At 37.2% G+C, this 72,089-nt stretch overlaps 4 protein-coding genes and 2 long non-coding RNA genes across 6 annotated transcripts in view; 5 read left to right on the top strand and 1 right to left on the bottom strand.

The window, feature by feature from the left end:
• The window catches only part of LOC140238121 (uncharacterized), an 8,598-nt gene extending 2,470 nt beyond the window's left edge, over nt 1-6,128 (top strand). The window contains exons 2-3 of the mRNA XM_072318056.1: nt 5,058-5,152; nt 5,969-6,128. Coding sequence (XP_072174157.1) covers nt 5,058-5,152; nt 5,969-6,128 — 255 coding nt within the window. The remainder of the gene's footprint in view (nt 1-5,057; nt 5,153-5,968) is intronic.
• A 23,957-nt stretch (nt 6,129-30,085) lies between these two features.
• LOC140237470 (uncharacterized) lies at nt 30,086-35,348 on the top strand. The gene is made up of 3 exons (XR_011901846.1): nt 30,086-30,101; nt 33,427-33,539; nt 35,328-35,348. It is a non-coding gene; the product is annotated as an uncharacterized lncRNA (long non-coding RNA).
• A 60-nt stretch (nt 35,349-35,408) lies between these two features.
• On the top strand, nt 35,409-36,696 carry LOC140237469 (uncharacterized). Its single transcript, XR_011901845.1, has 3 exons — nt 35,409-35,532; nt 36,148-36,251; nt 36,632-36,696. It is a non-coding gene; the product is annotated as an uncharacterized lncRNA (long non-coding RNA).
• Nucleotides 36,697-42,333: 5,637 nt separating this feature from the next.
• Nucleotides 42,334-53,800, top strand: LOC140238057 (melanoregulin-like). The gene is made up of 6 exons (XM_072317980.1): nt 42,334-42,568; nt 44,921-44,953; nt 49,460-49,619; nt 52,350-52,440; nt 53,030-53,196; nt 53,685-53,800. The coding sequence occupies exons 1-6, from the start codon at nt 42,459-42,461 to the stop codon at nt 53,784-53,786; spliced, it is 663 nt and encodes a 220-aa protein (XP_072174081.1). The 5' UTR covers nt 42,334-42,458; the 3' UTR covers nt 53,787-53,800.
• Nucleotides 53,801-57,526: 3,726 nt separating this feature from the next.
• Nucleotides 57,527-58,906, bottom strand: LOC140237920 (uncharacterized). Its single transcript, XM_072317851.1, has one exon. It carries the CDS (start codon nt 58,904-58,906, stop codon nt 57,527-57,529), a length of 1,380 nt encoding a protein of 459 aa, XP_072173952.1.
• An 8,593-nt stretch (nt 58,907-67,499) lies between these two features.
• LOC140237919 (uncharacterized) lies at nt 67,500-68,306 on the top strand. Its single transcript, XM_072317850.1, has one exon. It carries the CDS (start codon nt 67,500-67,502, stop codon nt 68,304-68,306), a length of 807 nt encoding a protein of 268 aa, XP_072173951.1.
• Nucleotides 68,307-72,089: the final 3,783 nt, after the last annotated feature.

The raw sequence follows: 72,089 nt of genomic DNA, 5'->3' as shown, positions 1-72,089 counted from the left end.
TCGATATGATTTTATTAATATTGTGTTCTTTCATTTTCTTTGTCGAAGGTATTCGAAGGATCGTTAATGCGAAAACGAAATAATGTTCAAATTCCGAAAAATGAGGTGAAGTTGTTTTAGAGACAAAAGATTGTAATATCTTGTTATTGTTACTCCAAGGTTCCACAATTATATTTTTCTCAATTTACTCTGTTTTGATTTTGCAACCGTATTCTCTGTTACCAAAAAAGTGAAATGTTTATGTTCTTTTCGGAAAATGAAATAAAATTTGAATCAATTTGAACATAACAAAAGGTATACGATAGGCCTATCACGCAATGAAAATTGAACGAGAACACACAGAGACAGAGTGAGAGAGAGAGAGAGAGAGAGAGAGAGATGTGGAAAATACACAAACTCCCCGATACACTCACTGGCGAACTGGAATACAATCGTACAATTTACAAATGATTATTGCATTTTTCATGGAAACATGAACAATTTCTCCCTCTCCACCGTATGCTCCCTTAGTCATCTATGACATCATTATGATGAGCCATGCATGACGTATAAATTATGAACAATTCTTACAAGAGGCCACCTAAGGACTCCCCCCCCCCCCAAAAAAAAAAAAAACAACAACAACAACAACAACAACAAACAAACAAAAACTCACACATGCGTGTACTGATGATACCCTCTGAAAGACTACTGTGTACACCCTTGTCCATTATCACCCCCTTTCCACCCTCATAATAATGTACAGAAATATGACCCTCCCTCTTCTCGACAGTCCCATCTTCTCCACAAATGGATATAGTGTTCGGATTAACGAATCTTCATTGTGGAATACCAACCCATTATGTCGTTTTAGATCAACAAACTTTACTTATTTCATTTTCGGAAATTGAAAGGGTCTACTTTTGGGATCTTACAGTGTTTGAACTCAAATCCTACACATATGGCTGACAAATCAGTTTCATCCAGAATATTTGCTATAGAATACACTTTTGCCAGAATTGCCAATCGCAATGAGCGATGGAAACAAATAACCTCCAATTGGCATAAGATTTATGTTTCTGTTCTGAAGCAAAGCCGAAGCATTGAAATGTTGTTGTATAGCTTCATGGTTATACGTCTCTTTATTTGCAATCCTGTACCAGAGATAACCTCAATTTGACGAATTCTTTGATTAACGTGCTGAATAGGCATTTCAGATGGGTAACGAAAATGCAACTTCAGACTTCCGAGAGCATTGAGAGCAGGAGACAATGTATGTATGGAGTTAGTGGTTGACCGTTGGCAGTAAAATATACGCTTGTGACAAATGTAGTGTAGTTGGATTATTTCCCTATAGGGGAAAGAGTTCGACAAGGATTTTCATGATGGAATTATGGTTTATCACTTTCAATGTCCTGAACAAACCGGAGAACAAGAAGCAACATATGAGGTATATGATAGCAAATAACCTCCGAATGATATGAGATTTATGTTCAAGTCCTGAACGTGCATTAAAATACATGACACAGTCATAGCAGTTGTAACGGGTGATGAAAAGAAAAAGCTGGGAAATCGTTCCGCCCAGGATATGCCTTGGCGATACATCAAATTGTTAGACAACCTTGCTTAGAATAGTGTTTTCTCAATGTGCTATATCGAGAAGTCTTTCGTACGGCAGGCGCCTTCATTAAGAGCCGTCAAACTTTTACAGTTTAATGCCCCGTCACTGTACAGGCATGCTAGCCTGCAACCATTAAACTGCACATTATTTGAATATTATGAGAACATTCTGAAGCAAATAATTTTCACACAACAATAGATATATAATGTACTCTTAAATGAATCACACAAGAATTGGAACAATCATCACGCAGCGTTCCCACTGATTCCCACTGATCAGTTGCTGGCCATCCCCTTTAACTTCGATTTTACTGATTCAAATTTTTACCGTGGTTGTTTCTAACCCTAACTCACATTCTGGAACTATTTTAAGCACTAATGCTATAGGCTTCATCTGCAAATGGTAAATTATGCCTTTAATGAAATTTGGCAGTCATGTAGTCTAATGTATGAGTTGGTGACGTTATGCCTATCAACTGTCAACTTTTGGGCACACATGCTCAAGGTCGAAAGGTCACAAAGGTCAAAATAATGCCCAAAATTTCACTATGTCCCCCATATCTACACAATGCCGGAAGGTATTTCTTGAAACTTTGTGTATACATGAACTACCAAACTTAGTACATATGCATGCACTGACTGGCAGTGATTATGTAGGAAATGTAGGGGTCATGGGTCAAAGGTCAAGGTCAAATACTCCAAATTTCACTCTTTTCCTCTCATTTAGATGCGATGCTTGCAGGATTGTTCTTGAAACTTAATGTATGCAAGTATTACCCTATGAGATTATTTTGGAAGTACCTTGCCATGAGGTCAAAGGTCAAAAGGTCAAAGGTCTAGTGAAAGTGCTAAATTTCATTTCTTCCTGAAAGTGTTAAAAGGTAAGTAAAAATCCCCTAATCTTCAGATACACGCACTGAATCTTCAGATACACGACAATAGTCATTCATCCAATTAAACCTACTTCAACGAAAATGAGCATTCAGCACATTTGTGAGAAACCTGTCATTTTAATATTTTTTTTTTCTGATAGGTATTATGTGAAACTGTCATCACATGTCAAGACATTGTACTATAAACCTATAAGGTGAACCATGCATTATGGCGGGAACATACCAGTCGTCATAGCGGCATTTCTATGTGTGTGTGTGTGTGTGTGTGTGTGTGTGTGTGTGTTTTGTTTTAAGTGGCCTGTCAGTGCCTACGTTTCTACGTCACATAATGGCTCATCCTGATGATGTTGCAGATGAGTATGGGGGTATACAGAGGAGAGGATAAAAATACGTGGTTATTTTCATTGATAATACAATTTACAAACTAAGATTGTATTCCGGTTCGCCCGTGAGTGTGTATCGGTAGTGTTTGAGCGTTTTTAAATACGTATGTGTGTGTGTGTGTGGGGGGGGGGGTGGGTACTTGTGCATGTTTTTGTTTAATTTTCACTACGTATATATCCTTCTTCTTTGTTATATGGCCACATTTTGTCACTAAAGGCAGCTTAGTTTACTTCATCTTCGGAATTACGAACCCTATTTCGTCTTCGGATCAACGATCCTTCGAACAACTTCGGAAAGGACATCAAGGAACACGATTCTTATGGAAATAAAGGCAGACATTGTTTATCTCTGACAGAATGATCAAAGCAAATTTGTATATAATACTTTATCAACAATTCATGGCTTCCCTCTAAACGAGATGCTTCTCGTGAAAATGGTACCAGACACTTTAGTTGACCCACATGGGTCTTTTCTGGCGCTTTTGACGTGGTTATAGATTTTGTGCGTTGTGCCCTAGTTTCGTAACATGTCGTGGTTTTGCTCATTGCGTGTGTGTGTGTGTGTGTGTGTGTGTGTGTGTGTGTGTGTGTGTGTGTGTGTGTATGTATGTATGCGTGTGCACCATCCACATAGATTACCTCGTAAATGTTATTTTCATTTTTTCAGCTTCACATTTTCTACATTGGCATGCATTTTGAATTGCTAGGAGAGATGCATGTCCTTATCTACATTTGAGTTGAAAATGTTAATCAGTACTTATATAATTGAGACTTCTGTGAGACTGGCGTCTCGTAATTTCATGATTGCAAAGAATGCACTACTATTCTCCTGGCACTTTGGCTTTGCAGGATTCCTTTCTTGGGTCGCAGATCCTCTCTTTCCTCTTTCACAGGAAATGTACCACGGACGGATTTTCCTATCAGTGTGATCACCACGAAATGCCTGTTTAATGTAGATGGTTCTTGGCAATAGTGATTAGTTATCTTGACGGCAGATTTAATTGATGTTTTGCAAATGTATTAACAAATTTGATATGAAAAAATGAAGTATTTTAACGTGAAAAACATACCAATGGGAAAATTCATAAATCACACTTTTAAAACCGACATTGACAGTGAATATCTCGAAGACTTTACAACAACAGTGAGAGGTTTGCATTAGGCAGTAATTTTGGAGTAGTTTCCGCGTGCAGAACCCTCATGAATTTTCAAATGCATGTAGTTGCATTGACTGCTATCATTCTCTTATTTGAAGTAAGACAAGATGTTATACACCTCAAAATGAATGGGAAGGAATGGCAAAATACTATAATGATGAGAAAGAGACAGGGAAATTCTATTTTCACTGAAAGACAATATGTATTATACCTAGGAGAGTAGACTAGAATTCCTTTGGGTTCTGCAATGTGTTTCGATTGACATTGATGCTCAGCCAATGAAACTTCGATATTAAAGACCGGCAACTGTCATGCCACGCCCGGTTCCACACCTCTATTCGGAGGTTTCTTACTAGACGTATTTTTAGTCAGCTTGACTTCCACATCGTCGCGCCCTCTATTGACTGCCAATCAAGGACTGATTCAGGCTAAAAATACGTCGCCCGCTAGACTAGATTCGAACCTACGACCTCCTGATCTCCGGACAGGCGTCATGGCTTATCATGGTTTATCTTGGCTACTACTAAAACACTGATTAATTCATTACTTATTTACGTCGATGTAGGGCAATTTGTCAATCAATTGCAATGAAAACATCTCGACGGAAGAATTTCATGAATTTGAATAATTACGCAGTACCCGCTGCATGCTATAAGTATTAGAAAAAACACTTGCTGTCGGGCGGAAGCTCAGTGGTCTAGTAGAGATGACGCCTGTCCGGAGATCAGGAGGTCGTAGGTTCGAATCTTGCCCGAGTATGTACGCCCATGAATTGTTTATCATGGCGACTACTAACACACTGATCATTTTAGTACTTATTTACGTCGATGTAGAGCAATTTGTCAATCAGTTGTGCAATAATGGCCATACATTCTAAACACATTCTTGCACATCGGAATATTAATTCTGTTCAGTCTTCCAACATCTTCAGTTGGTAATATCATAGTGTTTTGATGGGTATCCATTTATCACAGGTGTAGAAGAGTTGTCATTTTCTCAAATTTCCATTCGTTATTCTCATACAGATCTGGAAGCAAAAGTGCAAGAAGTGTGATACGCCGATTATAATGTCCTTTAACAGTATGGAATTCCAGTCACTCGTCGAAAAGGCCATTGAGCAGTAAGTTAACAGTGTTGTTGATCATTATTTGACACATACTTTGATACGGTCTGATGTCCCTCACTTACAACAAGCCAGCAAGCTCATAAACTTGAAAAAGTATCGTTTTCAAGTACATTTACTCTTAATTTCATGCAGATAAGTTTATGTGAGCAAAATATCATACATTGTGTTGACGTTGATAACTCTTCCCTAGACCTAAATCCATTTCGCTTAATACACTCTATCACGTAGTGACGACATTATAATGATGGTATAATCCTTCGACTAAACTGAAAATTTGAAGGCAGTTGAATTAAAGATAGGCCTATATCATAAACAAATGGGCACAAAGCCCCCTCCCCCCTCAAAAAAAATAAATAAACAGAAATACATAAAAAATAAAAAATAAAAAACAAAAAACACAGAAGCCCTGAACAGAAGCATATTCATTTAACAATAGAGTTAAATGCGCTGTACTATAACCATAATTCTGAAGAAGAATTGTGAGGTTTCTTGATTTTAGTCTTATCTTTATGATTTGCATTTGTTTTTGCATGTTTTGCATTGTTTCTTTTTTCCTGGATGTATCAATGTGCCGATATGCTTATAGCTCTGAATCTAACGCATTTACTTATATCAGCTTATACTGATGAACACCAGTAGTTTAGCGCACTCAGTGTAACAAACAAATGCGCACAATGCCTGCATCAAACTCATGTGTTTGACACCCCCCCCCCCTCGAAAAAAGAATCAGCCGCTTGCACATCATACAACGTCTCGCAGTTTGCACTCCCTAGCTCACATTTTCACGACATTTTTCCCGTCAATACACAGAGAGAAAAAATACCGGAATCCGATGCTCAGGCACGATGATGACGTCGTCGACGATGATGGCGGACGTCGAGGTGGACCTCCGCATGAGAGTAGTCTCTGTGAAAAATGTGAATACGGCAAAACTCAGTGCTGGAAGAAGAGGTCTTCAACCACCAATTAGAGTGAGATATTGAGGGATATGGCAATTCGTGGAGAATAGAACAAAGCAATAGTTATTATCGTGTGTATAAAAATGTGACAGTTTTGAGACAAATCAAACAGTGTACATCATGATCCCGGAAACTTTGTTTTCTTTCTTATCTTTGCAGGAATCGCATTGAAGCGTCCGCATTCCTATATTTTGATCAATAGCAGGGACGGAACAAGTAGCATAATCAGAATATTATGAACTCTTTAGAGGCAATCATTTCAACAACCTTCATTTTTTCAGCTTCTTGTGCAGAATAGAACCACAGCTTAATGTTTTGCTTTTTTCTTTTCGTTCCCTAAAAAATCAAATCAAAGCAAAGCAAAGCAAAAAAAAAAAAAAAAAGCAGCTAGACAAAAGCCATTGTAACTGGCTTCTTAAATTTTCCAGAAAGACCACATTTTGTCTAGTGCTTGATACGCAATTTTCATGATGGATCTTTACTAGTCAAACAAAACGTCTTTCAAGAATTTCTCACTATTTCAGTCGCTCATGATAGGGGACGAAACCGACGCCCACGAGTCATGCAGCCCATAAGTTCGACACCAAGCAAACAAGGCCCACGAGACCGACACATTAAGCCCCTTGTTCTGTCTGTGTAATTCGTGGACTCCTTTTTGATACCTAGAGTGAACTCATGGGCTTTATTTGCGTAGTGTCGAACTCATGGGCTGTATGACACATGGACCTTTTTTTTTTTTCAATGTCGAACTCGTGGACTGTATGACTCGTAGATGTCGATCTCATGGGATAACCCTTTTGAAGGATAGGTGTATTTCATTTATACAGTACATAACCTGATGGTATTAAAACAATGATTTTTTCTCTGTTAGAGAATATGCTGTTATATTAATTCTTGAATGATGCAAATTGCCTAACCATTTTTTTTTTTTGGTTATCTTCATACATTCGATTTGATTTGGTGGACACAAACGCCATGACAAACTAACAAATACTGAGGTCTGAAGGTAGTGATAGGTTAGATCGTTGGTAATGAATATAGACTTTTACTTTCTCTTGTGCAGCAAATAGAGGGAAAAGACTTTTTCTTTGTTTTATTGAGCTGAAAAGAGAATCTCATATTCATGTTTCAGAAACGGCTGTGTCATCTTTATACACGTTGGGAATGAATCACTATCGATTCATACAATAAGTCTAACTAAAGACCGTCGAACATTTTCCTATCATGCCTATTGTCACAGTGAAGATATGGATATGCATTTCTATGGTTCGACGTGTTCGTGTTGGGTATTTAACTCCTCGGTGTGTTCTCTGCCAGATATTATGATCAAACTTCATCAAACATTAGAATTAGGTATACGTCTATGATTGATGTAATCATTTCATGAATCTGGGGTGTCATAGGTAAAGTCAGGTTTATGCCTCAATTCAATATCACATATGTTAGACTCAGTGAACTTTCAAAGTGAAGTCACAGTACTTGGTTTTTCAAACCCTTTATTATACCTGTCAATAATAACTCATTTATCACAGGTTTTTTTTTTTTTTGTTCAACATTCTTTGTCATATCAACAAACAATGTAACATGAAAGGCCAAGGTTGTCTCCTGGATTAAACAACAGGAGGGACAAGGCAAAGACAAAGGACAATACAGAAAAACATGTAAATGCGTCTTACATAGTAAGAAACACACTCGACAAGTACAGTAACATATCACAAACAAATTTACCAAAAAAAAAATACATTCATACACGAACAAATTAAAATATGCAATATTTGATTTGAAAACATACCTTTCTATCATAACAATGCAACTTTATCTCATTCTATTTTTTTCATCTCTTTACCTTTTACTATACAAATCGTTCTCTTCAACATCTCTCTCCCTTCCTCTCTCTCTCTCTTCTCTCTCCCTACCTTCCCTTCCTATCTTTCTTATACCTTTATTTTACTTCATTACCCATTAATTCATTTTACACCTTCTTAATTTCTCCTCCAAAAAACTTCACTTTTACTCTCTCATTAAAATTAACAACAATCCATTAACAATATCAAATCATATAACATCAAATCTTATATAATATCTATACACTAACAATAAACTAAATGTCAAATTCTTTTTTCCTTGTATAAACCTAAACATAAAATCGTAGCACTCCACTCAAAAAAAAAAACAACTTTACTAATAATATAGATGAATATACAAACATCCTATCTAATTAATTGTCATGATATTTATCAAATGTTTTAATTTGTGGTGTTTTTTCTTACGATGTATAAATGCGTCGAAATTTGGTATTGATAAATATCACTCTTTGACTTGAAAATGCCGTATGTATATATTCCTGTCCTTTGTCTTCTCTTCTGTATTGGTACCAACAAGCAGACTACAAACATGAATACATACTAGACCTATTACAAATATATATATATATATATATATATATATATATATGTATATATATATATATATATATATATATATACATATATATATCTATATATATCTATATCTATCTATATATATATATATATATATATTATATATATATATATATATATATATATATATATATATATATATATATATATATATATATATATATATATATATATATATATATATATATATATATATATATACAGTACATATATATCATATACAGGATGGCCCATAAAGAACGGAACACCTAAGATGTTTAATTTCAGCAATATTGTTGCAAATATGTCAATATTTTGTACAGTGTTTGGAAGGCCATTCATTTTTTAATAGAATGACACCAAGTTCTTTAAAGGGGATGGTTAGTAACTGATCAGTGGGAATCAGTGGGAATGCTGAGGGATGATTGTTCCAATCCTTGTGGAATTCATTTAAGAGTACATTATATCTACTGTTGTCTGAAAATTATTTGCTTCAGAATGGTCTCATATTCAAGTAATGTGCAGATTAATGCCCCGTCACTGTTAAGGCACGCTAACCTGGAAACATCAAACTGCACATTACTTGAATATGAGACCATTCTGAAGCAAATAATTTTCACACAACAGATATATAATGCACTCTTAAATGAATCCCACAAGGACTGGAACAATCATCCTCCAGCATTCCCACTGATTCCCACTGATCAGTTACTAGCCATCCCCTTTAATTTTGGTAAATGTGTTATGATTTTAGGACCATTTTTGTCAACCCTTGCATTTTTCAAAATGTGATCATTTTGCACTCTCAGAGATACCGAAACCATCGAGAATTCGGCTTGCCATAGAACCAGTAGCATTCACAATGATATTCACAATGACATTCACATTATTCACAATAATAACGGACAATAACGATCAACTTCCACCCCACATTCCACACATTATGAACGCTACTGGTTCTATGGCAAGCCAAATTCTCGCTGGTTTCGGTATCTCTGCGAGTGCAAAATGATCACATTTTAAAAATTGCAAGGGTTGACAAAAATGGTCCTGAAATCATAACGCATCAACCAAAATTTAAGAATTTGTTGTCATTCTATTGGAAAAAGAATGACCTTTCTAATAGTATGCAAGATAATGACATATTTGCAACGATATTTCTGAAATTAAAGATCTTAAGTGTTCCCTTCTTTCTGGGCCGCCATGTATATATATATATATATATATATATATATATATATGTTTATGTTTATGTTTATATATCTATATATATATATATATATATATATATATATATATATATATATATATATATATGTATATATATATATATATATATATATATATATACATATATATATATATATATATATATATATATACATATATATATATATATATATATATACATATATATATATATATATATATATATATATATATTGATTCACAACAGTAGTTCAATATGAAAACTCCGTGAGAGACGTAGTTTTGACGAATTTTCGCCCACAGGGCTTTGTCAAGTCAAAGGCAGATTTTATTTGCCAAAATAATAGAATAAGATAATAATGAAATAAAATAGAATAGGTTTTCCCGGCCACTTTCGCTCTTTTGTCAGTCCAGTTCCTAATTGCTGCATTCAAGTTAGCAAGATTTAGCGTAGATGACATGTTCGGTATTTCAATTTTATGATTTCTTCATTCAAATTCATTTTGGAGCATTCAAATTACCTTTCAATTACTTTTTCAATTGAAATCCGTAAAAGAAGCACCATTTCATTATTCGTTCATTCAATTTAGTGTTATGTAGTCACGTGATCACGGACATGCTGCACTCGTTCATTCGAATTCATTTTTGGGCATCCAATTTAACATGTTTTGCAGTCAATTTAGCACGCATGTTTATGCTTTAGTTCTTTCTTATTTTTTTCAACATAGTTATTGTTTTGCAAGCGTCATTACATTTGATATTTTGTATTTATTTTAGAGATTTTGGCAACAGTTTTTTTTTTCTTTTTCAATGTACTTTTTTAGTCTTCCAGTCCAAAGAACTTATCTGGCCGTTGAGCGCTTTATTCCGAGTGTGTCGGCCAGTTCTAGGAAGTCAAGGTTGTGATCATCAAATGTTCCTTATAATTCTTTTTCTGTCTTCTTGAGAAATGCGTCTCTATATAACTTGTGGTGTCATGACTGTAAGAAGATGAAGTTAATCTGTAGTATTGGTACATGTAGGCCTAAAATGACATGTATGAACGAAGAGGGGTGTTACAGAACAACAAACTCGAGTTATAGAGGGTCAAAACTATGATACTTTTACTGCTTAACAGTGGGTGGATGAAACGAAGAGTCACATAGAAATACGCTTTTGAATGTTCTCACCTATTCAAAAAAGAAATACATGACGTTAATTTGAATAAACATGTTTGGAATTTGACTGCCCATACGCGGAATTGAATGACTGAAATACCCTTTTCGGCCAGTGCTGGCGAATTTGAATGACTGACGTGCCAATTTGAATGTCCGTTTTACTTTAACATGACGTTAATTTGAATAAACATGTTTAGAATTTGACTGCCCATACGCGAAATTGAATGACTGAAATACCCTTTTCGGCCAGTGCTGGCGAATTTGAATGACTGACGTGCCAATTTGAATTTGGTCTTCATAATACAATTATTTGTAAAAAATCAAGATCTCTCTTACTTTCACTCCATCCTCCTTTCTTTTTCAATAAGCCAGTTCGGGGTTAGCTCATGGGCACATCGGTACAAATGACCTTTCTTCTTTCTCAGTTGATTAGGCACTCCACGAGTTTTCAAGCGAGAGAAGGTATTTCAGCTTACCCGACGTAACAATTTATGGAATTCATCAGTCATGTTCAAAGAAAGAATGAACTTGCTTAGACCAGGTGACCAGAATGATCCATCAATTAGCACTTTGGAAAGCATCCATTTCATTATTTCGCATTGAATGTATTAACAATCTTTTTCTATTGATATTGTCAAATACCGCATTTGCTGTCAGGTGGATGTGCTAGCAAGCACCACTCATAATGATCACTTGAATAATCATTACATCACAGATGCTTATCTCAGTGAATAAAAAACCAACATGCTCTGCCGGTACTGATGACCTTTTTCTGCTCATGCTCAAAGTGGAACCCCGAACTGGCTTATACCATTAACATGGCATTTCGAATAGTGACACAGTACGAAGGACACTATATCACTTTAAATCAGAGCTTCTCCTTACATCCTTTTCCATTGACAAGACGGTTTATTTCATTTGGAGATTTAACAAAATTTGTCTTAATTTAAGTATATCTTGTAATCTTGTTCTCATCATATCTACTGTATCTAGGTCCCGTTTACGTTTATGCAGTTGGTGTATACTTTCACAGGGGCTGTGAGTCAACACGTTGTGCCGACTGTTTCCGCAGTTGGGGTGACATTCAATGTACTTGAACTTCCGTTAAACTCACTCCATTCACATTGTCATATTATATCATGCACACAATCACATCAGCTTTGCCGTGCTAAGCCTAACGCCGACATGCGTAGTAGAACTACCCAGTTTGTATCTCGAATGCTCAATGTATATTCTCCATTTAGTAAATTTCAGCCTGAATTTGGGAGCAGGAGGTATCAGATTCCATGGACCATCTCACAGAACCACACGAAAGCAATGCGTTCCCTCGGAGGCAGGTACTCCACATTGTTATACAAGAGTGGAGCAGAACTAACCACCATAAGACAAATTTCAGGAAAGAGAGTCCTACAAGTAGCCCTGCAATGATCACACATAATTTTGTCAACCATATTAAAGGAGACCTCCGGATGATTTTCAAATTTTTACATTTGAACATATATAAATTAGTTATACTGGGTACAGAGTTTCAGGATTTATAATGATTGGGATGAAAAATAAGAATGTTTTCGAAGTTTATAACAAATTGCAATGAACAAGGATGATGACATGGCAGCCTCACCATAAGAATGCATGAGATGTGGCTCAAGGAAGCAGCACAAAAGAAGAAGGCATGCATAGATTACACACAGGTGAGCTTGCAAGCATGCGGTATTGTAATGGAATGACACCTCTACATTTTTTAGATATGTGAGGCTCCTATGTCATCATCTTTGTTCAGTGTAATTTGTTTAAGGTTTTTGAAAGTACTGTTTCTCTGCTCAAGAACCACAATAAATTCTACAAATCTATACATGAAGCTGTTGATTTATGTACTACATGATGTGAAATTATGAAAATCGTCCGGAATGCCCCTTTAATTCTTTCCTATCTCACACCATTTTCTGTATAGTCGCATTACTGGTAGACCAGCAAGGTTGGATGAAGGTTACAAGAAAGAAATTTGGCTTCCGGGCTTTCATCTGGACTCATACTTCACAAATTCAGAGCCCTATATCCACTCGATAGGGATTCTCGCACGTTCGCTCTCAGTTTAAAGGCCCGGTCCCACTGGCCGACGGACACAAAGCGTATACAGAAAGGACACAGCGGACGAGCAAAATTTCGGGGATGGCTTCATCCGCTTTCATCCGCTCCAGAAATTGACAAAATTGGCGAAAATTGGCGGTAACAGAACGGAAATAGAACGGACGTGGGTAGTATGTAGCGGGGATGTTAGACGGATGTTCATCGGAAGCCTAGCGGATGGAAGGGGATGACCGAAGGGGTTACCGGAGATAATTGCGAAACGGACGCATAGCAGAAAAAGCGGATGCAGAGTGGATGCAGAGCGGATGCAGAGCGGATGTAGAGGAGATGCTTTCGAAATGCTTTATATACGAGATGCATACGCTTACATCCTTTCTATTAACGTGCTATTAACGATGTAAAGACGTTCCACGTACCATATCTTTCCTCCCTATTTCCGTTTTTAGCTGCAGCGGATGTGAGTTGCGAGGATGCCCAGAGGATGAAGAGAGGATGCAGCGGACGTTTAAGGGATGCCGCACGGACATACAACGTTTGTTGCTCGTGTGTCGCGGATTTACATCGTACACAGCGGAAAGTTCATCCGTTCTAAAAGTTTTAAGCAGCTTAAAACTTTTTTGAAATCACAGTGGACGGATGCTCGATGGATAGAGCGGATGAAACACATATGCGATGGGTACACAGCGGATTCGTAGCGTTTTCCAACGGATGACAAGATTTTTTGTACGCTTTACATCCTCTTTGCATCCGTAAGTGCAGTGGGACCGGGCCTTTAGCTCATTCCAACATGTCCAATCTATTCATATTCGTGTATTGTATTTATTTATGTATTCATCAATGTCTGTATCTTACCTATGCATTTGTTATTTTTCATCATGTTTATTGTTGGCATTCTGCTTCTCAAGTCAAAACAAAATAGAATTACACTGTTGTAGAGAATTAAACGAAGCTAAAAATTGAATAACAAAGGAACGAAGCAATAGTCAAATCTCATATTATAGGGCTATAATTATAGCACAATTCTTATGAAATACCCATTGTTGAATAAATCATAATATGGCAGGGCATTTGATTCAACAAGGAAGCAGGAGACCGTCAGCATATGCATGGCATGATTTGGCCGACGATCTCATTGGATATTGAACGTGGGTTTGCTTCTCACAAGAGAGGTTCTACTAAATTTTTGCAATACATGGCACGTAGTGGGAGACAAGAGTTATGACCAGTGTTGTGTGCGTGCAGCATGCGCACTAGATGTTTGTGAATATGGTGATGTACTCATCATCATATGATATCTTTCTATGTATTTCTTGATCTCTGAATTCATCTGTTTAGTTACTGAGTGAGGAATGATTAAGGATAGAAAGGCTCGGACTGTCATTCGACAAAAGGTCGGATTAGGAACAGTCCCAGATGGTGTCTATTAAACATTGGACAAAAGGGATGATGTTAGGACGAAATGCTACCCTAACGTGGCAGAAAAGAACGCAGTTTAGGACAAGTAAGCTACACACTATACACGAAGTATCATAATGCTCCCCAAAGTGTATCTACACTGAGCTGTGGGCAATGTTTATGGTTTCCGTTGGGCCACTAATCAACAATTCACCAGTCAGCGTCTTCAAGGCAAAAGGAAAAGCCTTGGATAAATCATTCGATATTGACATGATTGATCCTTGAAGTTCAGTACAGCCACAAAATAATTTTCTTAGTAAGTAGTGCAGATTAAGTGAAAAAATATTTGAAATCATGAATGAACCTGCCAAAAAGTTAATGAGCTCGCATGCGTGTCGTTGTTTTCCCCGAACCAAAGTTATTTACACTCAACAGAAACAAAGAAAAAAGTTCGTCGGCATGGAGAATGTACACCTTTGATATGGCAAAAAAAGCACGATTTCCTCATAAGTGCTAATTTATTTATTCATTCATTTAAGTAGACAGGTCTAATTTTCATAAACATAATTGGTATCCCACTCAGCGATAACCTGGTGTAAACCTATGACTATAATAACCGATGAGGATGGCAAGGAGAGAAAGCAGATCTTTAAGTCTGCTCAATATTAATCTTGGCAAAAAATCTCTTCCCTTAGCATATAATTCTTGACGTAGGTGGCGCCCCAGTATTTCTAATTGTTTAGCCCAGGGTATAATATGCACTCCTGCTTTTCTAAAATTAAAATAATGATATTAAGATATAGATAGTATCTACCTCTTAAAGCCATATTACTAGATACATCCTAGTAGATTAGCCTGTGACTGTGAGTCATTGTCATGAGTGTCACGTGCTCACAATAGGTCTGCGCGTGGACCAACTGTACACAACAATGATTAGGTATCGTTTAAAAGAGTAACAGAAAAACATTTTTTTTTAATCTAATGTGCATAATACTCATTCTTTTTGTTTTACTTTTGAAAAAAAAAAATGCGAGAAGGCTCACAAGCTTAGTAGCTGTAGTGATGAAGTTAGCTGTTGTTAGTTATGGCCGATATTTTGTTCACCCTTTTTTCACATCATAGGAATAAAGGTTACATTGTATCATTATTAGTAGTAATATATGTAACATTATTATCATTGTTATTATTACTACTACTACTACTACTACTACTACTACTACTACTACTACAGTGAAACCCCGTTATAACGAGGTCCGTGGGACCGGCGATATTACCTCGTTATAACCGGTACCTCGTTATAACCGTACGCATCAAAAACAAAGAAAAACAAAAGCACGACGTCATAATATACCCAACAATGAAAGTTGAGAACATTCTTTGCGTTGTTATTACACAATTATGGATCATCATTATCGAGAGAATGAAGGGAAATTATTTGTGTAATAGGCGAAAAAGTCGGGGTTGAAATAGGTTAATTCTTTATTTTTCTTCCGAAAATCTCTTCGCATAATAGTGCACGTTATGTTCTTGAGAAGTATAGGCCTATATTATATTAAAATCACATTGTATAAAATGCGTTGTTTACCGTAACTTGCGAGGTATTTTTACGCTGTTAGTGTCAAGCGGGAATGCGATAATTTCATGAATCATTTAGGCTGTATTCTTATACAATGTATGATCGTTGCGCCCGAAAAGATTAAAATGCGTTGTTTATTTTCTTCCGAAAATCTCTTCGCGTTTTGTACATCCGTTCTTGAAAAATAAGCGACAGGATTAAATTTAGAAGGCTGTGATCCTTTTTACGCAAATCTGTTCCTCATAGACCATTCTGAAAGAAAGAAAATCTTCATTGTGAAATGCGTTGTTAAAATTGTGACACTGAACAAACCCATATCTATTCAAATTGTTTAATGCGTTTGTTTCTTTTTCTGAACACCGACTAAGTAGCTTAACATGCGTTATTCAATTATTTTTACGCTACTGTCAACCGGCGAGATCGCGATCGCGATGATTTCAGAGTAACATTCGTGCGTCGTTTAGCGTAACTTGCGGGGTATTTTTACGCTGTTGGTGCCCAGCGGGAATGCGATGATTTCATGAATCATTTCGGCTGTATTAAATGTATGTTCGTTGCACCCGAAGGGATTAAAGATGCGTTGTTCATTTTCTTCCGAAAATCTCTTCGCGTTCTGTACATCCGTGCTTGAAAAATAAGCGACAGGATTGAATTTAGAAGGTTGTGATCCTTTTTACGCAAATCTGTTACTCGTAGACCATTTTGAAAGAAAGAAAAATCTTCAATTTGAAATGCGTTGTTAAAATTGTGATAATGAACAAACCCAGATCTATTCAAATTGTTAAATACGTTTGTTTCTTCTTCTGAACAACGATTAAGTAGCTAAACATGCGTTATTCAACTATTTTTACGCTACTGTCATCCGGCGAGATCGCGATGATTTCAGAGTAGCATTCGTGAGTCGTTTACCGTAACTTGCGAGGTTATTTTACGCTGTTGGTGCCCAGCGGGAATGCGATGATTTCATGAATCATTTCGGCTGTAATCTCATACAATGTATTATCGTTGCCCCCGAAAGGATTAAAGATGCGTTCTTCATCATCTGCCGAAAATCCCTTCCCATTGTATACATCCGTTCTTAAAAAAAAAAAAAAAAATGCGACAGGATTGCGTTATTCAACTATTTTTACGCTACTGTCACCAGGCGAGATCGCGATTTCATTAATTATTTCGGCTATAATCATACACTCGTATTTGCTGACCAGCAAAAGAACTGGAAGTCGGGACTACAAATGGAAAGGATATGTTGAGTTGCACACGCATTCCAATTTCCATATTTGCCACGAGTGTCGCTACATGAAAAGTTTGAGTGCGTTATCTTTTTTCCCTTGTTGCGCTGTGGTCTGACCTATAACATTACGCACGCGTGTGATCTCGCGAAAAAGAAAATCAAGTGATTATTAAGTTTTAGTAGGAACATCGAATGGTATTAATGTGTTTTTTTGCGTGGTTTGCGAGAAGAAAATATGAAAGGAACCGTTCTCTGCAAAACGGGAAAGACATGGATAGCGTGAATTCGATTTTCAATGTTTCATTTGTCTCGTGTTTGAAAAGCGGCAAGTCAAGAAATGGTACCTCGTTATATCCGATCAAATTTCTTATGTTTTTTTTTATCATGATGCGCCGAAAATGTCCTCGTTATAACCGGAATCTCGTTGTAACCGAACTCGTTATAACCGATTCGTTCTGCCATAGGTTTACACGCAAAGGAAAACGGGACCGACGCGATCACCTCGTTATAAGCGGTTCCTCGTTATAACCGAACTCGTTATAACGGGGTTTCACTGTACTACTATCATCATCTTCATTATTTGCATATTGGTAACAGCAATAAAATTTCTTCTTCGTCGTCTTCTTTTTCTTCTTCTTCTTCTTCTTTTACTTTCTTTCTTCGTTGACAGCTGATTCTGTTCTTCTTGCTAAGGTGACCACGGAGGAGTTGGGACAATCTGTGGCAAAAGATGACATCTCGATGAGCTGTTCCAACCAGAACGTGCCTTCAGCAAAGAAGTAAGTTTATTTTGTTACGAGGAAGAGACAGACTAGCCGACGTATAACGGAAATGGCAAATTATACAGAGTTGGCGGTGTTTCACCCTTGGCTTACGAGAACTAAAGTTTACCATGTGTTATTCTTTTGAAAACTGAAATATCTCCGAGCAAAATTTATATCAGGCCCTACATTATTTTTATTACATTACAACGGAAACGGGGAGCATTGATGTTTTCATAATAGTACCTTACAACTATTTAGGGCTTATAGCCTTATACCTTAAATCGCCGCGAAACTGGTGCACTGTCAGACAAAAGCAACAGAACGGATAATTGATGTGTGACTATGTGCATTGACTGTCAGCTCCCATAATGATATCTAAGAAATTGATTTGGCGAGGGGCAACTGTTAAAAGACACATGCAGAATTGAATAGGGGGAAAATTATACGACAGTTAGAGATGTAAATGTAATTTACAATTTGATTTAATTTTCTCCAGAAGTCGAAAACACATAGGCCCTATTAATACATCGGAATAGTCTGTGATGTCTTAGATTTTGTTTTTTTTTTGTAATATTCATGAAAAGTATCATGGAAATGTATGCCACTGACGATGAATAATCAAAAGACAATGTGAAAACGCAGACGGGGAAAAAGGAGTGACAGATACAAGAATTTTAGCCGTTAACAACGTCATCGAATAGTCAAATTTCGTACTTTTTGATTAACGATTTAAATATTCCACTCAATACTCGTACTCAGTAGTAAGCATCGGTATCGTTGATTTCATTTCAAAGAATGTAAAAGCTCTTCCATATGAGAGTGGGCGAATTCAATGACACATAGATTAAATAATTTACCTTTATTTCATTCTGAAATTCACTTGAATAATGACGTAGAATTGCGTAATTCTGAGTATACCGTGACGTGGTTCTCTATAGACTAGTCGATAGTTGTCCGTTGTAAGAAGGTCATGTATGAGGGCACATCATAGGCCCCAGTTCCAGAAATTTAGCATTTAAAGGCAACTCGAGAAATCAAATGCAGATACCCGTAATTAACTTTGCCTTTGAATGTAGTTACTTTCATAAAAGAACTTACTTCCGAAGGCAATAAAAATCAAGCGCAACTTTGAGTTTGATCCAGGATCAAACGTCTGAAGATGTATGAGAATATGGTGATATCAACACTTTCTCATCCCTTATCCTTTTTCCTGTTTTCATAAAGTTATAATTATATCTGATTATCGATCTCGACATAAATATTTGTGTGTGAATGTGTGAGTGTGTGCTTATACGTTTGTGAAGTAATCTAATTTGTTTCCAGCTGTAATTTTGGGTTTTATGCCGGAATAGAATACGATTTTGCGTTGACTATGAATTCGGCAAAGGTGCTTCAGAAGAAAATTGACAATTTGCATTGATATTTCATCGGCGTCAGAATGGACTACATACAAATCATTCTCGAGGAGATTGCTACATGGGAGAACAGTCAATCACTGAAGCTGGCAGATATCTCCATAAAGAACGCCAAGATCGACATCAAGGGAAAAGGAGAAGGGAAATGCGGGAAGTGCGGGAATAAGTGGACCAGTCATCACACAAACGCTTTTTTCAACTTTAGACCCATCTCACGAAACGAAGTAAGTCCACAGACTCTCGATCGTTACACTGTATATTGGTCCCATTAGGAGCTTATGTTCCCTATAGAAACTTATTCCCACGATTACAGCTTGTTCCCATGACAAGCTTGTTCCCATGGAAGCTTGTTCCCACTAGAAACATGTTTCCTGTAGAAGTTTGTTTCCACTGGCGGCCTGTTCCCTTCAGAAGTTTGTTTCTTTTAGAAGTTGGTTGCCATCAGAGGCCGGCTCCCTTTAAAAGCGTATTCCTATTCGAAGCTTCTTCCTATAATTAATAAGCAGCTTGTTCTTATAGAAGCTTGTTCCCATCAGAAAATTGGCAAACATTCGAATCAGCTTTAATATCAAAACGGATCAGTTCTAACGAGTCTGAGGTAAATTTGTTGGACATCTGATGAAGTTAATGCTACTACTAATAATAGTAATAATAATTCGAGGGCATGTATTGGCTTCAGCCTATGCCAACTCGGGTTCCATAAACAATGTTGCACCTCCAAACCTGTCTATGTAACATGGCTGTCCTCAGTTCATTAATACTATCAAGACCTGTGTCCTTCTTCAGTACACTGATGAAAGTGATCCTACTTCTTCCTCTTTTGCAAATGATGACTTGTATAATATACATTACCAAAAGTGTCGGACAGAGTGCGTGAGAGAAGGATGAGATGAGCGGGACACTGTGCACGACACCCTGTCTGAGCTATCTGCCAATTCTCTCGTATTCCGGGAGCCCAAACAGGGAATTGCAAAATGAGGAAGATGAAGTTAAAAAATATGTCTTTGCTAAACTTTTCTTCTCAGTACGTCATTTTTTGGAGACAGAAGTGCAGAAATTGTGATACAGCCTGTAACATGAAGATGAAGGAAGACAAGTTTCGAAAAATAACAGCGGTAGCCTTGAAAAGGTGAGGCTAACGAATCCCCGACTTTTGTTCATCGAATTATGTTCGTTTCCTTCTGCCGCTATAGAAAACTTTGAAATCCTTTCGTCGATTTAGGAGAGCCGTGAAGAGCATACCGCCTTGCATAATATATAAACTGTATACTAGACATGAAGCACCGAAATTATCTTTACATTATAGTAGTTATTAGTCCAGATTCTGGCCGATTTTTATCTTAATTACATCTCCACCACTGCTTGCACTCAAGGAGGTCCTTGATGCACTTAGAAAAAAAAAAAATCTGACTAGCAATCTGAATGGGGCTCACAGGGGTAAATAATTCCCCATAGAGACGTGTGTTAAAATTCAAAAAATTCTGTAAAATAGCTCGGAGTAATGAAGTGTTTCATCTTCACTAACCTGGATAAGTGAGCTGTACCCTTTCATCCATCAAATTTCCAAGGCAGGTTCTTCAGCTCAAACTCTGTCCAAGGGTCTGCAAAGCCAGACTATGAGTTCTTTTTACTAAAAAAAAAAAAAAAAAAAAAAAATCACCTTTTTTCTGTACATGCACCCAATGAAATATAGTCCCTTCAAATTCTATGAGAAAAGTTTTTCCATCTTCCAACCAAAATGCAGTTTGTAGAGGAATTCAAACTCATTATCTGCAGCTATTCAGTTTTTTTTTTTTTTTTCAAAATTGCATTTCTGACCTGTAATTTTTTTCTTCATTTATTTTGGTGTCTTTGGTACGATTTTGTGAAGGGGTCAGGGACGTTCCATTTATTTCCAGGTGTGAGCCCTAACAGAGGGCTCTGTCTTGATGGTGTAGCTTACGCCCTCAACGCCAGCAATACGATCTCAGCTCACCAGGAAGTGGACTAAGTAGTTGTATGAACGTGCAGGCAGCGATTGGCAGGTTTGAAAGTCTTTAACAGACGATATGATAATCAACCTACCCCCCTAAAAACACACACACGAACAAACAAACAAACACATACCAATCCTGAGTTGTGATTAACTACTTTCATTCCTTGTAACCTTTTACAATGAAAAAAAAAAATAGTACACCTATGTCCTTCGTTCTCCAATCACATCTAGATTTTCTCCTTTTTTTTATTTGTGTTTTATTGAAAAATTATACAAAATCACACTATTTGCAACAATTTACATGATTAAAATAACACAATCACTGAACAATGTAGAGGAATTGTAAAAAAAGAAAAAGAAAAAAAGAGCAGAACATTAAGTTACAAGATACGAATCAGATCTTGTTCAAGGGCGAAGTTCCGAGATGGGGAAGGAGAATAACAAACAAACAAACTAACAAACAAACTAATGAGTGACCGATTAATAATTTCATCCTCCCCTGCAATTGAAAAAAAAAAGTGTGTGCATTGCAGAGACTGGAACAAGCAAAGCCAGGGGGCGAGGAGATCCTCATTACGCAAACATAACTTGAACTTCCACACCAACTACAGATATGTATGATTATGAATAAATTTGTAGGTATATATATATATATATATATATATATATATATACATATACATATATATATATATATATATATATATATATATATATATATATATATATATATATATATATATCGTATAAATATGTGTGCGTGTGTGCGTGCAAGTGCAGTCTTTTTGGTAGCCAGCGGCTTAAAAAAGTTATTGAGTAGTGCAATGTGCATTATAACACATGTTAAGAAAAGAACATTTCTTTCAGATCCGTCTATTTTGTTCTTTGACATTAGCTATTATTCTTTTTATTTGTATAATAATACATTCAGGTGGAAAGTTTGTCAATAGGTTTGATGGCATTGGAAAAAAAACTGAAAAAAATAAATTTGTATTCTTTAATACTAAGATGCGAGCATGACTGATGTACAGCGGCAAACAAGTGAAGAAAGAGTACCAAGAAGGATTGCAAGTACAAAAGCGCTGCTTGCCTGTGACCTGTAGTGTGTCTATAAGTGCACTGTTTTTTATGTGTTTACTTCACTTCCTGTGATGCCTTATATATTCTGATGTTTTCTTTGTTGTTGTTTTTCTTGATAGAATGGAATACCGTCAACGTAATATCACAAGGAAAACGGACAGAAACGATATCCCTGATATCCGCGAAGGTCCCCGTCATGAGTGTCCGCTATGTGAGAAATGCAACTGGGGCCAGGGACCGTGCTGCGTGGATGGGAAAGCGTGTCGCCAAAGTTGAAGTCCATAATGCATATTACACAAGGAATGGAAGAAATTGATGCAGTTCGTAAATCGTATTACGGCATTGAGCTTATTGAGCATCATTCTCTCGTATATACGCTCGCTGTTTATCCATCTCTCCCTCTCTCTCTCTCCCTATCATTGTTATTGTATATGTTTCTCTTCTGCTTTCTTTCTTTCTTTCTTTTCCTTTGTACATTTCTCTTGACACTATTTTCAATATAATCTTATAATTATAACATAAACTTCTCATTTCTAAAGACAATCACCTCTCATTTTTCCAGTCATGAGGTATGATGTTCATTTCAAACTATTCTTACACGTTTTTCTAAAAAAATGAATAGCTGTAATGCCTGTTCTTTTTCTAATTAGCAAGAGAGGCTAATTAGAATACTGAAAATTAATACAAGAATAACCATTATCACTGCCCTATACTGTCTTTAATTCCCCTCACAAGTTCAACTGTTTATAGGGACCAGTTCAGTTATCCTTATATAAAAGGCATGATTTATCATTGCAGATGAAACAAAACCCCAGCATTAGTGCTTTAAAATAGTTCTAAAATGTGAGTTAGGGATAGAAACAACAACTGTAAAAATTTGAATCCGTATAATCGATGCTAAGTACACAAAATGTCAACAAATAGTCATGATAAAAATGTTTCCAGACTAAACCGTCTACAGTTATGGTTCATTGAGAAAAATACTGAAATCTCCTTATATTTTAGGCGTTATTGCAAAAATTTTATATGGTAGGATGTTTTGTGATACAACAGACCTACACATAATGAATCAAATGTGATATCTTGATTTTTTTTTTTAATCACTGCTCCCTAAGGTAGACAGGGCCTCGGAGCTTGTCAAGTCTGAACGTTGGTACTTTGAAGGGAAATTTACCCCAGACATAATAGCATTCAGTGAAATCAGACTAAACATTCGTGAAGTTTGGTGAAAATCAGACAATTCGATGTGAAATAGAAATTTTATACAATTTGGGTTTGGGCTGTCCTCGATTGATAAGAAGGCTACAATAATCGGTGGCGTCATAGTAGGTAGACGATACAAAGAGAATTGTACAAAATTTACTTGATTTAAAAAAAAAATGAAAATGCAAATTCCTTCGACTTATAACTGACATATTGCGTTAACGGAAGTATCTTTCTTCTGTCATATTTTGTTTATGTTCTATTCAACCCAGTTTTCCACATTTCTCATAATGAGTCAAATAACTTTGTTAATATCAAGAGCATGAATTATTGTACTTTGCCAATTGCAAACAGACAAATTATTTATGTAGGCCTGCACGCAATGATAATAACGGTAGTTGGTATAAATCAAAACTAAGGTTCCTGTTGTACAAAAAAAAAAAAAAATGACGTGCCTTACTGTGACGTCACTCTATTTTTGTAGCTTTTTATCCAGCGATGATGGCACTTGGTTTTGAACAAAAACTGGAAAAAAAAATCATTACCTCTGAACGCTTCGTCCGATTTTCCTTAAACTTCACCAATGTATTCTTCTAACAATTTCTTCATTCAATGAATGTACATATTTGGGGGTAAATCAAATCTTTGTCTATCACTGTAAGGCTACGGTCACAACCACCAAAATCAGCATGCTCGACGATCGGTCGGAGAGTTTTTAGTCAATTTCGGTCGGACACCGACCGGTGACCCACCAGTAACCGACCAGGCACCACTGATTTTTAGGGCATGGGTCAGTCGCCGCCGAAGTTTTAACGCGGAGTTAAGATTTCAGCGGCCAGTTTTCACTCGCTGCCCAAAATACGCTCGGTGTCCGAATGGCAACCGTCCAGGCACCGACCTAACCGAGAGGTCGCTGTCGAACGATTTAGAGAACAAAAATAGTAAAAATGAAAATGCAAAAGCACAGTTCCTAAGAAAACCAAGGGACTAGATCGAGTGGTCGCCATCGAGCGATTTAAGGGAAAAAAAATAAAGATAAGAATGGCAAAAGCTTAGAAGAAAACCAAGGGACTAGATGGGGAAGAGGAGACAGGGTAGTTTGGAACAGGCAGGGGAGGGATAGAGGCAAGGAAATTGCCCCATTAACTTCTACCCTTGAAAGAAGAAACATGTAGCTGCAGCTTCTATCTTGACATCCTCAGTAGGTAGCCCAGCTAGAAGTCGACTGGCTAGCAACACTGGGGACATGGAAGACAGGGACAACCACTTTGGGGCGAAAGAGATGAAAGCTTAAGTTTGGGGTTGTTGTGTAGGCTTAGTAATATATGGTTTGGTTATTTTATAATTCATTTAGGCCGTATCCGGGCAATTACCCCCGGAGGGCAATTACCCCCCGGCCAAATACTGGTAAGTGGTAAGGTAAGAGTAAAGATTAGGGTTAGGGTTAGGTTTAGGGTTAGGAGTTTGGGTTAGGGTTAGGGTTAGGTTCAGGATTAGGATTAGGATTAGGGCCAGGGGAAGGGTGCGGGGTAATTGCCCAGGGGGTAATTGCCCTAGACCCCATTTAGGCCTATATTGAATGAAGAAGTAATATATGAAAAGAGATACGGAAAATGAAAATATGAAATCAAGTAGGAATAGGAAAAGATAGTAAAAATATAGAGCCAAACATAGATATTTTGGAACATAATCTACAGAAGTGATGACAGCTTTTTTTTCACCTTGGGTTTCCTCCTTTTATTCGATTTCCTAATTTCTAATTATCTGTGGTTTCACATAGCTGAGGTTACTAGTTCAAAATTTAATTCTTTAATCTTTTACTTCGAGTTTTATCTTTATGAATTCGTTAATGATTAAGGTTCTATAGCACAACAAATCAATATTCCCCATTCGCTTTACAATATCTCTTAGCATCTCACAATATAATCACCGAAGCATATGTGGCGAATGACATTCCAAAAAAAGAAAAGAAAAGAAGAAATAAATATCTTCTCACGACACACAACATAAACTCTATGCATTGAATATATGTAACTTAACAAAAAATATGTTTACTGTACAAATAAATCATTATTGCGAATTAAATTCTATTTTGAGAAGAATAAGGTAGAAGAAAAGTTATTTGTTAATTTGCATACAAAATTTCAGGTATTTATGTCTTCACAACTTTAGTACTTGGCTTGGAAGCCTTGCTGTCGTGGTCGTTGAGGTAAAATTAGGAACATCGTAGACCTCGTTGCTCTTTCATATGGAAAGCGAAAGCATTGTTGTGGATGGCCAAATCACATTGGTACATGTCTACTCCATTAAAAAAAAAAAAAAAATTAAAAAATGAGTGAAAATGTTCACTCTTGAAGGAGTGAATAACAGAAAAGACTGAGTTTAGAGCAAAATTGGAGTGATTTTTGAGTGAAAATGTTCATTTTTACTAATTTTGGAGTGACCTCAGGAAACACTCCATTTTCACTCTAGACTCACTCTTTACTGTTATTCACTCTTTGAAGAGTGAACATTTACACTTGATTTTAGAGAGTATATAACCAGGTAGCTCGTGAAAAATTTCCGTCAGAGACTGCCGGTACGCCTACGAGACCCGGTAGATGACCCATCGATCGTCCGTCGGTCGCCGAGCGATGTCATAAAAATCGGCCGGTGGCCGGTGGCCGGTGGCCGGTGGCCGGTGGCCGGTGGCCGATAGGGCATTGCTTGGTGACTGCTCAGTCTCTGCGCCTAGAGGACCCCATGTTTCGCAGAATTTTGCCTAAAATTGACTGACGGGATATCGACAGAGCATTGCTCGGGCATCGCTGGGGTATTACAGCCTGCTCGACATCTCAAAAAACAGCGGCGACCGAGCAGGCTACAAATCGGTCGGTTGCCGCTCTGTGTTGTGACCGCAGCCTTAAGTTCCTTTTTTTTTTCTTTTTTTTTTTTGCCAGGAGAGATAATAATAATGGTCATTCAAAATATAACAGACTTTTTATGTTTCAAGAAACATTTTCATCCAAAAAAGAAAAGAAAAGAAAAGAAAGTAGTGCAATATGGTCAGGTATTTTACACGGAGTAGAATGAAAGACGACCTCTTCACATTTTATGTATTTTGAGACGTTGTTCGTCTCATGACGAATATTATATACCAAAAATATGTTATATTTTTATATTTTGAGATGTTGTTCATCTCATAACTCTAGTTACTTGTTAGTTAGTTGTTGTTGTTGTTGTTTTTTTTTTATAAGATTAGATGATTGTTGACTTGGAATATCATTGACCTTTTCTTTACAGCTGCTTGGACAATCCCAGCCAAACTTCATAGTTCTCTCTGTTTCAAGAATTAAATTCAATGTTAAAGGGAAATTAAGGAAAAGCCTTATGAAAAGAATACCCCAGTGAATCATGTACATTTGCGGTTCTTAATATAAGACCGTACACTCAGTTCGTTTTTTCCATACACTGGAGGCATTAAGAAAATAAAAACAAACAAGCAAACAGTTGAATAAGGATTAAAAAAGAGAGAGAAAATGTCTTGCAAACATGAAAATGTTACACATGTTGGAGTATTGAAGAGTAGCTCAAGTCAATACAATCTCATGGTATTCATCTTGTTTCGAAATGACTACTAGTACTCAAAACAAAAAAAGTGTGTAGTTTCATGTATGTATATATAATGTTTGATTATATTACTGAAAAGGGAATAGTAAATGATACCATACAGAAGATGAATAAATCAAATCATATCAAAATTAAATAAAATGTCATCAACATTAATTTTATTCAAGTAATTTACTTTTTCAAGTAATAGCATGTTAGTGATGTGAAGACGAAGAGAACTCTACATCAGTTACCTATAAAGAAGCATGTATTGGTATCATCATTACATGTTTACACACACACACACACACACACACACACACACACACACACACACACGTGGTTCGTGTGTTTGTGTATGTTTCGTTAATGTCATCATGTCGTGGGAATATTTATGATGCATGCTGAGGATGAGATATGATTTTTTTCCTCTTTTGCCGTATCTGCGAGTTATGTGTTATTGCGAGTTTTTTTCTCTTTATTGCTCCACCACTTCCACATCACTAGGGCGGGTGGGGGTGCATGTTGGCGTGTGTGGGTGTGCGTGTGTGTGTGTGTGTGTGTGTGGTGTGTGTTCTCGCAAATGGCGTCTATCTTTTTTTTTATCAAGAAACAAGTAATGGAATATGCCCAGTTGCCTTGAGCAAACCATCGAATCAGCGTTTGGCGGGCATTTTGCGAGAATATGTGTGTCAAAAAAAAGAAGACGAAAAAACGGATTTCGTGTCTTTGGTTAAAAAAGAGTCAGAATGTAAGACTGTCATTATTGTGCACAATGTTTGTGTATACGGAATTTTGTTTTTTGTATAATGCTAGAGTGACATTGTTCTTAGAATGTAAATTTTGTGATATGAAAATGAACGAAATTCGAATAAAGAATTACAAAAAGTTACTGTGTTTGTATACATGTACCTGTATATAGTTAAAAAAAAAAAATAAATACAGCATTGTAACAAGTGCTTTCTTCTTGTTCGTATTTTAAGGATTTGATAACGTTTAAAACGTTTTTCTTTTGTCTGATTGTGTCAGAGGTATAGTTTAACCGATGCACTTAGAGGTTTAAGCTCACAATAACATGCAAAAGTGCAAAGTAATTAATGCTGCGTTCAAAGGTCAATGTAATGAATATTGTGTTTGATGTTTTTTTTTCTCCTACTTAGATCCTAACGATCTAACTCTATTTTTTTTTTTTAACTTAACGTTGCAAAGTGCGACAATAATAGCTTGATCATGTACTTTTCTTCTCACGTCATAATAACGAGAAACTGAGATGATGGAAAATATGCAAACTATGCAAAATCTCCAACCTACCGATGTTTGGATCAATGATTATTAAGTGTTGTTTTATCTTTATTTGGCTTTCATATCTGTATGCGCCGGTGAGTGCTTGTGCTTTTTTTTTCAACAGAAATACCAGTTTAAATTACTGTCCTAAAATTCCCATGTTTCGTTTGAATGAAAATAAATAATGTATATCATCGAAAAAAAATGTGTATGTGCGGGTGTGGGGTATTATAAATGAATTTTTAAAAAGAGAGACTTAAGGGGCCGGTATAGTTTTGGTTAAGATGGGGATTCAGGTTTGAACTTTTTGAAAGGTAATTAGAAACCATTCACACGAAATAGTAAAGAGCATACAATTCTAATAGGAATTCGAAGTTTATCTGACGAAAGTCAGTTTTGAAATGGCAGAGATAACATAAAACAAAGTGATACAAGTTGTCCTAACAAAAGGAAGGACCCATCTTCTATTGGGATCATTTTGTTCCTCAATATCTCAGCTTTTTCAACACCAATTTCCACCAAATAAACTTCTTAAAATTCTTCTTAGAATTTTATGCTCTTTAATATTTCATACCATTGATTTCTGAATATCTCCCAAAAAGTTAAGACCTGAATCCCCATCACAACCAAAAGTAAAAAGTCCCTTTAGATTGTCATAAATTGGCAACTCATAAATTTGACATGTTTAAGATCGCTGACTTCAGGATGCAAACTTCTTGAGCAATTTTGGCAGAACACGAGTCCAAATTTTGCAATCGCTTTGGGCGTGCGTGGGCGATGAGTCGCAGTTATGTTACCACACTCACCCACACGTATTAACGCAGACTCTACGACTCGGATCAGTAAACAAACCCCCAAAAGATTTTTGCCAATATCTGACTGGCCAACACAAAACTGCGTCACTCCCAGCTGACAAGATATTTTGAAATCACATCCCAGGTAAGCAATTTCTATTCTATTTTTGTTTTCTGACTCACATTTGAAATTGTTGGTCTTCACATAATTATTATATTCGTAAAGGATTAAGATCTCAGACTCATTACAATGGTAATATTTAAAATATTGAACAGAATGTTTATACTGCATGACGTAAGAGGGAAAGGAATAGGTCATCGCGAGATTTAACAAAATCTGTGTGAATTAGGACGAGAATATTGTGTTTTTATCACGATTGGTGTATTTAGGTCCCGTGTACGTTTGTGCAGTTGCAGCGTACTTTCAGAGGGTATGAGTCAGTCCCTTGTACCGATTGTTTCCGCAGTATGGCCGCAGTATGGCTGTGACATTCAATGTGCCTTAACTTCCGCCAAAGTCGCTCCATTCACGTTGTCATAATATGCACATGATTTTATTATAGCTCTGCTGCCAAGTCTAGTGCCAACATGCATATTAGCACTACCCAGTTTGCATGGCGAATGTACGATATTTTCCCTCCAATTAGTAAATTTCAACCTGATTTTTGGAGGAGAAGGTATAAGATTCCATGGACTGTCTCACAGAATAACCATTCAAAAGCAATGTGTTTCCTCGGAAGCAGGTACGCAAAGTTGCTCTACACAAGAGGGCTAAAATTGATCACCATAACAAGACAAATTTCAGGTAAGAGAGTCCAAGCTGGTCCGCAAAGTCACCCATACAGTAACAACCATGCTTATTATTGCCTTTTGCACGCTTTAAGCCCCCTTTTTTTCTGCACCGTTTCATCATACTTGTAGACCAAAGTGGATAATAAATACAAGAACAAACTTGGTTTGCCGATTTCCATCTTGACTCGATCATTCACACGTTTCCAATTAACCCAAAACCTTATCCACTCTACCACATTACTCCTGCATTATCTTTGCAGAGTCTTGACTTCTTTTTATCAATTAATACATTTATCCATTTATTGATTAATCAACTTGTTAGTTTGCCTATAAACGTGTTTATTATTTCATTTATTTCACATTATGGATAAGCGAAAAAGGCTCGGGTTGTGAATCGACGTCAGGTCGGACTTGGAACAGTCCAATGTGGAGTCTAACACATGAAATGAAAGAGACGGTAAGTGGTGTGACGGATTGAACAAGTATAGAAGACGCAGGTCACACAGGAAGTATACTCTCTAAAGAGTACACCCAGTGTCAATGTCAAGGGTTTGGCCGCCAATCTACCATTTACCAGTCAGATTGTTCAACGTCAAATGGAATAGCTTGTCCCTTCTGTAAATCAATTCAATTCAATCCAATTCAATAGTTTATTTATTTCCATCAAAGAAGAAAAAGAAAACATTGTTCAATTGTCTATTCATCTGATAAGGACAGTTTGTCGAATACAATAAGATTGTACCTCATATCATTAGGTATATGCACGAATCAATTTATTGATCCTTGAGGCTTATGCACAGCTATAACAATTTTCCTAGGTGTTTCATAGATCTACTAACACATTCTCTGAAATCATGAATGATCCTGCCACGAACCTCATGAGTTTGAAGAAGATGGTTATGTTTTGCTATTGCCTTATTTTGTTTTTCTTTTAATTTGGCTTGTTTGTTACTCCCAACGTCTCACCCCACCTCTTCCCCGCCGACCTCGAGCTACGGCTACCTTCAACTATCTTAAGAAATTATGAAAGAAATTTATCGGTGTAATGTAATTTACTTTGGCATAGAGAGCATAATTTCTTCATGAGTGCCTTATTTATTTAATAATTTATTCATTTATTTATCTATTTATTTGTTTCACTTAATAGGTAGATGTTTAAACATAATTGGTATTCCACTTAGCGACAATGTTGTGACCTATGAAAAGAAACGATGAGGCTGGCAATTAGAGGAAGAATTCTGCTCAATCAGTCTTGCAAAACAATTCATTTCGTGAAGCAGAAAACTTGACGTAGGTGGCGCTCCGTCAAATCTGATCGTTGAGAGGTCATACAAAAAGTCTAGATGATAAAATAGGTCCCTACTCCTAAAACACTTCTAAAAAAAAAAGAAGAAATAATATGTTAGTTTTCAAGCCACATTACTAGATACCTCCTGCCATAAGACGGCCTTTGACTATGAATCAAGAATCATGGTGTCATGTGCTGCAGATTTAGAAAAGCATTTTTTCCCTTTATATGTGTATATATCTCATGTGGATATCTTTTTTTTTTCTTGTGGATAATACTTATGTCAGAAGTGGGGGCGGCTCACAGTCCTGCAATACAATACTTATTACATAGGTCTTCGTGCGGACCAACTGTACGCAATATTAGGCATCGTTTTCAAGAGATCTAAAAAAGCATTTTTTCCCTTTATATGTGTATATATCTCATGTGGGTATCTTTTTTTTTTTTGTGGATAATACTTATGTCAGAAGTGGGGCGGCTCACAGTCCACTTAGCAGCTGTGATTGTTGAAACAGTATTGTTAGATTTTCCCGGCCAATTTCGCACTTTTGTCAGTCCAATTCCTTATTGCTGCATTCAATTTAGCAAAATTTAGCGTAGATGACATGTTCGATATTTCAAATTTTATGATCTCTTCATTCAAATTCATTTTGGAGCATTTAACCTTTACCTTTAACCTCATTCTAATTAACACTTTTGAATTTAAGTTAGTAAAACAAGCACCATTTCGTTATTCGTTCATTCAATTTAGAATGATGTGATCACGTATATATGCTGCGCTCGTTCATTCGAATTCGTTTTTGGGCATCCAATTGAACATCTTTTGCAGTCATAATACACTTCGTATTTTCGTATTCATTTTGAAGATTTTGGCAACAGCTTTTTTTTTTTTTTTTTTTTTTTTCAACGTGCTTATTGAGTCTCCCAGTCCGAAGGTAGTGCATGTAGCCACAACTTATCTGGCAGTTGAGCGCTTTACTCCGAGTGTGTCGGCCAGTGTCGGCCACCAAGATTCATCCCAACACAATGCACACCGCACTGCACCGCACGCCCTTCGCACAATTACTTCCCACTCAGTGAGTGGCAAGATTTCTTTATGTATCTCTTCGTTGTGCCCTTTGCACAATTACCCCCCACTCAGTGAGTGGCAAGATTTTCTTTATGTATCTCTTTACCTGGGGCCATCTTCCTCGTCAAGCTTAGCTTATGATGATGGTCCCCTTCATTTCATCTTTATCATTTCCTATTGCTTCCTTTCATATATGATATTCGTTCTTGAAAAAAAAATGTATGTAAGATCCAAACGTTACGAATATTAGCTGTGTAAATGACTATGTAAGTATTTTGTTGATTTGTGGATTTGTATTGATTTTGAAATGCAGAAATAAAAACTGAACTGAACTGAACTGAACTGAGTTCCAGGAAGTCAAGGTTATGATCATTAAATGTTCCTATAATTCTTTCTCTGTCTTCTTGAAATATACGTCTGTATCAAACTTGTTCTGTCATGACTGTAAAAAGATGAAATTGATCTGTAGTGTTGGTACAGATAGGCCTATATGTATGAAAGAAAAGGGGAGTCACAGAACAACAAACTCGAGTTGTGTCGGGTCAAAAAGTGATTCTTTTACTGCTTAACAGTGCGTGGATGTAAAAATGCACACATTTAAATGTTCTTATCTATCATGTCTATTAAAAAAAAGAAATAACATGACGTTAATTTGAATGAAAATGTTCGGAATTTGACTGCTCATACGCGAAAATGAATGACTCAAGTACCCTTTTCGGCGAGTGGTGGCGAAGTAGAAGGAACGTAGAGTACCAGCCAATTTGAATGCCCATTTTACGAATTTATTGAACGCACAAGTTGCAGTTTTGAATAACAGACTGTGCGATAACAAGGTGTTGTTTCTAAATTGAATGAAACTTCTATAAAATGGACTGAGAAAGTGCGAAATTAGCCGGAAAACCTATATTAACATCATCATCATTCTTATCAACATCCTTTCAATAACGGTTCATAAAAATGGCATTTCTTCTTCTTCGACAGATGAGTCTGTTTTTCGTGCTGAAGTGACCACGAAGGAGTCGGGACAATCTGTGCCACAAGTCGACATCTCGAAGAGCTGCATGTTCCAACCAGCACGTGCCTTCATCAAAGAGGTGACTTTAGTTTACTGAAAAGGAAAAGAAAGACTAACGAAAAATACCAGATTGCAGAGTTATCCGAATTAGTTTTAACCTTTAATCACGGGGGACTATAGATTGCCATGGTGTTTTTCCTGTGGAAATGGCGATATCTTCTAACCAATTAAATGTAAATACATCTCACTAAAATAGACGGCATGACTGTTTTATATTATGATACCTTGCATGCATGGATGTATTTGAAGCTGATATGACTGATGCATTGTATAATAATATTACGTTGGAGAAAAGTAACAGAACTGATATTTGATGTGAGTGTATGTATTGACTCTCAGTTCCTATAATGTTTTGGAAGAAGGATCACTGTCTCCAATTTGTTTTTAGCTGTCTGCTTTAAAGTTTTTGTTCCAGTCGTCTGTTTATCAGTTTAGATGAAGTCGCTGTTGTGCCCTTCTGCCTCGGTCACATGGTTGTGTATTCAGTTCTTGAGTTATTGAGTTCAGTGCGTGTACATCGACTATAGTTAGCAATAAAAAAAAAATAATAAAACACACACACAGACACGCACACAAACAAACAAATAAACAAAACATATCAACACATGCAGCATAACATTTTTTTCAACCAGCGTTATGGTTCATTATTCCGATCGACTCTGTATAGTTGTATTTCACATTGTGCGGAGAATATGTGCAGAAATTAGTTGTGTTGGTAGCTTAATTGAGAATAATATAGCATCATCATCAGCATCATCACAGTAGTGTGTTTCTTGTCTTTTTTTAATCATTTTAACATCGTTATAAACATTATCATGAGTATATATCATGAAGTTGTGGAAATTAAATTAAAACGTCACGTGCATCCACTCTTGCTTTTTTTGTACCGTTTCTATTGTGAAAAGGACATAATAATTATGAAAAATATCGTTTTTAAAATTCAGTTTCAGTTTCCCTGAGGATTGTATGCATGCACTATCATGAAAGGAAAACAAAAATGATTTATACTAATTAAGCATATGCAATAGGCCAAACTCAACTGCATCTGGCCTGGTGTCACCAAAACAGTTAGTTCTAGGCATGCTAGAGCGCCCAATGACCTTCTGTGGCTGTTGAAAAAAAATCTAAGCTCTAAGTGTAACACAATATCATGTTCAATTAAGTTGGCCTTTTTTAATGGAGTAAAATCAACTGGCCGGAATGGTAATGGATTCATCAAGACCGGAAAATAAAACAACTTTGCAGTTTCTTTTCTTTACGTTGCATAATGATATCATAGTCCCGAATACACATTGAGGGTGACAGAATTAAGCTCTCAGGTCTAGTAATGAACTTACATAATATTATTTATGTTTCACCTTTTTACCACCGTCAAGCAGGTTATATTGTTGCCGGTGCTGTCAAAGAGTAAAGAGTTATTTTGAAGAAAATTTTCAGGGAAAGTTGACAATATCACAAAGAAGAAATGGTCCAATTTTGATGGTGATAATAATGAACACTTATTAGTCTCAGTCATAATCTTATTTGTGTAATTGTACAATCCTACATGTGCGATTATCGAGCTCGTTTTATCTAATGACATTAACGTAAAGGTGTTTGTATGTCTATGTATGTATGTATGTGCGCATGTTTGTGTGTGCATGTGTAACATTTGATTCAATTTGTTTCCGGCGATAATTTTTACGTTAAATATGACAGAGGACATGGTGTTGTGTAAAATAGACGAGATCACCTTTGACAATGAATTTGACAAAAGGCAATCAGAAGAAGATTTGCAACTTGTATTGCTATTCTATCTGTGTTCTAGAATGGACTACATAGAGATAATACACCAAGAGATTGCTACATGGGAGGATAGTCAATCACTGAAGCTTGCAAATATCGCCAAAAAGAACGCCAAGATCGACATCAAGGGAAAGGGAGAGGGAAAATGCGGAAAATGCAAGAACAGATGGACCAGTCATCACACAAGCGTGTCTTTCAATTTTAGGCCTTTGTCACGAAACGAAAAAGTAAGTCCCATTAGAGGCTTGGTTCCATTGTTAAGTAATTGTTTCACTAAGAGTTTTTTTTTTCATTATAATTAGAAGCTTCTTCTCAAAAGAAGATTGTTCGTTTAATGGAGTTAAGCATGTTCCCACTAGAAACTTGTTCCCATTAAAAAAAAAAAAAATGTTCCTACTATAGAAGATTGTTCTCATTCGAAGCCTGTCTCAATCAGAAACTTCCTGCAAAGCTTGTTCCAATTAGAAGATTGTTCCCATAACTATAGCTTGTTCCCATTGGCAGCTTCTCCTTTTTTTATTCATCAGAAGCTTGTTCCCATGACACATGAGAAGCTTCTTCCCACGAGGAGCTGGGTCTCATTAAAAGCTTTTTTCCACTATAGAAGCTTGCTCTCTCATCCCTGAAAACCATTTTCAAGATACAGTGATATTTGCGATTTTCCTGAATTTACATTAGTCAATTATGTTCCCAGTCTCACGATTGGTCGTTGCGTCTCCTTACTTGTCATTGTAGCGATTCAATTAACATTCAGGTTAACGAAATGCATCAATTCTGAGAGTCTGTGATAGATTTATAGGACAACGGATGAAATATGTCTTTGCCAAACTTTACTTCCTCAGTACGTCACTATTTGGAAACAGAAGTGCAGAAGATGTGACAATGCTTACAACATGAACATGAAGGAAGACGAGTTTCGAAGAATAACCAGGACAGCCTTAAAGAGGTAAGGTCAGAGAATTTCAGACTTCTGATGCTCGTTCCTTTGGAAACTAGAGAAAACTTTAAAATCTTTGTATTGAGTTGAGAGAGCTGAAAAGAGTATGTGCATGTATACGTGGAATGGAAATAAAATAAATACTGGAAAAAACAAGTGTATGCTGATTAGACACAAGATGCATGCCTCATGTACAGCGGCAAAACTTTGGAGAAAGAGTCTCAAACGGGATGGAAGCACAAAAGTGTGGCTTGTCTGTCATTAACGGAAGAATGTCTCTTTAAATATATGGCCTTCTGATTTATTTCATTTATTAGGTTAAATTGTGATCCCCCCTCTCATACTCTATGTTTTATTATGTTTCCTTTGTTGCCTTTTTATTTTCATAGAATGGAAGACCGTCAGCGTGGTATCAGAAGGAATAAGGACACCAACAAAATCCGCGAAGGCCCCCCTCATAAGTGTCTCCTGTGTGAGAAATGCAACTGGGGCGACGGTCCTTGCTGCGTGGATGGAAATGAGTGTAACAAGATAGGGGCGAGGCGTTTGTAGTCTATATTGCGTTATATAGACACAAGAAGTGAAAGAAACTGATGCAAAACGTCAATCATATTATTATTCGGGTATATCGGGTATCATTCTTTCTATTACACACTCTCTCTTTCTCCATGTGGGTCATTGTTATTGCCTGTATTGTGTATATGTTTCTCTCCTGCTTTCGTTCTTTCTCTCTCTTTCTCCCGTTGCAAATTTCTCTTTACTCTTTTCTTAGTTAATTTCAGCTCTTAATACTCATTTTCAGAGAGAACCCATCTTTTAGTTTTCCAGCCATGGAGAAAATGCGATGTATTATTGTGATATTCTCTTTTGACTATGCTTACACCTTTCAGTAGAAAATGAATAATTTTTTTTTTTAATTAGCCCCAGGGGCAAGAATGAAAATAGTAAAACTAAATGCAAGTACATTGTATACAAATTATCAGTGCCGTCAAGTTCCTTTGATTCCCCTAACCTATTCATCTGTTGAACAGGGACCACTTAAGTTGTTCGGTTTTGCCTCTTTACCTGTGAGCTTGTACGTTGGTACTTTGAAGGGAATTACCCCAGATATAATACAATGTATGTGCATTCAGTGAAAGCAGACTAACATCTTTGTGAGGTTTGGTACAAATCAGACAATTCGATGGAATGGAAATTTTGTACAGTTTGCGTTAAATCCATGTCATCGTTTGATAAGAAGGTTACAATAGTCGGTGGTATCACGGTAGGGGTACGATACAACAAATACAAAGAGAAGTCTACATAATGTATTTGATTTTTTATGAAGATGCACATTCATTCGACTTATAACTGACATATCGTGTTAACAGATGTATTTTTCTCTTATTTTCATATTTTCTTTTTCACATTTCTCACTAGTGGTTAAAACAATTGTTAGTATAAAGAGCACAAATCATTGTACTTTTCCGCTTGCAAACAGACAAAAACACACATGTAGGCCTACATGCAATGATGATAACGGTATTTGGTTTATATCAAAATCAGAAAAATATGATGTCCTTTACTTTGATATCACACTGAGTTTGTGGATTTCTTATTCATCAATGATGGCACATGGTTTTGAACTGTTTTTTAACACACTGCGTTTGAACCCTTCGTGTGATTCCCCAACCTTTACTCATGTCTTCTTCTAATATTTCTGCATTCACTGTACCCATATAATATTTTGGGGTCGATCAAATCTTTGTCTATCACTGTTAAATGCTCGTTTTTTGGCCATGAGAGATGATAATAATGGTCATTCTGACATAAAAGACATTGTATGTTATAAAAACATTTTCCAGCAAAAAAGAAAAAAGAAAAAAAGTGGTGCAATATGGTCAAGCTTACATGGAGTAGAAATAACGACGATTTCTTCAGCGCATGTTCAGTGTTAATATTTCTTGAGACGTTGAAGGATGTAGTTGTTCATGTCATGACCCTAGTAACTGGTTTTATTTGTTTGTTTGTTTGTTTCTTACCCAGATTAGATTTAAAAGATGATTGTGGACTTAATAGTGGAATATACTGAACTTTTCTTTACAACTACTTGGCCAATCTCAGCCAACTTTCATTCAATTCGTTTCGAAAATTGAATTGAATTTTAAAGGGAATAGTAAGGAAAAGTCTTATGAAATAAACACCCCAGTGAAGCATAAACATTATCGATACTTCATATAAAACCGTATGCCCAGCTTGTTTGTAGCATACACTTGAGGCATTGTAAAGCAAGCAAGCAAGCAAGCAAACAAACAAACAAACAAACAAGCAGTTGATTCAGGATGAGAATAAAAGAGAAAAAAGTCTTGAAAATATGAAAATGTAACAAACTTTACAACGAGTACTGTATAATAGTTCACGTCAATACATTCTCAAGGTGTTTACATTCATCTTGTTTCGAAATGACTACTAGTACTTAAAACCAAACGTCATCAATATTAAGTTTATTCAAACTTATTCATTGTACTTTTAACAGTTATATAGCTTCTTAAGGATGTGAAGACGAAGAGGATAACCAGTTACAAATAGAGAAACGTATATTGGTAGCATCATTACATGTTGTACACACACACACACACATCAAGCAAGTATATACATACTATATGTATGTAATTATATGATTATATATATGTAATTATATAATTATATATATATATATATATATATATATATATATATATATATATATGTGTGTGTGTGTGTGTGTGTGTGTGTGTGTGTGTGTGTGTGTGTGTGTGTGTGCATGTTCGTGTGTGTTTTGTCAGTGTCATCATGTCGGTGATATGCATTGTATCATTATTTGTAAAAATATCTCTCTCACCAAGAGATCATTTTGTGTGTGTACATTTATTTGTAAAGCTTATCCTAAAATTTGATTAGCAAAATTAATGTGTATAAAATGTATATGAATGCTTATAAGATGCTTTTTGATTTATGTGTTTATAAAAAACTTTTTAAATGAATTAAATCATTATCTGCTGAGCATTCATTCATTGAGTTTTTTAGCTTAAAAAAGTGTATAATTGGAGGTTTTAAGAGTTTAGCGATATGATGGAGGGTCTCTTACGAAACTGTTTGTAGTCATCTTGTAACAGACAAGGTATGGATAAAAGTCACTGAAATGTGCTGTCTTGCATGATTTTGGTGTGGTCAAACCAGAGTTGACAATAGTTTTCTAGGCAGGAAAACAATTCACTATTCATAGGTTTGATTACAAAGTTAATCAAGATAATGTCCATGCAACCATGTGGGTTTGCAGACCAGTATGCATGTGAATACAGTTTTCTTAAAAGAATTGTGAGAGGGTAGAACTGAGATGACAGAAGAGGTGGTGTGTAAACAGGTTTTAGCTGGTAACAGCGGGTGGAATCGGAAAGGTATAGTTTGTTGTGCAAGAGATGGGGTCACAACAGAGTAAAGCGAGTATATCAAGAAGATGTATCGTGATAGTATATAGAAAGAAAAATAAAGTAAAATAGTGGCATGAAATATGGCGTTGGGAGGGGGAGATGGTATCGACATTCGAGCTATAAAATCAGTTTTGACAGCTCGACGTTACATTTTACTCAATCAGCCTGTTCTGTATCAAGAACTAGCGAAATTCCTTTAAGTGTGAATTTCTCTTTGCTAAACGGAAACTGGGTATTTCCATTCACCGCAGAGTAGATATGTCTTGCTCGTGGACTTTGAACGGACTTGTTGAGATAATGATAGGAGTAATATAAGTAAACACAGTTTTGGTCATGATCACGTTCGCTGATCTCTCGACCTCGAATGTTCCCACTCTGGCGGTAGACAAAGTTTGAAGTTTGAGGCGATACTGCTTTGCGCTCTTGAACGCCATGCAGGCATGCTCGAACGTTAACCCTTGTTCTCTTTTAGATACAGCTTTTCTATGTGACATAATATAGTAGTTCCTATAGGCAAGGGAGGGTATACGAGTCTTGCCTTGGGTCAATTTAAATTCCTCGTGCATGTGCCTTGCAGCCATCTTATTGTCCTAATTCGTTGCTAATTTTTGTTTCGTACGTTACTCTATGTTTATTATGAACAATGTCAGCGTGAAATGAAAGACACGTATGTAATGATACACTTAACTACCAAATTATTAATGGAAACCTGCAAGGATTGTTTTTGTCTTTGTTTTTTATTTTATTTCTATTTTTATTTTTTTTTACAAAAAGCCATGGAAGGCACATAAGAAATGATGTTGCACAATACTTTATAGTTTGATTATGATATTATTCAACAATTTGTGCTTTCCGAGTTCAATCAAATGTAAAACGCAGAAGGAGTTCGGCACTACACATTTCTTCAGAAATCTCTTCACAGGTAGAAAAGGACATCGGAATATTATGGCATTCTCGCGTTGTGTTTTATATAAGCCAGTCCAAACTAGCATAGTCCATACTTGACATGCGAAAGTATACGTGAATTTTAGACCATGAACGCCTAAAAGTAATTGAAGTCCTTGTTTGCTTTTACTTTTCGTACGAGACCCGTTATGAACATAAATACTAGACACAAGCTGTTTGGTAGTTTCTATAAGTGTAGACTACAAGCGGGCAGTTTTCATATCGGGTTTCACGTTGCCTCGTTTTTAACATCATTCACTTCCGCGTTTTGACTGTTGGGTCTATCATTCTTTTAGAAGGGAGAGACTGAATTAGCGACACGCGTATAAAGTTGATAATATTCAATCATACCGGCACACAATTTCTGACATTTCAAGTGTTAACGCGGAATCTATTATTCTCTATTACCACTTCCTTGTTAAAGTCTCCTTAGTTTAGTGTCTACTTCAATGCTCAAATTAAATCTCGTCGTCTTTGCGTTCAGTTTTGTATGCAGCAGTGCACTTTTGAGGCTGCATTGCTGCATTGTCATTCGTCTTAAAGCTTGAGAACATGCAGCCTGTTAATACTTGCACTGCATCAGCAATGATTTGCATTTTTGCTGCGACCAAAATCGGATTTCGCAGATTTTCGTTGATCACTTCATCACCTTCGCATATTTGTTTGGACTATGCCCCTGAAATATAGACCTGTAACTCGTGACCAAGTATCGATACGTCAGCCGGAGTACGTGTGTGAACATGCGGCTGGGTCAGTTGTCTGCTAATCACGGGTCTGATTTGTCTCGCCCTCCGAATGTTGTCAAGTACGTATACCGGTAGTCGATCATCAAGTTCTAGAGTAGCCAACTTGGGACTCTACACGGAGCGATAAATATTCCGACCTCATTGGTCGATGTTGAATTGGACTTCCAATGCAATTCTGATGAGAAGCCAGTTTGTCTACTGAATGATAAATCTATGGCCAAGAGTATAAGTGTCCGCTTAGCGCCAACGTGGGGAATCGACCTGGTAATCGATTGATGTTTTCGACTGTTGCAACGCCTTCATAGATATGAATTGAAACAGACAGACACACCATCTCTCAAATGATAGGATGCATCATGTCTTCGCCCTGGTCTGTCAAAACTCCGTCTGAAAAAAATGGCTGCCTCGACTGGATTAATCAGCGATCCTCAGAGATCTTCCTAGACTGACCATTGTTCAAAGCCTGGAAGCACGCCAGTCCGCACTGAGCTGAATGCATCGATTAGAATGGCGTCTACTCCTCGCTTCTGAGGGCTGGCTTGTTAGACTGTGTTAGTGTGCTTGTAAGGTATTGTTATTCACGAATTCTCAATTACGTAACAAGTTTACCATCCCACAATATCCACTAACATCGCTGAGAACTGTCTGTAGTTGGTAGTTTACAAGCTTTTTAACAAACTACATGTACAATGTGAAGCCATTGCGTACACTGATCTCATCAGAATTGACAACGATCAAGCTTCGTATTTGGAGGATCAAAGGGAACAACATTTAAAGGTTCTTTACAACGCCGACTCTGTAATTTTAATGGTTTAACGTGTGATGTATAATTGTAGACGATAATATTGTGGGAAACTTCTAAACATACACAGAAATCACACATGATTATCGGGCCACATATCATAATGTGTGAAGAGCTTGATGAACTTGGATACAGATTACAAAGCAGATGATTGAAGGTGTCGTCAAAAGCCTGTTTCCAGCAAGGGCATCACGGAAAAGATAATTATATACGAACAAGAAGTAAACAATCTGACGAGAGTAACGACCTGTTTGGTCAGCCCATCCGAGGCGTAATGGCCATTTGCTGCCCATGGCGAAAACGAGATCGATACGACGATATCGATGATCGGTACGAGCGGATATCGCAGACACCGAATGAATCGTCCTCTCTACTAGGAAATGGGTAAGTCATCAGCTTCTTATGGTTGAAGAGATGGAGCAGGGAGGTGCTAGAGAAGGAGAGGCAACTAAAGCTCTCCTTTGAAGTCATGCGCGGCACCGCCGAGAAGTTATGCGTTCAACTACAGGTGTTACCCATGATATTTATTGTGCTTTGACAAAAGAGAGCATCAATAATCGGGACTAGCGCTCTCACATCTAGAAATATTTGCTCCTATATACTGCAATTCGCTCTCTCTTTCAATGTGATGGCAACAATGAATTTGTGTACCTTGAATTGGAGCAGCGAATCAAAATGCAGTGTTAAACTCACAATTTTAACAGCAAATAGTTTAAAAACACGCTGGAACACGCTTTAACGGAGTACTTTATTTGAAAGATCAAAATATCCCTTATTAAAAGATAGAAAATTAAACATGCGGATATGTGCGCATTATAGAAAAAATTAGGTTTTTAAGAGGGCCTAATTTTCATTTCCTTTCGATTTGCGAATTACGAAGAAACATGTTAATAATATTGAATTCTTTCCTAAACTATTCTAAATCAATTCGAGTATTTTATAAAACAATTTGCGGTGAAATAAAGCTTGTAATTCAACGAAAGGTGAAATGCGTTCTTCGTCTCCGAACTTCGTCTTGCAACTAGAGCGGTGCCGAGCATGACTTCAAAGCGTAATGGAATGCTAGATATCCCATTGTAACGCCTTGAACCCAAACATGCGTTTGCATGAATTACGAACGAAGAGTTGTCACTCCATCTCTGTAACACCTCCCAGGATGGAGTAACAACGGAGTTATTCCCTTTGATCTATGTTCGAAGCCGCCGCTCAAAAATATTTGAAGCATGTGCCAAACACTATCTGCCGCACCGATACGAAGACAAATTGACTCGTGTCTCATTACATAATCACCAGCCACTTTCAAAGGAAGATATGTCTTTGTGATGGTAATTACTTTTCGCTATCCCTTCTTATGAATGGTAGGTGGTACAGACACGAGGATGAGCGAACAGAAATTGAGGAAAAAATGCTGAAATGAAGATGAAGATTACTCGATTGGGCATATGCGGGCACTAATCTGATATATCTATCAATAAAGAATTATACTCGAAGATTATTACATATTAATTTCATTTGGGGAAATTAAGTCGAAAAGTGATAAAACCAGCTTTCCAGGATGGTACAGTTTTAAACATTTTCACATAATACAGCTCTGATTTACACTTTTGCGCAAATTTCTGAACGGAATTGACTTTTTTTTACATGCTTTATTATTAAGTGAAATTTCATTTCATTTAATAAATAAATAAGCAAAATATGGCCAACATTATGATAACGTTCAAAATGAATCTTCAGATTGCTCAGCAAGACGGCGGCTTGGAACATCGATCATCAAAGGCACAAGTGCACCTGTGGAATTCTTTTGTACATCAATAGAAATCTGACAACTGTTTGAATAATTGAGTATATGAATATAAGAACGACCCAAGTCCATGGAAGACCGTTTCGAGTAAACTTTAAAAAAAAAAAAACTTCATATCTCTTTTATTCATCCAATAATATTCTATTCAACTGTGATGGGAAGGCAACATTGTATATACAAATTAGAACATATATTATTATGACAATTAACATTTACATTAATTGTGGAGAGGCCATTTTGTGTGATGGACTTGGGTCGTTCTTTGAATCATATACATGATATTCTGCTATAGAGATGAGAGAAGGATGAGAGAGGGCGCTATAATATGAATGTTAGAATGACCCAAGTCCTTTATTTTTACATTCATATAAGATTTAACTCATTAATTTCAGGCACTTCCGGAGGTAATTAGGATTTATCATTTATACACAAGATGAGTCTATCCATAAGCTACAATTTCCCATGTCAAACTGAATTTGGCCAAAAATTGGACTTGGGTCGTTCTTATATTCAGGTCTTCAATTACAGCCAGTTGGAACTCCATGTATTGAATTATGCTATCACGTTAATAATTGATATGTTGCTGATTGCTTTTTTTTTTCAAATGAAATAAAGTTATTTCTGTCGAATTACTGCCCAAAATAGATCTATAAGTGACAAGACTGCACAGATTATTTATTAGCATATCTCTCACAATCGTAATGATCCTACATTATCTGATTATTACGTCATAGCACTTTCACTTCCATGTGTTTGGCATGTAATGCAGAATAGACAATTGATTTCGACATTGCATGGAAAGCTGTCCCCTGTATTCATCTCATTGTCTTTCATATCGCATGATTCACTATTATGTATACAAAACACTTTTCTCCCCATTGTCCCTTCAAATATACTTTGGAATCTATGTTTTTGTTGTATTTTTTCTCGCTCAGACGAGTCGGCTATATACCCGATCAACATCCAAAGTAAGAAACAATTATCTTTGCCAAATAACCACCACGCTATCTATAGGTCTCTATCATTGTTTATCTGGTTTTGAGGACTTGGTTTGCAACGTGTGCATAGTCATCCCATTAGAATTCACGGCCCATGGGGTACCATTGATAACGTTGTACGCATCAATCAAAACCGAGATTCTTAAAGATTCATTCGTTATCCTGGCATGCTGAAGTGCATAAAATCTACACCTGTATCAATTCGGTCAATTTTAATAAGCTATTAAAGGAGAATGAAACCCAGATATGATTATGTGGGGTGCATGAATGTATCATTCTTAAAACAAGCTCACGTCAGCGAAGTTCGATGAAAATCGGACAGTCCTCAATTGCCATTGTTGCATGACGACACTACATTTCGTGACGCCACGCATAGACACGATGATAAAGAATATACAACATACTGAAAAAAACACTTGACTTTATTGCAGAAAACTTATTGCTATTGCAGAAAACTGGAGATTTGACATAATTGACATTATTATTTGTTATTTTATTTATTCGGCATTTGCAAGATAATACAAGTGATAACAGATAAACAAACAAAACAAGCAAAATACAAGATGTCAGGCTTTCCCTGGTGCGCTTCACTCAGTCGTAAGTTGCCGGGTTGGATATCAGTATCAAGAGGAAGAAATGAGCACTTTTGATTTTTTTTAATGAAATTTTGTCGAATTCTCTTTACTTTATTTTCATTATACGGTTGTCCATGCGAGACGACAGCAACTTTTCTTATCCAGCAATGGCGGCACTGAACCTTAAAGGCATAATTTACCATTTGCAGATGAAAGCATTAGTGCTTTAAAATAGTTCTAAAATGTGTGTTAGGGATAGAAACAACCACTGTCAAAATTTGAATCCGTATAATCGATGTTAAGTGTTGTTAAATACACAAAATGTGAACAATAGTTATAATAAAAATGTTTCCAGACTAAACCGTATACAGTTACGGTTTACCGAGAAAAACCCTGATATCTCCTTATATTTTAGGTTTTATTGCAAATATTTCATATGGTAGGATGTTTTATGATACAACAGACCTACACATATGCATCAAATTTGATATCTTGAACAGTTTTGAAATCACTGCTCCCAAAGGTAAACTGGACCTTTAAAAAGATTCTAACTTTTGAACTGAATGTCAGATTTTCCTCAAAGAATGTCACCTCGGTGTTCTGCTAATATTACCGCATTTACGCAATCCATTATACCAGGCTACTGTATACAGGTATAATATATATATATATATATATATATATATATATATATTCATATATAGATAATGTGGTTTCATTCCCCTTTAAGACAATGTATAAAAGCAACGCAGTATGGCAGTGACTCATAGTACGGATTTCAGGGGAAATTTCCTGTTGAGTTACCTATAGTTCCCGGTTCGCAACGTCAAATGTCATGTTACACGTGTAGAGAGAGAGCCTGAAGCATAGTTAAAGCGGAATATTTTACACACATAAAGAAAAAAAAAAAAACCGAGCCTACAAAGAACATTATAGTATTATGCGCCATGTCTCGGTATCTTCATGTGAACGCTGACTTAAGTGACTATGTTTTACTAACTCTTCATAGTTCACTTCTATCCTACTAACCAAACTCTACACCTGAACCCGAAGAGGTCGGATATAATGTTGACTCCTTGTGGTCAGAAATACGTTAGATTTTTCAAAGTTAGTTTGGAAACCCCACCGACCATTAGCATCATTTAATTATGACGCCAGAATGGAAATCTCTTGTCTCGATGGTATTGTTTTCTCACAAAACATCAGATAACTGCAAATCTTTCCTCGCTGTTGCCGTACCTTCCAGTGCAAAGGAATTCTCTTGATAGTGTGCTCTCCGCATCCATGTTAAAAATTGTATGTCTCGCAAAGCACTGCAGTGCCGTCCTTCTTGTTTAACGTGTTTGTTTTGTATTTAAGATCGCTCTCTTTGATGATCTGTCATATAAAAATATGACGGCAAAACCGATGTACATTACATACATACATACTTATACATACTTACATGCATACATACAATTTCTTTGTTTGTGTGTCTACTCTATCATAGTACAAGCATGACCAGTTACCACTATTGTCTTATTTACTTATTTACTGAATTAGCATCCTTCCTTCACCTAGCTATCACTATTGTAGCATTGTTTTTACTTCTATAAACTACATGTTTCAATTCCATTCTTGCTGCATATCTTAATTTTTGTTACAAAATCTTCACTGTAATTGCAAAGCCACTCTGTAGTGTCCTGTCCTGAAAACGTTCTTATTGTATTGTTGTTCTGTCCTGGATCTGTTATAGATTTTTGCTCACCCTAGAGAATTGCTGTTGCGTCTTATTGTTCGTTTGGTTTCCCTTTCTGTGTAATAATGTGATCACCAGTCTTTGTCCACCGAAACACATGAGGTGCAATAAGCGAAAAGACATACAGTGTTAATTAGTTTTGTCACGTGCTGAATTACAACGCGGAAGTAAAATTGAAAGATGTCACAGTTAAAGGGTTGGCATAGTATTGATTGAGTTGGGGATTCAGATTTTTTTTATTTTTTTTATTTTTTTGGCAAGATATTTAGAGACCACTTAGATAAAATCACAAAGATCATAAAATTTTAAAGGAATTTAAAGTTCATTTGATGAAAATCGGTTTTAAAATGGCTGAGATATCCAGAAACAAAAGATCCTAATAAAAGATGGGACCCACCTTTTATTAGGACCACTTTGTTTTAGTTTGTTTTTGGATATCCCAGCCATTTCGAAACCAATTTTCATCAAATAAACTTTAAATTGAGCTTTGAATTTTATGCTCTCAAATATTTCATAAGTCGGTTTTTTTATTATCTCGCAAAAAAGTTAAAAAACCTGAATACCAATCTCCACCAAAACCACACCATCCCTTTAAAGGTTCAAATACAGACATGACATCATGACTGCTTTTAGTTTCTATCACCTTACGAAATAAAGACGTTTTGTCATCGTGTTTGTATATCAACTATTGAAATACACTTTACATTGTTTATATGTTTTCAAGATGTCATCAGGGACCAGCAGTCAAGCATTTCCATAGTTATAAAACTCACACGCAATCTGATGCAAATCATTCTCATTTCTTAGAAAACAAATCAGCAAATATGCAAGATACTGTCTAGTAAAATACAGTCGCGCTTATCAACACATTGCAGGGAATGGGTGGACGACCATAATCATTCTTGTTGTCAATCAGCCTGCCCTGTCCTTTTTACTGGTGACATTGTCATGTTGATGAAGACAGATAAGAGAAAAAAAAACTTAGAATTACGACGTCTTATCATGTCCAACTGCAATGCACCTGGCTTTCATAGATTAAAAAAGAAAAGAGAAAGAAAGACTGAGGTAGCATCAGTAGGATGACGTCGATATTGCCTGCTGCATTATCATGTCCAGTGTGTGTTAAAGAGGAAATCATGCAACCCCAAAATAATTACACGTCAAATGAAAGAAGAAAATATTCCCTACAGAACGATACAAAAATGACAAAAATCAGATAAGAAATAAGGAAGATATGACATTTTAAAATTTAACTTTTTTTTGGAAAACATTTCTTTACCAATCCTTATGAATATTCAAATCAGCAAGTTGACGATGTCATGTTCTCACAGTTTTATATTTATATACAGAAATGACAAAATCACATATTTCAGCTGTATAAATATAAAAATTGTCTTAAAACTACCCAAAATAAAAAAGAACAAATGTTAACTCGGACATATCTTAATATGGGAGCATGCTTTTACTTGTATGTATAAGGTACAAATAAAAATTTTCCAAATTATATTACATTGTATAACACACACGAAAAATTGAGAGGGTAAGACATCATCAACTCGTTCATTTTAATATTCATAAGGACTGGGCAAAAAAAAAAAAATGTTTTCCGAAAAAAAAAATCAAAATGTCATATCTTCCTTAGTTATTGTTCGATTTTTGTCATTTTTGTACCATTCTGAGTAGGATAGGGAATATTTTTGCCTTTCTTCTGAAGTTTATTCATTTTTGTGGTTGATTTCTTCTTAAAACAGTGACCATATCATATTTGGTTGATGACACATCCAGACATCAGCGGTAAGTGTGTCATGATAACATTAGCAAAGCTGGCATGAGGTGAGAGTTTGTCTCCAATCAGTTCTCGTCAACTGACGAGATGAAAATAGATTAGAATAGGTTATAAAGAACTGCAAACTGCAGACATGGCATGTTCTTTAAACTTTGCGATATGACATATTAACTACAGATCCCTGCATGTGCAACTCTTATCGTATGCTCATGGTACAGACATATCCTACATCAAATATTTGCATCAATTGTACATGGAACAATTCCCGTGTCTGTTGTCCCATTCTTTCCCAGTCTTTTCGAGTCACGACTCTGATACTTGGCCTTACCATCTCTCTCCTTTTTTTTTAAAAAATAACTTGATAATTGTTTCGACAGTGACGGGACGCTGGTCGACGCCTACATCGCCAGTTACCGATCATGGGAGGACGACGTCAATCTGTGGTCCGACCCATACGACATCACTCACACAAGATGCGATCAGGACAAGGAGCTCGACTCGCTCATCAGGAAGTGGCGGACTACGGCTTCACAGTCGGTAGGGACAAGGCAGCAGTCAAGTAGTCGTTCCTCAATTTTGATCACACAAACAACAGTGATCATTTGAGCAGCAAAAGGGCATTAATACTGTACATTGTCCACAGAGTTAAAACCTTCTGGTTCTCGACTGACCATGTATTCTAAATATCTTAGATTGAACGTCATTGGGACAGAGCACGGTTGACGATTATTGGTCCGAACCTTGATGGAGCATACATTGTCGGATCACATAATTTGCCTTAATATTATTATCGTGTGTGAATAAATGGGTGGTTGACACAGTATTTATGATGGTAATGTCTCCAGAGAGAACAGAGCATACACCGCAAATGCTACCATTGTTCATTTGTTGTTATTGTTATTTACATGTACCAAAATTATGAATCGAGAAATGATTTTTGGAATCATTTTGTCCTTGTTTGTACGTCAAAATAATCATCATGAATATTTTGAAAGGTCAAGTATTCGAAATGTGCTGTCAGGAGGAAAGTTTTCACTTTTGTTATAGCGCGTTGGTACAGGCCATGTATCGTGTAAGTCTTTAATCTTTTAGTTTTCTGTACAATTACCTCTCGACTTTTCTACTTAAAAGTCATGTCTGAAAGTTAACCAATACCGACCTGACGTCATTTCTGTTAGAAAACTTGATCATATAAAATTTTTTAAAAGTAATCAAGGGAAATCATCTTAGTCATTCATTTCCGACATAGATCATGATTTCATTCTTATCAGAACCTATTTTCTTCATGCTTTGTGTAAAGTTAACTTCTAGGTGCAAAGTGAGCTATTTCGATGCATGCTTGGGGGAGGCCAAATCAAATAAAGATAAGGACATGCCGAAGAGGAACCAAAGTCTGCGTTGCATGACCTTTGAACTGTCAAACAATCATCTCTAGAAGATATTTTGTTTGTTAACTGTTAGAAACTTTTAATCAGCAAGTTTGTGACGACAAACGTGACAAACTGCACGTATTTGAATGAGGATGAATAGCTCGATAGCAATATGCTTTTTCATATTTCCGCTATTTTTTCCTCGTTTCCCTTTGATTGTTTCTGCCTTTGGTCTTCATTTGAAGAGGTTGTAGGCATCAATTTTTAGGGTTCTTTATATTGGGTGCTGTTCGTTATTCCGAAGGTTCTTTATTCCAAAAATTCGTTATTCCGAAGGTTCGTTAATCCGAAACACACAAATTCCCTATACCTAAAGGTTCGTTAATCCGAAAATGAAAAAGGGTTCGTTAATCCGAACATTTGTGGCGTTACTCTGAAGGTTCGTTATTCCGAAGGCTCGTTACTCCGAAAATGAAATTGGGTTCGTTATTCCGAAGGTTCGTTAATCCGAAAATGAAATAGGGTTCATTATTCCGAAGGTTTGTTGATAAGAACATGAAATAGGGTCCGTAACGAACCTTCGGAATAACGAGCTTTGTTTCATTTTCGGATTAACGAACCTTCGAAATAACGAACCTTATTTCATTTTTGGATTAATGAACCTTCTGAATAACAAACCTTATCACATTTTCGGATTAACGAACCTTCGGAATAACGAAACTTCGGAATAACGAACCTTCGAACTAAAGAACCTTCGGTATAACGATCCTTCGGTATAACAAACTGTAACCCTTTATTACATTGCTTGTATCGATTTCGTTATTATTGTTGTCGGGATTTATTTCTATAAGACCTTGAAAATACCTTTACCTTATGTGTATTACACTCCCTCTTCAGTGTTTTTTAACTCATAGACAGAGAAGTCGATGACGAACGTATCCTAGAATACTTTTTTTGCGTGATATCACGACCTTCAAATTCAAAGTCAGACCATGAATGATAAATTCTATGTCGAAATACTCCCTACCTAATCAAGTATGGTAGATACACTAGAATAAAGTCAAACTCTCATTTTAATCTATGTGCTATCCTATACGGCGTCTTGCAACAAGACGAGACAATCACGACAATATTCACGAAAGCTCTGTTGTATAAATATTGACACGGCTAAAATATTTGCCCAGAGGTGATTTCTCAACGATGCTATGCCCAGAGACGAAGTTCGAGGGCATAGCACTACCGAGAAATCAACGAGGGCAAATAGTTTTAACCGTGACCAGAAAAAACTCAACATTTTGTTTCATATTATACCTCGTCCCATTTCATAAGATATTCATGATAAATTAAGGCAATGGATATGAAATTGTCGTGCTACCGGTCAGAAAATTAGGTAAAGTATCATTTGTTTTCACAATGCGAAAACATAGATACGCTCTCAAGATACTTTTGAGCAGCAATACGCAAATATCTGTAGGCATGACTGCTAGATGGCTGCTGGGCAGCACAGCGAAAAAACATTGACTGCACCTCTGACCAATCAGAATCGGGGTTTCATCAAATGAGGTATATAAAGGAAAATAGTACTTTCAGTTTCATCTCTTTCTCAGTAAGAACGTATTGGACAGAGGACATATTTTTGATGAATGCCCTTAATAATTACAGCTGATTTCTATTCTTTGACAATGATGTGTTTTGGTCCTTTGTTGCTACATTTTTTTTTTTCGGTATCATTCTTTATTTCAATTCAGGTCATTTTCATTTCATGTAATGTCATTATTTTGTCACTTGTAGATACTTGTATAATCAACCACTTAGTTTAACAAACATGTCCAAACATGTTATGCTCTGGGGAAAATCAAGAGTGTAAAAATGAAACAATATTTTTTATTCCTTCCAGGAAAAGAAGACGATATATGAAAAGATCCAGGCCATCAGGCAGACAAGGAAACGAGTCCAAGAAAGATGGCTCAAAGTCCTCATAAAACTTGGTAAGTCTTCCTAGAAAAACGAATTGATACCTGTACATAGTGTAAATCCACATCCGTTACCATGGTGAGGGATGTGAATAAACTCGTCTCTTTCTCTCCTCCCCGTCCCCTGACATCCTCCCCCATTCCGTTTTGATTTTTGTCTTTCTTACTTAACTACTTAACTTTCCTTCTTTTCAAAGTGGTGGTGGTGGGAGGGGCTTGTAATGGTTTGTGATTCGTTCGTTTGTCTGTTTGTTTTTTAGGACTCCTAATGACCAGGGGGATGGATACAGGACACAGTGTCAACATACTCATAATCGATTTTTTACAATTATTTTTGGTCATGTTGTAGTTTTCGTAGGGTTGCGTTTCTGATTGCCTTTCACATATATGCTTGTGTTAAAGTCCGTGTAGCACAATGTAGTCATTGCAGCCAAGAGTTGGGAGGTTGCAGTGTCTATCACAGAATGTCTTACACATTGTAATAGGGTTGGCAAATTTAATCTCAGCAAAGCCCATGTTACATTCCCTCGTTGTACGTCAATAAATAGTAGTTTTGTTTTCGGCATGGTCTTTATCTTCCCCGTCCGTCTGTATCCTTGTCCAGGATTCGAAGCCGACGCCGGCAGGCTGGTGTCGATAAGCAGGGCCTCGGGTATGGCCGCTCCCGAGCCGCCGACTGAAAAGGCCACGGACTTCCATCACCTGCTCGTCTACCAGACCGCGATTTTCGGGGATGCGGAGGTGCAGGACAGACGGTACACCATCATCCTGGTGAGGCGCTGATAATTGCCGCCGATTCTCATCGACACAGTGGTCGTAGACAGTGATACGAATAGACTATACTTACTCACAACAGAATGAGAATTGGTGGTGATGACGATTTTGTTATGATAATGACGATAAGATGGCAATATAATAGATATCAGTGATGATAATCATAAGAATGATAACTTCTATATTATGATACAGTGCACTCCCGATATAACGAACACGGTTATAACGAAATTCCGGTTTCAACGAAGTAAAAATTCAGCCCCTAACATTATTCGCTCTATGTTTGTTTGTTTTTTTATTATTATTATTGTTTATTTGTTCGGTTACAACGAAATTTCGAAATAACGAAAGAAAACTGCCGGTCCCAAGGACTTCGTTAAGAGTCCACTGCAACAATGATTTATAACAGTTCTGATAATATTAGCACTGTATATGGCTGGTTTGCTCTATTTTGTTTTACTTTTCTATCATTTTGATATGTTCAGGATCGGCTAATAGATCTGGACGTGGCTGATGACTTTATTCAACTCGCTAGACAGATGTATCCCAGGGAACCCGCAGGTCTGCAGCAGCAAATCTCTTTTTAATATGCATTTCTTTTTGCACCGAGAAAACTGAAGTGCGAGAAAACTGGAGTGTACGGAGAAAAGAGTAGGCGTGGATTGTAACAATAAGACGTTTTGGTCTCTCCATGTCGGCAAAGGCTATCCCTTCAAAAATCTGGTGGCATTGGAAATGGACTATTGCAGACACATGCCACCGCAGCAAGAGGCCGACGATTACTTGTATGGCTGGGATCACATGGCTGGAAGTGCATAGCTCTGGTACGTGGTCGATGTGTCAAGCACTTGAACTGGAGCTTAAGGGTTCGAAGCGCACAAAAGGTTGACGCACGAAAGCGCTGGCGTGTGTACTCTCGTGCCGAGTTTAAACTTAATCAGTGGGAGGCTACCAATGCGAAAATGCTTTTTTATTTCTTTGTTGACGTTTTCCATAATGTGGAATTAATGTAACATAATCAATGCTTTTGGACGAAACGGGGAAGCTGTGTTCAGATAATCTCTGCCTCCAAGAGCTCAGGTTTGATACTTCCATGCACCAGGAGAGTGTAATGTCGTTCCGGACATACGACTCAGTGGACTGTGACCGCGGACTCTGGAGCACAAGGTCTCTGGTTCGAGTGCAGTGGCAGCAGCGGTTTCGTCCTCAGCAAGGCACTTTAAATATCCTCATTGCCTAGTCTTCGCAAGGACTATAGGCTCGTCGGTCACGTGGTAACTTGCTCATAGATATTTAAGTCAGGGGTCAGAAGCCCCCTTCTTGAAAACCTGAAGAATACTTTACTCAACTTGTTTGCTTTCTCTACCCCCCATATACTTTTTTTGTTCTCTTTAACATAAATGTGCTGTTTCAGTGTTATTTCATTATCTTTTGGAAGGAGGTGATATTTCATATTTTGTGCACTGCTTGTAGAATATTAAGATGCTTGATGTCATGACGAACATGACGAAAGGATGTTGCAATATTCTTAGAGCGATTAGTCATATGAAATCATGAAATTTATTTTGTTGAGAAGAAATTTACCTATTAACATCTCTTTGCCACGAAGGAGGACTTTTTATTGAACACAGTTCAAGCAAATAAAGTTCCATTCTTCCCTCATCTTAGTGCTTTTTTTCTATATAGATAATAATTCAACGAAATTGTGTGCCTTATAAGACGTAAGGCTTAATCAAACTGCATTCATAGGACGCACAAAAGATCGCACTTTGACTCACCTTTGCCGAGAGAATCAGACACAGGTTAATTGTTTGTCGATGTTATAAGCAATGATGTTTATCAGAGTTCACCTTGACCCCCCCCCCAAAAAAAAAAAAAAAATTCTTGACACGTGTTGTACTCGATATTATTAACAATGATTAAGAATTGCATACAGCTATGTATGATACCAATGGTAGAAGACAGAATGATGAAAACAGGCCTCTGTAAATCTTTATCACCTTACCCAGTATATTCCTGCGTATCAAATACATCACATGCATTTAACAGATGACGGCATTCATTATTATCTTTGATCTTCAGGACAGAAATTCTGTAGCATCGTACTGAGAGGGAATGTTCTATAAGAGTATGTGCTAAAAGTCGAGGCTTTTAGAGCGTGGCTAAACCTGATGATTATTATACAGAAGTGTTTCTGAGGTTAAAGACGCAGTCTCCAATACATCTGTCTGTTCATTCATGCCGTAAATATATCATGTACTCAAAATGATGCCACGTTTACGATCACAATAAGTTCATGATATCGACATGCGTATCATAGTATACATGAGTGACCCGCACCTCGTCATAGTTAAGGTTTATGCATGTTTAAATCACACTATGTCACTGAAATTCTATGAAATCCTACTCGCATACAGGAAAAATACTGAAAATTCCAAAGGAACCGTAAGTTCAGTGACCGATACCAGAAATTTGCAGCTATCGTCGTCAAACGCGAACGATGCAGAATAGTTGTGCGCTGAGGAAGGGGCCCATAGACAAAGCACGTAAAAGAAGTGTGCGGGTGACCGTGATGGTACTTAATACACGTATTCCTTGTATATATATTACATTTTCAAGAAAAACTTCGGTTTTAACCACAGTTTCCTTGGTTGTGATAACCCTGCCAAGTTTCAAGCGTACTGAACACAGTCCCGGGCGTAAATTTTTGTTCAGTGCGCTTGTAGCAATTTTTAGCAGGGTGACGGACCACGGCATTAGCCTCTGACGAGGTGCGGGCACCTCACTATAAATGGTGCAAATTGACGCAAGTGCATTAGAGTGAGATGTATCGTACAAACATATCTCGAGACAGTCCTTTCTCTCCTTGATATTGATATGAATTTGTCCAATTAACACCGTTCACATGTTAAGAAGCAGCACCTCGTTCTGTTCATGGTAACTATCAAAATGCAATGTAGATTTTGATTCAAGTATATTTATACAATGTTACGTCTAAAAGACGGAAAGTGATGCTGACACACAAAATTGCATTTTGTGTCTTCCTTTTAAATTGATGCTGGCAGTGTATGCTCTGACACCTATATTATGAATGAAGATTGAAATACAGAATGACCACTGACTGAGAAAAGCATGATTTGTCACTTTTTGCCTTTTAATGTGCTCTCACTGCATGCTCATTGTGTTGTTGTTGTTTTGAATAGAAAAAGAAAAGAAAAGAGAAGAAATGGGACCTTTAAAAAAAGTCCCAGACAATACTGACATAAAATCAGACCACAATAAATCTTAGACAAATCAGACATTATTATTAGATATACAATACACGTATAATAGTCATTGTGGACACTTTATACTTTAGTATATACTCAACATAATACTGGATACTAAGATAACTGAAGGACATATGCGAAGCACGAAATCGTATAAACTCTATGAAAGTCACGATTGCTCTGTGCGGCTGTTTTTTATTTCGAACCATTTCGTATTTAAATGAATCCCACTACACAGACGTTCAAGACATTATAAGTTGAAGCTAAAACACTTCTCAGAAGCGCTCAAAATTTCGTCTTCCACCTTTTGGATTTTCTTGCAACACATCAAATGGGTCTACAAGAAATTTACCTGGCTGACGCTTTTTGTCAGGATAGTGAGTTGTTTTGGAGCATTTTGAGATCATAAGTGTAGAACAATTTTGGTCGTAGTACACTTTTATTCCAGAATAGCTGTCCCCATTCAGCATTGTGGGACTGTACAACATTACATGATGATCGATTGTGCCCTTCCAATCGTATTTTCCACCAAGCTGCACGCGATTTACCCTAGCGCGGAATATCGCTCTGACCCGATTTGTCGATTATTGATAAATGATGATAAAAAATTACGTAGCAACACCGATCGGGAAATAGATAGACTTCCGGTGAGACTTTTCGGCTTATATTTCTCATTTCCATCGTAACCCAACTAAAATCGTGTTATAACAGCGTTATTCCGCACATTTCTTATGCATGATTGTACATTTTGGAGTGAAAATCGGCAGTCCTACAGACATATAAGAACTGTGTTTTGGCTTTGAGAGTCACGTTACCGCTAACATAAAATCCCATCTCAACATGTCAAACGTCGAACGTGATATTCTATTCACTTCATAAGACGTAAAGAATAGAAGCATAAAGCATCCATTAGCAACTGTGTTTTTCGAATTGAAAGTCTACCAGAAATTTCATTAAACTCCAAGAATATGAATATATGTCTTTGAAAATTCATTGCTCTTTACTATATCCGCAAATGAGTGTTCTGAGACACCAGCCAGATTGCAGGAATAAATCGACTATCGCTTTGTGCGTTGTTTGGCATCTTTATCATCTAGGTACCACAACCCTTCTTGCTTGAATCGTTCAACCTTAAGGTCGTGGCCGATAATCCAGTTATTGTGCACCATCACAGTCTCAACTCCTGAGTTTGCCGCTCTCCACTTAGGATCGAAGAAGAGATTTCCATTTGGAAAGAGTGTTGGGTCCATAACGGCGCGTTTAAGGCCTTGCTGGTAGCGGTCCTTCTTCAGCAGGTTGTTGAGAACCCTCTGGTCTGGTAGCGTCGGGTGTCGTCCCAACTCCTTAACCCACTCCTTCACCAGCTTTATGCCCCATGGAGTCGAGCGATAGAGAGTGAACCCAGCGCAGTACACCGGCGGGTCGTGTTGGTCCTCTTGCAGCCAGACGTCGTGTTTGTCATCGAAGTATGGGAGGGGATTCTTTAGCCAAACGATGTCGACGTCCGAGAAGAGGACGTCGTGGCCATTCTCGAGAAGACGGAGCACGTAGCTAGGTCGTTTGTTAACCAGTCGCTTGTATTCTGGCGAGTCGAAAAGCAACTTTTCACTTGGAGACTCCGCCTCGTCAGTAAGCAGGACATCGAGTTCGATGTCGGTGCGGTTGTTGAGGTAGTAATACGCGTTGTGATCTTCGGCTACTAGCGTGATTCCGCTGGAAATGCCACACCGCTTGAGGCTCTCCAACCAGTTATCGGTAAAGTCTAGGAATGCCGAATTGGTAGAGGCCAAGATCACAGGGATGGATCGGTTTGTAGTTTTCTTTGGAGGGTCAACTCTAGAACGCTTTTTATGGCGGGTTTTCCTGCCTCTGTCATTGCGATCTACAGTCATTTCTGCACTCTTCACTTTGAGGGGCAGTGGTGTAGCCTTTGGTTTATCTTTGGAATGCGGTGAATCTGTTATAATTAAGTTTTTGATCTCCTTCCGTGGCAACAGATCGATTTTGTCAGATAAGGCATTTTTCTCAGCTAAGTCAGCTATCGATCCGGCATTCATCCGGTTGTCATCAAGATCAGAAATTGTTCTTGATGTTTGTGTGTCGACCGTCTTTCCTTGTGAGTTTGTTCCTTCAGTCAAACGCTTATCGCTATCGGACGGAGCGACAGCGGGTTTGGCCGTGACATTTGGTTTATCGTCCTCACCCGATGACTGCTCAAACACGCTCTCCGAGACTGGCCCTTCAGTGATTTTCGGGATCGGTTTGAAGAGTTTCTGGAGCTCTTCTGGTCCTAAGTTTTGGTCCATCGACAACTGAATGAGCTGCTTCCATGCAGGATGGTAGGTGGCTTCAGAGTACAGCGATTTTGGCATTAGTCGCCTGCTGTCCAAAGAGGCCGTCAGCCTCTCATGTAAGACTCCTGCCAGAGTAGAATTCATCAGGAAATATGATTAAACATAAATGCAAAAACAAAAATATACACTATTAACTACCCTCCACCCTAAAACGAAACCCAACGTATATGTTCTTATTGGCTTTCATGCATATTATGCAAGTAGTAGGCTGGACGAAGTTTCATCAAAATCTGACCTAAAATAAGGATTACAGTTCATTATTTTGAAGGTTCATTATTCCGAAGGTTCGTTAATCCTAACTTGAAAATATTCGTTACTCCGAAGCTTAGTTAATCAGAAAACGAAATAAGGTACGTAATTACTAAGGTTCATTTGTACGCACCTTCTCTTCAATTTCAAATCATATCGAAGCTTATTTCATTTCGGATTAAAGAAGCTCTTTACCAACAGTGTTCTTTAACTATCGACTATTTTGACTATACACAGGTGTATCGACAATGTCTATTATGTTATCGTTTGGTAAATCAAAATTTCATTTCATTTCATTTTATCCAAAATTTGACAAAACTTTTATCATTCTGTTTTTTAATATCAACCTTTAACATGGCGTGCAATAATTTGCATTTTAAAGGCACTGTTTACCTTTTGGAGCCGTGATTTGAAAAATGTTCAAGTTACCACATTTTGATGCATATGTGCAGGTCAGTTGTATCAAAAAACATGCTACATAATGAACATTTTGCAATAAAGCCTAAGAAAAGGAGATATCACTACTTTTCTCACTAAACCATAACTGTGGTTTAGTCTAGAAACAATTTTTATCATAACTATTGTTCCCATTACGTATATTTTACAATACTTCACATTGTTTATACTGATTCACTTTTTTTACACTGGTTGTTTCTATCCCTAACTCACATTTCATAAATTTTTGAAGCACTAAAGCTGGGTTTTTGTTTCATCTGCCAATGGTAAACCATGTCTTTAAAAATTCTAATCTAATAAGGACGAGGCCTGTTCATTGATGAAGCAAACAAGCCAACAACTCTCAAACAACGATAAATTAACAACGTCAATCATGTTATAAATATTCTACTAATTGGTCACTTGCATCACGACCCTGCAGCCCTTATATTTCTTGTGCGGAAGACTCAGTCCTCAATAGTGATTTATCGGAAAAAGAATGCAAAAACGTAAAGAGCAAGAAAGTTAGTGAATCCACTCAAAGTGTCTAAAATTAGCACCCAGTCGTCAATGGTAGGACACATGCTATCATCGGGATTATCAGCTCTTATGACGACGTTACTAACATGCTCCTACAGTATGATTCCATCATTTCACAAGAACTTGTAGTAATTCCGAGACTCCATTTCTTCCTTCTTACCCAGTGCCACAAAAACGAGATAACAATTTCATACAGGTCGCTGGCATGGCTTTTTGAAGATGAATGCCAAAGCGACCTGCAAAATGTTACCTGAAAAGTTTTAGTTGATGTTTAAAGGGGTGGTACAGTATTGGTTGAGATGAGGATTCAGCTTTTAACTTTTTGATACCTTGAAACCACTTTATGAAATGAGAAAGAGCATAAAATTCTAAGAGGAGTTCAAAATTTATTTGATAAAAATTGGTTTTGAAATGCCTGAGATATCCAAAAAGCGAAGTAAAACAAAGCGAAAATATAATAAAAGGTGGGTCCCGGTCACCTTTTATTAGGATCGCTTTGTTTTGGATATCTCAGCCATTTCAAAACTAATGTTCATCAAATAAACTTTGAATTCCGCTAGAATTATAAGGATATACTCTTTCATATTTCATAAGAGGTTTCTCATTATCTCAGAAGTCATCATCAAAAAACGTTGGAAACCTGAAGCCCTATCTCAACCGACACTATACTAACCTGCTTAGTTTTTGGTCGAAAACTGTCAATAAACTTTTTATGTTTACTTCATTGAGAACACCACTCTTTGTTATCTAAGCTGACATGGTTTACATAACCAACTCTAATGTATAATAATGATACCGGAGAGAGTAAAACTGACCGTGTTTTGTGTAAATGAAGGACATCATCATACAGGACACAAAAAGGAAGACGATGAAGGTCCATTTCGTAAGCAGTCGGCTCATGCTGCGGGGAAAAAGAAAACAGTGATGTGACGTCTTGTAGATTGTCTTCAACATGACCACTTTGAGATAATTTTTGAATCTTTGAATCAAATTGAGATAAATAAATGGGGAGTGCGGGCGAGTCGTCACGTTAACTTTTCTAATTCATCTGGAGTAGGAGATCTTTGCTTTATCCACTCCCTGAACAATTCAGAATTTGGTCGCCCTATCAAGCCACTCTGGCCTAGATAGTAGAGAACCATGTATGATATATGACTCTCCGAGTTACAATTACAAAGCTTTGCTTTCCTCAAACTTGATACTCGGGCTAAAACAACAAATAAAAGAAAACAAGGTTTTAAAAAATGATCGTAACATGATAATAGCCACATTCACAAGTCGAAACTTTCATTAAAATGGGCTGCTAGACTACGGTCAATTCAAGTAAAAAAGAAATATTAAAGCTGCAAATGTTTCGGGGAAAAAAAAAACGTGGAAAGCAAAGTTAAAACTTACATGCTGCCTGTGGACTGTGTTTCCCGAGCCATCGATCCTTATGCTTAGAATTTCCAGTAGTCCAGAGTGGAAGACGTGGTCATGAATTCGGCAGAATCTCTTTTCCCATGCTGTCTTGATGACATCCACTCAGCCAACTAACACAGTAACAGCAATACGTCCAGACGGACCGTTACTTTGGTCTAGCGAAAGATTCACCGCTTCTCTCGCGCGCAAGACAACAAAGACAACAACAACAAAGACAACAAGACAACAAAGCACTATGTCAACGCCCTCATGAATTATTCGTCGAGTGGATGAAATGTTTGATTAGCCTTGCTCCTTCTTACCAAATGTCTTGAACGGATCGCCTCGAAGAGAGCAAAATCTAAGAATAAAAAATCATCCATATCCATATAAGTACATAGAATAATTTCTCCTATAGCAGACAAGATGAGAAGATTCTTTAGCAAAGCAGCTGTCGCTTCTTTCCTTGAGGTATAAGATACGTACATTCACTTTCATGATTTATGGTATAGATAATAGTGGTCTTAAGATTCTCTTAATCACACACGCACACACACACACACACACACACACTTTCTCTCTCTCTCTCCTTACGCACACACGCGCGCCCACAAACACACGCACTCGATCCTCTCTCATTTTGAATCCCACTTCTGTCATCATTGTTCTTATTTGGCCTTTCTCCTTCCTTATGACGTATTCGTGTAGTACACTCTTCATCTTGTTTGATTAAATCATTAGAGTGCTAAGGATTGTGATAATAATTGGCACCGCAGCCCCCTTTCGGTGAAGAGAGTGGGAAAACATTGAGCAATTGTGCCTCCAAGAAAGTCTTGTCCACAATGAAGATAGCTGTGGGTTATTTTGGTTGTCCTACGTTTCAAATGTTAGTCCTCAGTAACCCCATCCCTCCCCAGCGTTCTGCGTGCATGTCTCTCCCAGTATCGTATATCAAAAAGCAATGGGGTGAGCAAACACTAAAGAAAGGTAAAGTGGGGCCAGTGATGATCGCTAAGCTAATGGATGGGTAACCTGCGAAAGAAAGATAAAGATGAAAGGGGAAGTAATTTCAAGCATAATCGGGAACAACGCAATGATGATGGTACAGTACCACGTCATTAGGGTCTACTCTGCCAAGTCGGTAGGGGTCTACATAACGTTTGCAGAGGAAACTTCGTGATACAGACAGAAATTGTTATAGGCCTATTATTTCACTTCTTATTTTTACTTTTACTTTCTATCAAAAAGAAAGTAATGTATGTAATCAACAAGTATAAAGCAAAAGAACGGCAGATTCTAATATACATGAAAGGAAGCAGGCGTTGTATATTCTGACTTTGACAGATTCAAAACATGAAGATGGTGACAGGGTGTTTAACCAGGTGAAGTGGTCCCGCCTCACATCCAACTGGACCCCATGGAAGACCAGCTTAGCATATAGCTAAATAATATGGGCTATCCAGCCCTCTTCTCAGATGGAAATCAACAAACAAAAACAAATAAAAACAGAATCGAGACAGACAGCCGGACGAATGAGTTCATCGTATCGCAAGCGTGCTGAAAGTAGATCCCTACATGGTGCTGTGTATGAATTCTTGACGTATGAAATAATACAATGAACTACTTGAAGTACAGTAACAATTGTTCATGAAGATGCATGTGGCCGGACAGAGCGGTGGGGATTATTGAGAAAATGTAATGCTTAGAAGGATTTCTGATGCCTTTTTTTTTTAATCATACATCATGCAGAATTTAAAACTATATAGACGTGTTCTTCAGATCCGTCTACTGTCTCCTGCATGACTTTGATTGCGTATTTTTATTAGTGTATGTGCCACTCCGCACTACGGGATTTTTGCATGACAAGAAAGTTTCTTTATACTGTACATTTTCGTGAATTCTCTGCTGCATGGTTCATTGCAGAGGCCGAATTACTTCTATTCCTCTGAAAATTAATTCCTTCAAAAGCAAAGTCCAGTATAAGAAACTTACAGCAGCAACAAACTAATAGGTTAAATATATAAAAAAAAAAAGAGTCATAAAAGTGAATTGATGATCGAGGCTTTCGAAAAAAAAAAAAAAAAAAAAACTTAACAAGGATGGTTTCATTCTGCTTTTTATAGGACATAGTCTTATCTTTTGGCAGCCAAATTGTTTTTGCTGAGTATAGATGTCATATACATGTACGTCATGATCAAAGCAGACATCAACAGTATACAAGGAGGAAGAGAGACCTCTAAATTCTTATCTTACAGTTCTTGCACACCAATTTACTTCTTTCTATCCACAATATCTGCATCCAAACATTACTGAACGTAGCAAGTTGAAGAAGACTGAAAGATAAAAGGGAGAAATCCGTTTAGCTGCCCCGATCATCTAATCAATATTTCTTTGTAAAGCCCTTCTTTTGTTACATCCCGTCTGATGTGTCATGCTAGCAAGTGTAGTCCTACAACAATGAGTGTCATCTCCGCGTGTGTGTGTGTGTTCAGGACTTGAATTACAAAGGTATCTTACACTATATAATACAACACAATATCACCCATTAACGCAGCTGTTCTTGTATCATAGCATGTCTATGTCTTTCACTAGCTTGTACAAGAGTTATTTTTCGGACAACTTCTCGACTGAAGAGACACAGGACTTCCTGTAATCGCATTGGATAGCCAGAAAATACGGAGTTTACGTTCAAGGAAAGGAGACGTGGCCTGTCATGATGTGCACGAGATGTTACCAGCGACAACGCAGCAGCATTGCAGAATGACATTGTGTCAGAAAGGAATGTCGAAATAGTGGTGCCCACGTACAAGTGTATGTCACGTAAGTATTTCAAACCCTCGATTATCTCGGAGACTATTTCCTGTAGTTAATGTCTTCATCTCATGCACCTGTAACGAGGAATCATCATGGCTCAATAGGTAGGCCTATAAGACTAACTATGGGTTATCTTTCATGTGGCTGAAGGCAGTACGGTGACGGTACAATGGTCCTCACTGCCTTCGGTCTCTCGTATAGGGGACATACAACCGTCCAGCTCACGTTTTCTTGTTTGTAAGCATGAATGGCTTAATCCTACTTTATTGCTCACTTAATCGTGAACATCGACGGAAAGAAAAAAAGAAACATCCCCCGTATACCATTTCATAAATTGCTCTTTCTAACTGTATGTGTTTCGCTTTCCATGTAGTTTTTTTGGCTTCTCTGTTCGTTTGTTTGTTTGTTTGTTTGTTTGTTTGTGTGTGTGTGTGTGTGTGTGTATTTGTTTGTTTGTTCGTTTGATGGATTTATTCACGTACATTCCAGGTTATGTTTGAAATACGTGATGCATGTTAGAAAGGTAAACTGCAACATGATATAGGCCTACTGTAAGTTTTGCAAATTAAAGGTCTGGGTTGAGTTTATGATCTGATATTAGGGAGAAATATAATCAAGAGTAAATCACTTGTGTACATGCTACTCCAGTTGTAAATTCAAAATATCTCTATGTACATATGATGTCTCATGCCTCTCCTTTTTTTTTTGGGGGGGGGGCATGGCATACTGACGAAATATTTTGAAGCAACATCACGATGGTTGGGAACCTGTTGCATTGCAAAAATCAAGAGGAGGCATGCGATTATTTGAATTCATATCAGTTCACTAACAATCGAAATGCCATGCCATGATAAATGTACAGCACCTTCTCTGTGAGATTTTGAACTCTCAATAGACAATGCTCAGTAAGATATTAAATTCTTACCGTGTACAAAACAGTGTCGTGCAGTTGTCCATGGTGGCGCCCTTGTAATTCTAATGCAAGAGATTGCTGAAGTATAAAAGTAAGTCAATGCTAATCTGCAACTACAGTGTTTACTCACTCGTATCTGCTTATCAACTTAAGATGTATTACCATCATGAAGAAGAAATTGATAACTGCATTATATTGACTGAAATCAGTGAACTAAAAACCGTGATTCATGAAAGAGAGTTCCCCCTCCAACTTAACAAATTAGCAATAAAGTAAACCCGCGCACAAAAAAAAAGAAAAAAAAAAAACACCGAGGATCAAACTCGAATGGAAAAACAAAAGCAGCAGCATCAATGATAACAATCACGGTTCATTCTTTATACTAAAATGTAAAGAAGAAAACAACCTCTGCATCTCTTCTTTTATAGAATTTTACTGTCCAATATGAAATTCAGCTAAGCGAGTCATTTGCTGCATGTATGTACTTTATCATAGGCCCATTTTATGAATTTATTTCCATCCGCAGATCTAGCTTGTACACCACGTTGCCTCTCCCTACAAACCCTTCATGGCCGGCATGCTGTCGCTCTGGTAAGTTATTCATTGCTTCTAACCGTAGACAATTTGAATCCACACATGTCTACAGTTGGTCCATTACATCAATCAAACTGTGTCACTATAGGTAGCCCGTCATCCGTTTTGTGATGGTGGAAAGCGTTTCTTAGTTTCTCATATTCTCCTGAATACATCATCCTGCGAGGACCAAAATAGACACTATTCTCACGCTGGTCAACACTGTTTTATTTCATTATAAGAAAACAACAAATAACAGATGGAACAACATAAAAGTTTTTGTTAGTTTGTTTGTTTTGGGTAACTATTCCGTTCAGCCTTGGGCTTAAATATTAAAGTTTATCGTCCTCTCTATAATATGTCCTGTGAAGCTGTCTTGCAAAGTCTTCAAGTTGTGATTTTATGTGACATACAAAATGTACTGGCAATCCTTAATGTAATACAAGCATCATAATCATAACATGTTTTGGTCAAGTAGAAGTATCGCAACGTGGTGGTGCGAAGAAGGCTACACATGTTTCATATGATTTTGTTTGCATGTTGTTTTTTAAACAAATTTAATGACTGCATAATTATGGAAGACTAATGGTGTGCTTGCTCCATACATCCATTGTCAGTACGCTAGGAAGATTACAGCTTTCTTAGAATCTGGTCAATCCCTTAAAAATGTTTAAAACGTAACACTTTACAATAGTGAGAAAAAAAAATATAATGATATAAGTCACGTTCTCACCTCCTACCACAAGCTGTCGCTGTACCAGATATCGAAGGCGTCTGGCTGCGTCTACTATCGTCATCTCAGTGCTGATGGCAGTAGTCCATACTCTGCTCCCAGTAACAAGTGAGTGTGTCGAGTAAATTTTAACCAGCAGGTGGTTTACATCCCGATCCCGCATGAATCCCCATTATGTACAACTTCATGACCGACGCCACATTTTCAAAAGTGTGTGTGTGTGTTTGGGGGGGGGGGGGGGGGGGGGGCAGTTCATAATTCTGGTGCCACTTTCTGGTTTCCTCAGCTGACAAGCTGTCACTTCTGGGTTTCTTCAGAAATGATGACAACACACACACACACACACACACACACAAACAAAAAGTTTGTTTTCTGGTGCCACTTCCGGGGTAAAAAGAATTGAAAAGAAAGTGTTTGTGTAACAAACAAAGTAGTATAGATCCTATATACTTCTATGTATTATCCAGAAAGGGGGAGGGGGGCAGCCCCCCTGTTCCACCGGCCCTGAACTTTGATATCACATTTGATAGCAAGTGTCAACAGACAATACGCTATGCAAGGGTGACACGACATTTATTCCTGTGACAATTACTCCGCCCTTGTTTTCTCCAAGGACTTTGGGTTAGGGTTAGGGTTGCGATTGGGTCTTAGGTTTAGCTTGATGCGAGGATTAGGATTAGGGTTAAGATTATGTTTATGCATCGGTATAATGTTTGGCTTAGCGTGCAGATATTTCATAGGACCAATTGACGCAGGAACAAATGTCATGGAACCCTTGATAAGACAGTTCCCAGCTGTTTCTTCGCCCTCATTCGATTCGTGTCGTCTTTACGGCAGGGTAAAAGATCATGTTACGGTAGACTGAATTCTGTTTGAGATTTCTAAATAAAAAAATAAAAAAATGGCACAATATCAATTAAGCCAATGACAACATTAAAACGCAATGACAATATTCTCCCTTCTTACACATTCGGTTTGCAGCTTCACATCAAGGAACAAACGTTGGACCTGCAGGAATAATGTTAATCGAAAGGAAAACTATTCCGACGACCCCTGAGCTCATCACTCCTGTTGTATTCGATCTGAAATACCAGCTTCCTTATACGCATGCCGGTGATCCAATCGTCCTGATTACGTGTAACCGGGCGTTCCTCGACTTCGCCCAGAACTGGATTGAGAGCGTACGGCGGCTCGGCACACGTCCAAACGTTCTGGCAATAGCAGAGGACATCGAGGCGTACAGGACCTTAATAAGGAAACATCCGCGGGAGGTTTCGGCAGTCATGACGCCCCGGGCCGCATCGCCTCAAGCGGCGCTCAAGTACTTGTCCCGCGAGTACAATTTGCTGATTAATAGGCGGCCTGCGTATATCTACAGGCTCCTGCAGAAAGGGAAGGACGTTCTCTTTTGCGACGTCGATATGGTGTGGTTGCGAGATCCTCTACCTTACCTCGTAGGGGACTACGACGTCGTGTTGCAGGAAGACTTGCACGACCCAAAAGTTGTCTACTGCGCCGGCTTTGTCTTCTTTCGCGCCACCAACGCCACGCGTTCGCTGGTATGGGAGTGGATGGATCGGATCCACAAAGCGCGAAATCGACTTCCGGACCAGAAGATCCTGAACGACATCCTCGACGAAAAATTTGACCCTAATCTTAGAATGAAGGTGCTTGACTCAGACTTGTTCCCAAATGGTAAACTATACTTCGATGTAAGGTGGCGAGAACAACGAAAGAGACCACCGGTAATAGTCCACAATAACTGGATTGAAGGACACGAGCTGAAAGTGGAAAGATTTAAAGAACATGGATTCTGGTATATATAAAAAGCGCATCATTTTCTTGTTCTTGCTATTCACAGTCGGTTATCGTAAACTAAGATAATGATTATACATGTAGCAGTACAGCAGTCTTTGGGGTCAAAAGTTATCACAACCCGTGCAGCGAGGTCGAAAGGAATCATCCCTTGTGCTCAACAGCACGGGTGATATTTTATTCCGAAAATGAAATAAGGTTCGCTATTCCAAAGGTTTGTTATTCTGGAAATGAAACAAGGTTCGTTCATGCAAAAATGCTAAGAAGGTGTGTACTAACGCACCATCGGAGTCGCAAACCTTATTTTGTCTTCAGATTAACGAACCTCCGGAATAACATTTTGTTTTTGTTTTTTTCATTTTTGGAATTAGTTGGGACTGGGAATCCTACAGCCCAGTGCTGTATAAACATTTGAATCTATTCAGGCGATCGAGCAGAACGAACGTAATATGAAGAGCTGTACAACATCTTGAGTAATAAAGACATAATAAAAAGTAACACAAGTTGCACGCAAATGATTTTTTTCTGATCTACAGCCTCACTGGTTATTTCCAAGTTAGTTTAGAAGACATTGAAAAATTCCTGATGGTAAAGAGGGAAAATGATGGTCATATTTAAATATCAGCTTTGTGAATTGTGACAAACACAAACATATTATATGTGTAATATATTCAAATGCATGGAAGCACACACAAGACGCACCCCGTCTAATTAAAAAAAAAAAAAAAATCCAAACATACACAAAACACACAATCACAAAACACATACATATACTAGAAGTCAATGGTCCATATTTAAATAATACACAAGGGAGATTGAGAAGCATGCACTTTCTGATTATTTTTGCATTTAATTTGTCAACTGATGGCAAACCATTGCAATCGTACCCCCTAATATACCAAAATGGAACTGCTCCTTCAGCATCACTTTTCGAAAAGCAAGCACTGGCAAGATAACATACCCGGAAGAGTCCATTCACTGTAGGGGTATGTCATAAGTGCTAATATACTAGCTACACAGCTTTGCCATGAATTGGACACAATCAATGCGGAATGTATTATTCAAACAAAGTAATGACCTAAGCACACGCCCTCTGTAGACCAGACTTGGCATACATTTTTTAGTAAAAACACACAGTTACAAACAGATCCGAGTCCTTCTCAATTAACCTCTATTCACTAAAAGCATTGACAATATCCTTAATGACAACCACAATCCCCTATAAATACCTTACTACCTGAAAGATGACGAGAAATCTTACAAATTAATTTCCCCTTGTGTGATCTCATCCAATGACAATCCTTCAATACACTATATCAATCATCAAAGCATATCCTTAGGCCAGGAATAAACATTGTTACATAAAGGTGACCCACTTTCTAATTGGTAGAACAATGAAATTGTACACCAAGTATTAAGAACAAGACTGAATGAAATAACAACGGAGCAAGACTTATCTCAGGATGTCAAAATTAAGTCGAATCAGAATTGATCAGTGCTTCATAGATTATTCTGAGAATCAGCATCACATGACAGGAAAAAAAAAAATTGCTGTTAACAATATCATCTTTCTCTGCATTTTGGATATTGATCATAGCGGTTATTTCCACACACAGTGTAACTGCACATAATTCTCTAGGCCCAGTGGCTAACGGTTTCCCTATGGTTGTCCTGTAAAGTATCGGTAAACATTGACCCTCATCACAAAAGTTTGTACAACTGTAATTAATATGGAAGAGTGACATCAATCATGAAGTAGCAGACATCTACAAGATTCAACAAACTAATCAACAAAGGCATTCATTGAGACGTAGCGCCCTGTTAGGCAAAGAAAGAATGCACACCTTACAAAATGCCTCCTTCTAAGCTGAAGGCAAATCTATCCCCCCTCCCCATCCGCACATTGCCCCATATCATAATTTCCTAAAGAGTCATGCATACTACACCATATTTTAGGATCCTTTGGTCATCTAACTCTTTTCTACTTGCTGTGCTACAAACTCATAAATCTAAAGGTGATTGATCACTGCTGTAATATACTGGCCCATTCCTATGTAATAAACTCCCATAAGGCATTCGCAATCTTTCCTCTCTTAACTTTAAGATTTCTTTCAAAACCTGGTTATTCATGTAGACATCAATATTTTGTAAATGTTTCCTTCATTCCTTATCTCAAAAATCTTACCTTACAAGTGTTCATCTTTTACTTACTATTATTATGAATAAACACAAAGGGAAGCTGACCAGAAATGAATATAATTAGTGAAAAATTGAGCAAAGAAAATGGAATTCCATTTTCTTCACTCAATTTTTCACTAATTATTAATATTATGATGATTGTAAGAAATTGGTTAAATATGAGTAATTAGCACACAATACTGTTCCAGCAGTGCTGATAGGCAAAGTGGGTAATCTGAGATGGTCAAGTATTTCGTCCTATTTATAGTTGAAATTTTGCAGGCAGCTATTTTGGAAGTGCCCAGAGAGCCCTAGCGACCAAAATTCTCCACAAATCTCAGCCTATGCAACAAACTGCCCTTTGCACAGTGGGTTTTAAACTATCATGCATGATAATCAATCATGATGGAGAACACACATCAAAATAAGTCACAATTACGATAGTTATAATAGTTATCATAAAACATCGGGCACAAACAAATATTCACTAAGCATATATTTAGGAACTCAGCATACTTTAATATCTGATTATGTACAGGTACAACCCCTCACTAATAAATTACTCTCATTAACGGAAATGCAGATTTACACATCGCACAATATTATCTAACATGTACAAATTCCACAATTCACATACTGTCTAAACATAAAAGTTTGAAGCATGGTAATGCTATGTGGAAAGAACAAATGCATTTCAGAATCCTGATGGGTACTGCCTATTAGTACAGATTATACCTAAATTAAAAAAAAAGGTAAAAATAAATAACTCACTAAATTAATACAAAACTGCCAAGTCTGTGTAGCTTTGAATGATTATGTGTACAAGAATGCTCTCGCTATGTACACTTTAATATTTGCAGCTTTATAAGACATGAATTCCAGCTATGTAGATGTAAGGTTAAAAACAAGATGGGATCCAGATACACAATTATGTGGTAGCCTTCTACACTCTGTTTCTATTCAAATCACATATGATTTGCACAGGAGTCTGTACATTTAAGGACAAAGTTACTGGACTCGTATACTACCACTTTCACCAAAAAACAAAAAAAACAACAAAAAACAAAAACAAAACAAAAAAATACAGCATTGCTCTTGTTTACTGATAGCAATGCTTTTTTACAGATTAGCAGGAAGATAACTGTTTAAAAGAATGACATATTTCATACTCAAGATAGAAGAATAAATATCATCAATACACAAAAGATAAAGACAGATTTGAAACTCAATTATTTACATTTCCTGCACATCTGCTACATCACTATACATTTTCATTTCTAACGGGGATAATATTGCCACTTTGATATGAATCATTTTAGAATACTGGTACACTCAAATATTAGCATCAAACCTAGATCACACAACTGAGCATACATCTGAAGCAGTCTTGTAGATTTTGAACGTAACTTTACAACATATACGCATGCAATACAGTTATACATGCGTATTGTAAACCCTTTGCAAGTCAACCTACCAAAGGTCCAAATGAAACAAACTGAGAGAACAATCTGTATAAATCATATATCTTAACAAAAATATTCACCTGCATTTTCTTTCCAAATTATGACATAACTTCTTCTCATTTCTTAACAAAGATAATGAATGTGTGTTCCCTC

The sequence above is a fragment of the Diadema setosum genome, chromosome 14 (assembly GCF_964275005.1).
Source record: "Diadema setosum chromosome 14, eeDiaSeto1, whole genome shotgun sequence".
In the NCBI taxonomy this organism is placed as follows: domain Eukaryota; kingdom Metazoa; phylum Echinodermata; class Echinoidea; order Diadematoida; family Diadematidae; genus Diadema; species Diadema setosum.
Note: the sequence above shows the minus strand (reverse complement) of the source record. Positions and strands in the feature narration are given on the sequence as shown.

What these genes read in the sequence shown, in the direction of transcription:
- LOC140237920 (XM_072317851.1), bottom strand. Translation starts at nt 58,906, where the DNA reads ATGAATTCTACTCTGGCAGGAGTCTTACATGAGAGGCTGACGGCCTCT.
- LOC140237919 (XM_072317850.1), top strand. Translation starts at nt 67,500, where the DNA reads ATGTTAATCGAAAGGAAAACTATTCCGACGACCCCTGAGCTCATCACT.
- LOC140238057 (XM_072317980.1), top strand. Translation starts at nt 42,459, where the DNA reads ATGGCCATTTGCTGCCCATGGCGAAAACGAGATCGATACGACGATATC. An exon ending in CAAAGTCCTCATAAAACTTG is followed by an intron (nt 52,441 to 53,029) that starts GTAAGTCTTCCT and finishes ATCCTTGTCCAG; the next exon opens with GATTCGAAGCCGACGCCGGC. An exon ending in GACGGTACACCATCATCCTG is followed by an intron (nt 53,197 to 53,684) that starts GTGAGGCGCTGA and finishes TGATATGTTCAG; the next exon opens with GATCGGCTAATAGATCTGGA.